This window comes from Carcharhinus amblyrhynchos, chromosome 30, assembly GCF_965287045.1.
Source record: "Carcharhinus amblyrhynchos chromosome 30, sCarAmb.v2.hapA, whole genome shotgun sequence".
Lineage (NCBI taxonomy): Eukaryota > Metazoa > Chordata > Chondrichthyes > Carcharhiniformes > Carcharhinidae > Carcharhinus > Carcharhinus amblyrhynchos.
Window position 1 is genome coordinate 19,897,282 of NC_137353.1, and position 62,243 is coordinate 19,959,524.

Sequence of the window (62,243 nt, forward strand, 5' to 3'; positions counted from 1 at the left end):
TGTAACAAGCAACTTTATGACTCAGAGCAGTGTTTAGACTGAGCTATGGATAAAGGGCAAGTGTAGGTGAAGATTTACAATATTTGATCTGCGACAGTATAGAAGCAGCTTGAGAATTACTACTAGCTATTCTCTTACTCCCATGGCTACAATCTCTCAAGATACAGGAAATCACATTCATGGGTGATGGCAGCAAAGGAAATGGCACATTTATCAGCACTCCAAAAACATGCTATGCCTACAAAACCAAACAGGCGAGTGTATCTGCAATTGCACAGAATCAGCAACAAGCTTGATGGGACCACGCAGATCAGCATTGAACCTGCACTCTCTGATCTGGAGCAACTGAAGAGGAGTGAAGATTGCATACTAACCTGAACAAGACACTGAAGCACTGGCAGTGCAGGGAAATCTTCCTGAGGGATGGACTGTGAAACCCACACAGATATAGCTGAGAAAGAAAGTTCACAAAACAGCAGAAAACAAGCTTTAATTATTTTGATTATACATTAAGAACTCTCGTTAACCTGCATTGGTTGCAGTGAGTTCTTTTTCTGATGCAATTATAACCATAATGCTTAATTTTTCTATACTTTACTGAAGCTTTACTAAACATCGTCAATGGTTCAAAATTCCTTGCCTAAGGTGCTGACAGTACCACCGTGGAACGGCATGGTGGCACAATGGTTAACTCTAAGCACAAGGGACCTGGGTCGATTCCTGGCTTGGGTCACTGTGCTGAGTCTGCACGGGTTTCCTCCGGATGCTCCGCCCCACCCTCCCCCAGTCTGAAAGACGTACTGGTTAGGTGCATTGACCATGCTAAATTCTTCCTCAGCGTACCCGAACAAGTGCTGGAGTGTGGCAACTAGGGGAATTTCACAGAATTACACTGCAGTGTTAATATAGGCCTACTTGTGACTAATAAACATTTTATAAATTTATTACAAAGCCCCTCAAATTCCATTTAACTTTTCCTGTTTTTTTTTAAAAACAGGTGCTCCAGATTTTAATAAAATCTCTACTCCTCCACCCTTTCAAATTCTTTTACCTTTACCCTCCAAAACATACCACTACACATATCTCAGCATTGAATTATTGACGCTGTCCATTATTTGTCAACGTCCATGTCCTTCACCATTTGCCAGGTTGCTAATTTGGTTTCATCAAGCTTCAAAGTGGCTTCTTCTGCTATCCGTGTACTAATTGTTTGTCTATAGCACAGGTCAGAGGAAACATCATTCCCATCAATCCAAAAAAATCATCCAACAATAACTGTTCTCTGCTTCCCAACACTGCATGAGCAAATTCAAGAGGGTAAAGCAATAATGTGGGGGTGAGGGGTGGGAAAGGGAAATCTGGCACAAAAGGGATCAGTTGGATTTCTAGATTCGTTTGTGATAAAGAATTTATTGATTTCAAAACAAACATATCAGAACATAAACCTACCGTATACTGAGGTCAACTCTTCGTTAAACTTCAAAACAGAGCTTCCTGGGCAAAAATTCATCAATGGTTTCTGGATTATATAATTTACATTGAAGTTTGCAGTTTCACTCAAACTTTACAAAGTTTTGGGGGGAAGTGGGGGTGGAAAACATTTAAAAAAAAATCTTGTGGATGATGCGGAGAGGCCTTGCAAAATTTACCATTAATGTTTGTCAGTTTAATAAATTTGCATTCTCTTTCCATTGTTCAGTGTTCAATAATTCCAAAGTACAAAGTCACCAGCACATTCTCAATTCCAATACAGCTTTCAAGAAACATACTTTCCAAAGGCTTGACAAATATTTTGTACATTATAAAGTCGAACAGTAGAAATTCAATGAATGACAAACATTTCCTCACTCAATACTTTCAGAATAAAATTGTGGACTTTACACTTGGGTTAATATCAGTCTTGCTCCAGAGAATAAGTAACACATTTTGGAAGATTTTCAGTTTATTTCAATGACATTAAAAGACAAGTGATGATATTACTAATATATCCTGTAAAGTTTTATTGATGGTCAATTCACAAAGCAGTCATCGCTATTATGCACCACATGCTCATTTCAGATTAACAGCTGAGTGGGACATGTGTAACTATGTTCAGGAAGTTACTCTAACAAAATGACAGTGTATTCAGTCAGATGAAAATTTAATTGCTTGTCAGAAGTGACATTTAACAGTATTCCAAATGCCCTATTTTAATGCTGCCCGTAAAAACCAGGATGAGGCATTGGCAAAGACTGTCCTGTTAAATCACCTGGCAATTGTACATGTACAAATGGCCAAGTCCATCAAGATTTTACTTGTTGTTTTTGTGGAAAAGGTACTGGAAAATTCTAAAGATATTGTGTAAGACGAAAGGCAAACTTAACATCTTCCAGAAATAACTGATTAAGCAGCAAATTATTGTCCATTAAAGTATTATTCCCAGCGATGCTAGTGGTGCGTTTTGAGTATCTTTTCTTTATGAAGGGCAATTACAAAACCCCCCCCACCCCCCCCGGGGAATAATGGCTTCTGTAACTGTTTAGCCAAAGGGGTCACCCATAAATTCTAATGAGTAAAAGCCTATAATCAGTTTGTCGGAATGTGCACAAGGTCTGGATTTCCCGGGCGGACACTATTTTACACTGGACGACCAAAATTGCACTCTCACCTTTCCAATTTTGCTGAAACAAAAAGCTCTTAAAAAGTCCACACTCAGTTTTATCCCACTAAGCATTTAATTTTTGCATTTTGTTTTTATTCCAGAAATGCTTCTGATATACTCAAATACAATATAAATACATTAAAAAGTCATTTATGTTGGGCTATAGATTTTTGATCATTGTGAAGTAAACAATTAAAATCTGAAAATGCTGCTGCAAAAGATACCCCTTTTAGAAAGAGCACTAGTCTCAGATACACCATAATTAAGAGGAATATTGGTCATCCATTGTAAAATATGCATGACCAGCACAGTAAATCTGAACCCTTGCATATTCTTGAACTATTTCTTAGCTCCATTGATCCATACATCTGTGAAAGAAAACCATAGGTTCTAATTGGTCACTTTTTTTGTACATATACAAATGTAATTTTAATTACATCACTCCAGCGCACAGTCTTAAGTCTTCCCCTTCTGCAACGTCTTCCCCAAAAGGAGTCCAATTTGTTTGCAAGTTTGCAACGATTTGGTCTCTTCAGCAGCTTTATTCTTGTGCTATGCTTCGTAACACATACTTCACTGTGTAGGCAAAGGCTGCAAAACCAACAATGACGAACAAGTTTGCTAAAGCTCCCCCTAGGAGTCCATGGTTTCGGTTGGCCTGCTGAAGGCCTTGGTGGTTGGCAGCCGGTAGTACTGCATGGCCGTTAAGAAGCGGCATACCATTTTGGTGCACTTCACCATCAGGGATAACATCTGGTAGAGGCAGGGCCTGAGCCCTGTTGCTTAACTCCTCTTGTGCCCGTTGCTTTTCCTTTATTTCCTAGAGATGAGAGAATAAAACTACCATTGAAATCTACTTAACTAAGAACCTTCTCCTTTGCCCTGCACTGTGACCTCTCAATCCTACAGTCATCTCATGATTGTTCTTCAAACAAAAATATTGACTCAATGTCTTATCAGTGATGGGCAACCTCAGTTAGTGAGTGAGCCATGAGTGGCCCTCCATCAGTGGGGCCGCAAGATTGAAATCAGGCTTGTTCACTAACTACGGTCCCATGAGTAAGTTTAAGTACATTTAACACATGCACAATATTTCATAAATTATAGAAAATGACCATTTATTTAATAGAATGATCACTAGAGGGCAGCACAGTGGTTAGCACTGCCACCTCACAGTGCCAGTGACCAGGGTTCAAACCCAGCTTTGGGTCACTGTCTGTGTGGAGTTTGCATGTTCTTCACTTGTCTGCATGGGATCTCTCTGGGTGCTCCGGTTTCCTCCCAAAGATATGCCGGTTAGGTTCAATAGCCATGCTAAATCGGCCCTAATATCAGGGTTAACAGGGTAAACGTGTGGCATTATGGGAACAGTGGGTGGGATTGTGGTCGGTACATACTCGATGGGCCGAGTGGCCTCGTTCTGCACTGTAGGGATTGTATTCTATAATCAACTTCAAATGGTAAAAACAAGAAAAATATTCACATTTTGGACACAGAGCGCACACGGCTCTCAGTTAACGTTGTGTGTAATCATCACGTGCCTCATTTTCCCTTGCTTTACATTTGTTTCACTTCAGTTATACTGGTGGCAAAATAATTACGCAGACAAAAATCAGAGGAATGCGGCAACCCTATGTATGGGCAGTGGTCAACAAAATGTCTCATGGGCCGCACTCAGAACGGTTCAAATCCAGCTTCGGGTAACTGTCAGAGCGGAGTCTGCATGGGTTTCCTCAGTCAAAAGAAGTGCTGGTTAGGTGCATTGGCCGTGCTAAACTCTTCCTCAGTATACTCGAACAGGCGCCGGTGTATGGCAACTGGGGGGATTTTCACAGTAACTTCATTGCACTGTTAATGTAAGCCCACTTGTACCACTAATAAATAAATTTTAAAAACTTAATTTAGGGATGTCGACATCAGGAACCGCTCACCAATGCTAGACGGCATTGGAGTATCGAGTATACAAGTTGGAGTGTTATGGTGAGGTTATATAAGGCATTGGTGAGGCCGAATTTAGAGTATTGTGTACAGTTTTGGTCACCTAGTTACAGGAAGGATGTAAATAAGGTTGAGTGTGCAGGTGCGGGGTGGGGTTCTTCATGCAGCGAGCGGTGGGAATGTGGAATGAGCTGCCGGATAAAGTGGTAAATGCAGGATCACTTTTACCATTTAAGAAAAACTTGGACGGGTTCATTGATGAGAGGGGTGCGGAAGAATATGGTTCAAGTGCAGGTCAGTGGGACTAGACAAAAATGGTTCAGCACAGACAAGAAGGGCCAAAAGGCCTGTTTCTGAGCTGTAAATTTTCTATGGTTCTATGGCAACATTATTCAAAAACTGGCTATAGCCAATGAAGGCTTTCCTACAGTTAGATGGCCAGAATTCTCCATAGAACTCCAAATGCAGGAGTAACCAACATCGGATGCAGTAACAATCTCTTAGGACGTGAACTATTCTTCAATTATAGCGATCCTGTAGTTTAACCACCTTTATTTAGATAAGTTACACATGATGATAGCTTCATAGACTCACCTATAACAACCTCCAAGATTCTTTGATTAACACATGCCACTCATACTCTATTAACATCCAACCTCTCTTCTGATTTCTGCTTGCATTCTAAGGATTAGTGTGTGTCCGGTCACACTAAATGAAACCTATGACTTGCCAAACCAATGAAAGGATCTCAATACTTCCTGGTTTCATTGTTTTTCATTATTTTTGCTATCTACGATATCAGCAGATACCAGATTCTGATCACAAAATGACCGACCTGTTTGGGCGATGCATTCGTTATGTTTGTCCCGAAAGCTTAGGAACACTTACCTCCACTAAATCGGGGAAGAGCTCACAAAACACTTTATCCTTTAGGTTAAAAGCACTGCTTTGGGCAGCAAGTTGCCTTTTCTGTTGAGAGGCAAGGATTCAAAATATTAGCATTACTTTGGATTCACTCAAGAATCAAACTGTCACAAGACAATATGAAGAGACAATTAAAATAAAACACTTCAGAATTTATAAAGGCAATTCAGATATTCACAGACTGTAGTAAAATCTTTTGTACCAAAAGTTCTTTTTTTGCACTATTCATTGCACAGTCTATTAAATATTAAAAATGATGAGTGCTCTCAATATTTGACCAGGAATGCACAAACCATAACCATTTGATCACTCAGAGTTGAATCTATTATCTGATGCTTCCTCAATCATTTGAGTGCCAAAACAATTTTAAAAAACCGACACCACTTGCACAAAACTAAATTTCAGTCCTCAACACTTCCTCCCCACCGTGCACAGGTTTGCGCCACTTCAACTGCCTCTGCACCACGTTCATTTTCAGATCTCACTACAACCAGGTCAAGTTTTTGGGGAGGGCAAACAAAGCGAGGGAATGCACAGTAAGCAGCAGGACACGGAGACGGGCAAAGGAATTGAGAAACATTGGAGTGCATGTGTTCGGGTCCCTAAAGATGATGGGACAGGTGGTAACGGAAGCATACGGAATGTTTTCCTTTACTGGATGAGGCTTGGAATACAAAAGCAGGGACGTAATGATGGAACTGTATAAAATGCTAGTTAGGCCACAGCTGGAAGTGTGTACACAGTTCTGCTCACCATATTACAAAATCATAATTAGAGGAGATTATAAGAATGTTCCCAGGGCTTGAATGTTGCAGCTATGAGTAAAGTTCGGATAGGCTAGGGTTCTTTGCCTTGGAACAGAGGAGGTAACAGCAGACCTAATTTTTTTTTTTATTAGTGCCTTTTGGTACTTTAATTCTAATCAAAAAAGCCAATTAAAATGAAGTCCAATCATGATCCCCAGACTACAGATAAACCAGATCCAAGCTGACCAGACTCTGTGTCCCAACTTGTGCTGGATCAAACAAAAATCAACGCTGACAGGAAGAGGCACTGCACCCTCTCAAAAAGCCTAGGTGCTTTGAAAAATTGCGTCAGTTAAAGCCTCAGTTTAACTTCATTGGGTACTCTGATCCTTTACTAGACCCTAGCTTAGGGAAAGCGCCATCGCAGGTGTCAGCAAACCCCCAGTGTAATGGGTTAGCCTCGTCCCTGCCTGATCATGGTTTCACCCCTGCAAATTATGGGGGACCTAAATAGAGCAAACAGGAAAGACTTGTTTCCCTTAGTTGAGGAGTCAATTACCAGGGGCAAAAATTTAAGGTGATTGGAAGGTTTAGAGGGGACTTGAGGAAAAGCGTTTTCACTCATTGGGTTGACAGCATCTGGAATTCACTGCCTGAGTTGGTGATCGAGCCAGAATACCCAATTCATTTAAAAGGTACCTGGACCTGTATCTGAAGTGCTGTAACCTGCAAGACTAAGGACTAGGTACTGAAAAGTGGATTTAAAACTACCAGCTAGTTTATTTTCTTCCCCTCTCTCTTTTGGCCAGCACAGGCATGATGGACTGAATGGCCTCTTTCCATGCCATCACATTTCTATAGTCCTGTGGTCTCACTGCCATCAACCACCAGGTCTCCTACACAACGACATTGACCTCAGCATCTGCCCTGTCCCCTCAGACCTAATTTCAACTCCATACATCATTAATCCCTTCTACCACCAGAGTATGTAAACCCTTACTTACACTAACTAGCTATTTACTCCTGCATTCCACCCCAGTTAGACTGTGGACCTCAAATCCTGTTGCTCCCAAGCAAGATTTTTTACCCATGATCCTCCTTCTAGTGTCTTCTCACTCCTCTTCAACTCATCTGCCTTCCTGGGCCACCACACTTTCCACCACCCTATAACTCTACTAGAATTTAAAATAGTCCACTACAGATGTCCAACTCGTGATTTTTTTAGTATTCAACATGTTTTAGGTGCATTTGAAAACGATGTGGAAACGAGTTTCTCAAATAAACAAAGCACCAGGTTTATGAAGGTTAAAACACTGCACCAACAAAATACTGGCAACATGATGTTATTAGAACCATAGAGTGCCTACCATACAGGAGGCCATTCAGCCCATCAAGTCTGCACCAACTCTCCAAAAGAGAGTCCACCCCCCTTACCCTACCCACACAACCTATGGCTAATGGCTAATCCACTTAACCTAGACAGGAAATAAGGTTCAGATTCAAATACACAGCTTCAGGAAATAAGAGTAATCTACTCAACCTCCTCCAACAGTTAAATCTCAGCTAACATCAGTGTAGTTAGTGAATTGACAGTCAATATTGTTCAAACAAGCCTGCATTCATTTCAGCAGTTGCCACTGCAATAATTTTTCTAATGTTCCAGTGCCAGAAGACATGAGTAAATTTAGGTTGCAGAAAGTCAAGAGTTCGAATTGGAGCAGGATCTCCAATTCCCAGGGAACCTACTGTGTCTCTCTCTATGGTTTTAAGTTGATAACATTGCTTTGCCAGAATTCTTGGAACCAACAGAGGCCTATTCTTTGACAAGCTAGCTACAGAAGCATCTCTGAATCCACTAAATGAAATCACACAAGTTAGTAAGATCTCTTCCCAGTACATTGAATGGTCACATAAGTCCTGCTCTAAGACCTGCATTGGGTGGCATGCCACTCGGCATTGTGATCCTAGCAGCTGGAACATTTGGAAAAACCACATGACAAGATGAACATGTTAAATGCAAGCAACATCAACTGAAATCATAACAAAGAACTTAAACCGCAACGTAAAATAGTCTGGAACTGTTCAAAACTGTTAACCTTTGCAAATAAATAGAAAAAATGTAATAGTTACTAGAATGATTAAGAGTGTTAAATACAAGCATTGAAGATTAGTTTGTTTCCACTGATAATGGACCAAACTGCTTCCAATGACAAAATCACTTTTTTCAGAATGTGGCCCTAAATACAGAGATGGGAAGTGGAAGTGTGGCTAATAGAACTTCCGTGTAATATAAAACTCAAGGACCACTTTAGGGCTCTCTCCCCAGTTGCATGTGAACCCAATACGTTTGTGAATGAAGACTGATCAATCAGCAAAATGAACAGCATTCAATTTTACAAATAACTGCGTTTTAAAAGTTCTCTGAGCTTAACACATGGATTTATAAAGTGCCTTTAAGGTAATAAAGATACCAAGGCTCTTCAGAGGAGCATTAGGACAATCTGGAAGATATGAAGCCAATGATCAAAGGACTGGTCGAAGAGGTAAATGTTAAGGAACATCTTAGAGGAGGAAAGAAAAGTGGAGAGGCATAGAAAAAAAGAGGAATAGATATAGAGTGAGGAAATTCCAGAGCTTAGGGCCTAGGTAACTGCAAACACGTAGTGATTAAATTCAGGAATGTTTAAGAGGCTAGAACTGAGTATACGCAGAGATCAGGGAAGGGAGAGGCAGCTGCAAGAGATTACAGTGATAGGGAAGGCAGAGGAATTGGAGAACAAGGATGAGAATTTTAAAACTGAAGCAATATTTTGACAACAACACAGTGGTAATGTCACTGGACCAGTAACCCAGAAGCACAGATTAATGCTTTGGGGACATGGGGTCAAATACAACCACAGCAGCTGGTGGAATTTAAATTCAATTAATAAATCTAGATTATAAAGCCAGTCTCCATAATGGTGACCGTGTAACTACCATAGATTGTAAAAACCCAACTGGGTTCACAAACATCCTTTAGGAAAAGAATTCACCATCCTTATCTGGTCTGGCCTACATGTGACTCCAGACCAATAGCAACGTGATTGACTCTTAACTGCTCTCTCAAATGAAATGGTCAAGTGAGCCACCCATTTCAAGGGCAATTAGGGTTGGCTTTGCCGGGCATTCACCCATCCCGTGAAAGAATAAAGAAAACAAAATGTGAATCAAAGAGCATAGGGCGATGGGCGAGTGTGAATGAGAATATGAGTAGAGTTTTAAACTTCAAACTGCAGAGGGCAGAATGTTGATTTTGTTTTTTTAATGCTCAATGTACACAGAATTGGAAACCAAGGAGCCGAAGGAGTACTAATTTATTCTTCTTCGCTCCGTTCGAAAAAAGATTTTATAAGGCACTACCTTCAGCAGCTGCAAACAGCTGGATACACTTCCAGAGGTGCCAGCCATCTAAACCCACTTGCTTTAAGTCAGTTTTTTCCCCCAGTTCATCAAAAACAAGGCACTTCCATTGAAATACACCTTGCTCTGACTGGGGAGAGGTATGATCAGTACAGAGAAAGTAATTTGAGACAGATCGCCCTTATCTCCTGTTATAAGAGAATGGGAGACTCTAAGAAAAGGAAGGTGGAGTGGAAGAGGATTAAAATATAACTCGAAAGGCACGTAACATCATTTAATTCAAATCTCAAAAAAAAATCTACAGCATGCTAATGAAACACCTTGTCTTTAGCAATGAATGGAAGGAACTCACTGTATATTCTGAAGTTTCAATACTACCCAGTGTAGGCCCTTTCTCTACCATGAAGCTAAGGAGACCTGTCAGGATTGTCGAGACAGACCAGGCTGGGTTCCAAGTGTCTGGATGGAAATCAGTGATTGAAAGACATAACCTGCAAGGTAAAGAACTTTACTAAAATTATGTTTACTTTTTCCAACAAGATTCATACAACTTTTGCCCACAGACATCCCAAATTAATGAACTGGTAAATCACATTTTCATTCAATGCATTTCAGGCAATGAATCATTCAAAATGTATTTTACTTTGGCATTTCTCAATCAATTTAAAGGTGTTTCTTTTAAGGCGCTGCTTAACCAGACCACTGGATGCCAGTCTATGATCCCTCACAGTGAGATCCTGATCTCAGCTAGAGATCCAGAGAATCAATGATGTAACTGGACACAGGGAGGCAAGGGAGCAACACTTCAACATCTTCCAGTGACCAGTTACCGAGTCTTAGCAAAGTTAATGGAAGATCAGCTCTAAAGGTCTTTGGTTAAGGAAAGATGTACTGGAATTCAAGGGATGAATAGAGTAAAAGTAAAGTTTATTTGTTAGTCACAAGCAGGCTTACATTAACACTGCAATGAAGTTACTGTGAAAATCTCCTCATTGCATGGTCAATGCACTTAACGAGCATGTCTTTCAGACTGTGGGAAGAAATCACAGCACCCAGACAAACCCATGCAAACGCCAGGAGAATGTGCAGACTCTGCACAGACAGTGACCAAGCTGGGAACTGAACCCCGGACCCAGGTGCTGTAACGCAGCAGTGCTAACCACTGTGCCACCGTGCCACAAATGTAAAAACCAGAAACATGGAAAATAACACAATATTTTAATGGATAAAAGTTTGAGACAGTCCCTTGCTCCACAATAGCGATTGTTCATTTATGACTTCCAATAGGTCAGCTGAAGGTAAATGCATTAAAGACACAGGCACTTAAAACAGGAGTTCTAATTAAAAAGATTTTAAACAACTGGGTGATTATGGTAACTTCAAATTATGTTTGTTGCTTCTGGGAGATCAGGCAAAAATACTCAAGATCATATATCTTTGGCAGAATACGCAGGTCCCCGGATTATAAATCTATCGCACATGTAGCACATGCGACCATTGCAACAATGACATAGGTGACTTCTCAAAGATTGTTTCTGTGCCACAGGTTATTCGGTGCTGTTTTTTAATACTTCTGCAAAAGTCTGGAAGCTGTAAATTAATGATCAAACTGCTGAATAAAAGCATTGACAATCACTTTACAAGGTTGTAACAAGCTATTAACGAGGGGTATTAAAAAAAAATTAGAGAAGCTGTGCTTGAAAGGATTTGGGTGCCTAGAGGAAAATGGGAAACAGTGGAGTAATTGGAGACTGAGGCTGCCAGATCACTTGTGGTCAGGGTTCTGGGCTGCCAGCAGACTGTGCCGATCAGGCATCCGCATTAAGTTCAGCATCTATATGGTGTTTCGGGGGGAACATTAATACTAAACACGCAAATATGGATCAAAGAATTATATGCTTAGAACAGCTAGAGCTGCAAAATAAACTGCCAATGAGCCTTCTGTTTTGGAAAATGGCATTACAACTGGACTTCTAGCTTTGTGATAAATAAGAGAGCATGCCATTCAGAGTTCACAGCTTGCTGTTATTTTGATTTAACTCAGCAGAACTCTTTAAACTAATTAACATCTATGCATTAACCAGAATAGTAATTGATGATTAAACTTATCTAAAGTGAAAGTAACTTAGAATCTTGATTAAAGCCATTACAAGATGTGTAAATACTTGCTTGTTAAATGTGGTGTCTTGATCAAAGAAAACACAGTTAAGTTGGAAGTACGAAACTAAGACAACACAGGTAGGTATAAAAGCCTCTCCTTTCAAATCTACTTCCAACCTTTGGAAACGTTCAGGAGTCAGACTTGTGCCTGAGGAAAAGCTCACACCATTTTTATTTAAAAATAGGTACAAGCACACTACGGTTAGGGAGGGAACTCTAGAAATTTGACTGGGTAACAGTGAAGGACATTCAGTGTACTTCATTGATCTCTGCTCAGCGACTGTGACAAACAAAACATTCGACAGCTTGCTCCACTCTTCTATTCTCCCATGTTCCCATTCACAATTCCCCTACCATTAACTGTCCAAGGGTACACACCAATCATCAGCAAGACAATTAACCCAAATCCAAAGAATTTCTAAAAGTTATGTCCATTAAAATGTTGCATTCGTTATTTTCCATATTTTTAGCTCCTACATTCTATTTTTCCCTCAAAAGATAGTACACCTTCATTCAGTGCTTTATGGTTGATCGTTAAGAACTTTGTTATTGCCATATGAATTTTCACTGGAAGAATTTGAAAAGCCACCCTCTGGCTTCCCTGGTGGTCACTGTTACCCTACAGTAAGCCACTGAAAGGTGATCTGCATCTTGGACTAACTTGGTCTCCATTTTCTCTTTAGCAGGCGATTCATCTAGAATGACAGAATCCCTACAGTGCAGGAGACAGCCATTCGGCCCATTCAGCCTGCACCAACAACAATCCCATCCATGCCCCATCCCTATAACCCCAAGTACTTACCCAGCTAACCACCATCTCCCCCCCCACCTCCCGATTCTAAGGGGCAATTTAACATGGCCAATCAACCTAACCTGCACATCTTCAGACTGTGGGAGGAAACCAGAGCACCCCAGAAGAAACCCACACAGACATGGTGAGAATGGGCAAACTCTGCACAGTGTCCCAAGGCTGGAGTCGAACATGAGTCCCTAGTGCTGTGAGGCAGCACTGCTGACCACTGTGCCAACATGCTGCAGTTCTCTGTAGCTTCTGGGGACAATATCCCTCTAAAGAACAAAGGGTCACATGCAGCTCAGACCAGATAAGGACAGCAGGTTTCCTTCCCTAAAGGACATTGGTGAACCAGATGGGTTTTTATGATCATCCTTACACTTTTAATTCCAGATATTTTTTATTGAATTCACATTTCACCATCTGCTATTGTGGGATTCAAACCAAGGTCCTCAGGACATTAATCTGAGTCTCTGGATTACTAGACCAGCAACAATACCATTACGCTACTACCTCCCCATCTTTTAAAACATTTTTTTAAATAGAACTTTGGTAGTAAGCTTACCAAGGAAGACTTTAAATTTGTTATGGCCTGCTGAAATTATAATAAACTCGCATTGACACCACTTCAAAATACAGGCAAGTTACAAGGTTAAATAGACTGATTAATGAATGGCAGAGGGGTTAAAAACTAATACTGTTTACCAATTTGCAAAAAGGAGATTGTTAATCAGTCCAGAAGTTGCCGTCTGACAGAGGATATAAAACTATTATTTCCTGGAGGGAGTTCATCTTGCTTCACAGGGTTAATTGGAAAACCCTACATCAGGCAGACCGTGTGGCTTTAAAACCTATTTGTGACTTGACGTGTTTGAGTGTGTGAAAGACTTGACCTTGATTCCCATTTTCAAATAAAGAAAAGGCTTATTTTGGGTCCCAGCTCAAGGTTGAATAAACTTCCGTTTTGCCAAACATGGACAAGCTGGGGCTAACTTATTTAAGTTAACATACAAACTTTTCCTCACTGATACGTTACAGCTTATGAGCGTTAAAGTTTTGAAACACTGGAAGTAAAAGGTGCATTACTGAAGAGAAATTATTTAATGTGATCTAGTAAAATCAACCAGTTTGTTTTTGCTTCTATTTTATTTCACTTCTTCAAAAACCTAATTTATAGCTCAGGAAATTATGATCTGTCAAAGATTAGTCAGTCAGAAAGCTCAGGAGAATATGAAGCATTGTGCAACATTCCCAGTCAGTCTATCAATAGAAATAGGAACTTATCATCAGCAGGAATATACTAGGTACTTTCCACGTAAAGAAATTATTTGGTTCATCAGATGGGGAGGCGATGGCCTAGTGGTATTATCGCTAGACTATTAATCCAGAAACTCACCTAATGTTCGAATCCCACCATGCATTAGGTAGAATTTGAATTCAATAAAAAAAAACTCTGGAATTAAGAAGCTACTAATGACCATGAAACCATTGTCATTTGTTGGAAAAACCCATCTGTTTCACTAATATCCTTTGGGGAAGGAAATATGCCACCCATACCCAGTCTCACCTACGTATGACTCCAAAGCCACAGCAATGTGGTTGGCTCTGAACTGCCTTTGGGCAACTAGGGATGGGCATTAAATGCTGGCCCAGCCAGCGCTGCCCACGTCCCATGAATGAATTAAAAAGAAAAATCAGAGAAGAGATTACATAAGAGCTTGTGTTGACAGTGGGGAAAGAGTGCTTGGAGAAAGCCTGAATTATAACATGGACATCTTCTATGGCTGAGGTGGGAGAAAATGATGCTTGGAAAGACTCCTTCATGCTCACTATAGTACATACTTTCCAAGTCATACAAAAGAATGTTTTTAAAAATTACAAATATTTCTAGCAGCATTGGTTGAATGCTTTGAACTTGTTCCAACTTTGAAACTATTATTCAAATTGTTATTTATCAATGCTCCACAAGATTGGCCTAGACCATTTGTAGGGTTTGAGAACTACTTTGTGTCAGAAACTGGAAATCTTATGATTCATTTTTGCATAAACATAGCAAATGCAAGTGTTAGATCAACGTGAATAATGCAAGGTAGAACCTAGAGGAAAAAATTGATAACAGCAGAATGACTACAGTGGCACAGTGGCTAGCACTGCTGCCTCACAGGATCAGGGACCTGGGTTCTATTCCCGTGCTTGGATCACTGTCTATGCAGAGTCTGCACGTTCTCCCCGTGTCAGTGTGGGTTTCGTCCCACAGTCCAAAGATGTGCGGGAGCATTGGCCATGCTAAATCCTTCCACAGTGTACCCAAACAGGCGGAGTGTGGTGACTAAGGGATTTTCATAGTAACTTCACTGCAATGTTAACGTAAGCCTAATTATGACACTAATAAATAAACTTTAAACACTTATGCATTTGTTAATGGCACATGAATTCACATTCATGTGAATTCTTTCATTAGAGAGACTTTTCTCCCCCACAGCTAAAACATTTTATAAAAAGAATACATTACAAAGACAAAAAGATAAACATTTACATTTAAAAGTTATTTTACTTTGACATGACTAACACAAGTTTTAAATCTGCAAAAAGTACAAAATCTCTTACCGTGTATTGCATTTGAATCGACCATTTGGTGTAATCATATAAATACTAGGGGGTTTAAAGGGAAATTCTCTGGGGAAAACTAGCTTCCCATGATAAAGCCCACCTAGATTTAAACAGAAAACGAGTAGTATTAGAATTCACTTTCATACATTCTGCAGTCAAAGATTTAAATATCGCACTCCTTATTGCACAATGACTTTGATTTGGTCAAAAGTGGAGCAGAAAGAATTTTTGCAAAATACTGCAGCTGCTGGAAATCTGAACGAGGAACAGAAATGCTGGAAACACTCAGCAGGTCTGGCAGAACTTGGAGAGTGAAAAACAAGCTGTTGAGCTAAAACGTTAACCCTATTTCTCTCTCGATGTTGTCGGACCTGCTGAATATTTCTGGCATTTTGTTTTCATATTAGAATGAATTTTAACTTCAGCAACTGAGAATTGCACATTGTTAAAGGTGCGACTGGTAGAGTCAACACTATTCTTTCACACTTCAAACAAGGATCTGTAGATGCTTATATAGCATTAATACTGTAAGTTCTCAGAATGTCTGCAGATGTAAATATTGGTTTGTATTGTAACGGCTTTTGAAATCACCCATTTTAAAATTGTGAAGTAAATCTTTTCTGTTTTCTTTCATTTCAATCCCACAGAGCTATTAGGAAACTTTTCTCTCCCATTAATCCTAACCTTCTTCCCAGGCCTCATATTCAACAGAGACACCAAACTATACTTTAAATATTATTTCCCATTGAGCATTGACTCAGATGAACATCCTTGATCTCAGTCATAAACTACTCATCACTTTTTCAGTCTTTAAATTTATCCACAGGAATCGGTTTCACTGGCATCCACCTGCAGCTGGTTAGGCACATGCATTCATGTAAACTCTCTCATCTAAACACGCACACTCACAGCTAAAACATTTTGTAAGAATAATACATTGTAGTCCATGTGTTGAATGAGACGCACAATCAGAACAAATTCAGCATATATATTTCTACAGAGAGACTGAAGGCATTCCTACAGGCAGTCTACAAATAAATTCCTGGAAAGGTTTGATTTCATATCCATTACTCAAAATGTAAGAAGCCTTATAACCCAATTTTCTGATTGCTTCACTCTGCATACTATAAAAACATGTTAACAAAAATAAAAGCTACAGTCTTAACTGACAAGTCCCGCCTTACAGCCCAGACACCAGGCGGCATGCTGCCTCACAGCGCCAGGGACCCAGGTTTGATTCCCTCAGTGGGTCACTGTCTATGTGGAGTTTACACTTTCTCCCCACGTCTGCATGGGTTTCCTCCGGGTGCTCCAGTTTCCTCCCAGATTCTGAAAGACATGCTAGTTAGGTGCATTGACCCGAACAGGTACCGGACCGTGGCAATGAGGGGAATTTCACTGTAACTTCTTGCATGTTAAGGTAAGCCTACTTGTGACTAGTAAATAAACTTTAAAAAGTTAAAATTTGATTTACAACAAAACAGAGTAATTCAAAGCTGTAACTTATTCCCACAACAGTCCAATCTGCCCTTTTACTGGAAATCCTTCTACATCCCAACTGGTGACTCTCTCCTCAGGGGACCTGTCCTCCAGGTTTGTTCTGGCCTCTTCCTGCACCCACTTGCTTTTTGTTCACACCCACCCTGCAGGCCCACTCACTGCCCAAGCTCTGCTGCTTAGCTTGGGAGAAAAAAAAACTAGTCTTCAGAAAATTTTATTGGTAGACACTTGATAAGTCTCTGCTTTGAAACCAGTCACAGTTTCCTTAGCTCCACCTTTAGCCAGTGGAGCAGCAATATTAAAGTAAAAGTTTAATGAAGTCAGGGTTTTTCATTCACGAATGGAAATTCAAAAGTACAATGTACATTAAACGTTCTGTAAAATTTTGTTCATTGGGAAAAAAAACTAACACCCAACTTGTAGATTTCATTTAATACCGTTGAGTAAAATATTAAATGATGGTACTTAAAACTCTGAGTCAGAACTATTAAGAAACGCAAATTTAAATGTTGTCAATACTGCCGAACTGTAGAATAACAAACTACACATCAGTCAGAAAGGTATTTATTTACCAAGTTGTGTAGCAACCAGTTTATGACGACAAACAGGACTAAAGAATATGATAAATCAACTAGAATGGCAATAGATCAGCCAATCAAATCAGAAAATACAGCAATGTCAATACATACCCTCATAAGGTGTTTTCTCAGGGCCTCGTACCACGTAATGCCTAGAAAGAGATGGCAAATGTTAAGGGATGCATAATTATCCACACATGGCAATTTGAAAAAGGCCATTGTCTTCAAATTTAGTAGAGACTTGGTTATTTGCAATCTGCATTCTGGAACAATCACACGTTATAATTTTAACAGATGTTTTTAAACCTCTGACTAACATTTTTATATCTGAACATAAAAGTAGAAGAGATTGCTGTTGACAGTGGAGAATCAACACAGCATGTGTCTCTTCTCAAGGCTGCAGCTTCTTTCCTGATATTTTCCCTCTTGTAAGTGGCTTGACAACAGTTCCCAGAAACACACAATGACATTTTACCCACTACAACAGGGAGGCGTTGCAGCCTCAACCAGTGCTGTCCAACACATGAGCAACTAGTGAACATTGTGGAGTAGGAGCCAGGGCGGCACAGTGGCAGTGGTTAGCACTGCTGCCTCACAGCGTCAGAGACCCAGGTTCGATTCCTGGCTTGGGTCAGTGCCTGCGTGGAGTTTGCACGTTCTCCTTGTGTCTGTGTGGGTTTCCTCTGGGTGCTCAAGTTTCCTCCCATGTTCTGAAAGACCTGCTGGTTAGGTGCATTGACCTGAACAGACGCTGGACTGTGGCGACTAGGGGAATTTCACAATAACTTCATTGCAGTGTTACTGTAAACATTACTTGTGGCTAATAAATGAAATCTTTAAACATGGCTAATTTTAACCAGTAAACAGGAGATAAGTAACAGTTTCTGTCATCGGGCACGTGACTGCAATGACATTTGCAATGTGTACATGTGCATTTCAATTGGTTTTCTCCAGTAAATAAACACATGGAGTACATTAACCTACAGAAAAAGGCCTTCTCGTTGAAAATCAGCACTTGGCCGAAACAGTTTTAGAAAATTGCACATTGCATTTGATTTTCAGAGGATAACTAATTAGACAATAATATTTAAAACTTAACACAGAACTAGAAAAACAAACTTAAATTTAGCCATTCATACCCAACCATGGAACACCCAAAGCCTACGCCAGTCAGAAAGGGAAATGCAGCAAACTGTGCAGCAACCAGTTTATATCAAATGATAAAACAGGACTAAAAAATGAGACCAATCGAGCCATCTCTGTGAGACAACATGGATTTAGGGAAGGCAACTCATCTCAAACAGCTTGTGATGGAGCAGGATTCCCTACTGCTTCTGTCGTTCCACTAGGCAAAAAGCATCTAACAACACAAAACCGTTTTGCCCACGCTAAGCCACTACCTTGATAAACAAATTCATAGAAAGAGAATAACGAGAAAACTACAGCGCAAGTGGAAACTTATATCACATACACACGGCTAAATTGCTTACAAGATTTCAATTACTCGCTAAAACTCTCGAAAGGTGGTCTTGGGCAACAAATACCGGGCACGGAGTTCTACTGAGAATTAGATATAAAACTAAATGTCATGATTCATCATTTTTCACTGGGTTCCCTTTAATAGAGAAATAGCCTGACTGAAATTAGCAAAGCAAACAGAACATGAACATTCTTTGCACCTTGGTAAACAATGACATGGCAGCATGGGAGTTGGTCCTCAGTGAAATTTCCCTACAATTCCATTAGCTCATCACAACGCACAATCAGCCCTCCCCCTCACAGCCACAAACGCACAAAATACATCTGTGGGAAATTCCATAGAGACCCCTCCGAGAGGCAAGCACACTGGCATCACCTTGCTTAGAATCAGAACACTGACTTTCTAGCCTCACAATAATTAGCAGCAGACAATCCACCCGCAAATTTCAGACAAAGATCTTGTAGGAAACTGGTTAGCTGTTCCTGCAGTAAGTGCGCGTGCATTATAGGAAAGAAGAACATGCAAGGTCATGAGGAGAGGGCGAGGGAATGGCACGTGGCAAGTTGCTCATGTGGGCAGCTGGTGCAGATATGATGGGCCAAATGGGTGGCATGATGCAGTGCTTAGCAGTTGCCTTTGGTGCCAGTGACCTGGGTTTGATTCCCAGCGTGGGTCACTGTGTGGAGTTTGCACATTCTCCCCATGTCTGCATGGGTTTCCTCTGGGTGTTCCAATTTCCTTCCACAGTCCAAAGATGTGCAGTTAGGTGGATTGGCCATGTTAAATTGCCCCTTAGTGTCAGGGACACTATCTAGGGTAAACATGAGGGTTTACAGGGATAGGGCCTGGGTGGGGTTGCAGTCGGTGCTGACTTGATGGGCTGAATGGCCCCCTTCTACACTGTAGGATTCTATGAAATGATCTCCTCCTGCACCGTAACAATTCTGTGATTCAGCAGCCCCAAAAACTGGGCATTCACAAAACAGTCGTCATCAACAGCAGCACAGCTTCATAAAACAAGCTGCAAGCTCATGACTCAAGGTGGCACGATGGCACAGTGGTTAGCATTGCTGCCTCACAGTGCCAGGGACCTGGGTTCAATTCCCACCTTGTCTGTGCGGAATCTGCATGGGTTTCCTCCCACAGTCTGGAAAACGCACTGGTTAGGTGGATTGGCCATGCTAAATTCTACCTCAGTGTATCCAAACAGATGCTGGAGCATGGCAACTTGGGGATTTTCACAGTAACTTCATTGCAGTGTTAATGTAAGCCTACTTGTGGATTAATACTAAATAAATGAACTAAGCTAATCTCTTCCATCCTACTGGCAAACCTCATTAAAGGAAGAAAATTTAGATAAACTCAGGAACAGCACCAGGCAAAATCAAAACATACTCAAATCTGGGAAAGCAGCTTTATTTTGTACCATTTAGTCAAATGGGAAATGTAAAATGGCTCAGGGAAAGATTTTTGAAAAAGCATTTTATTCAATTTGATAGGTTCAGCTTCCATCAATCATAGAATTTCAGCACTTCTCAGAGTCAGTTCCAATCTGTCCCAGTCAAAAGAATTTAGAATTTATTTTTAGGAATGAGATTGGTTCAGTTGGGTGGTTTATTTTGCTCAGTGCCCATAGTTACAGGATCGATTTTTTTGTATAAAATTGGAGCAAAGCAATGAAAGTGTGTCACAGTAATTCATCTACAGACAATGTCGCCATCAGTATGGCAGAAACTGCGGGCGGGCTGCACTGCTTTCACAAGGAAGATCTAAGCATCACAAGGGAATAAGTGAAAATGAAGCACAAATTGTAAAGAACCAACGAAAGGAATTAAAATTAGCTACAGATGAAGTTGGAAAAATCCTCAGAAAGCTCACTGGATTTGACAATCAGCAGATCCAACAAAGCGATCAACAATAGGGTCTAAAATAGTACGGCCTAAATACGAGAGCGAGCGCCAAACTGTGCTTTAGACAGCCCACCTCTCGTGATGAACCCTATTGGTGTTCTTCTTACACAGGAGTTAATCGGACAACAACATAGCTGTCCTCTGGTGTTAAAGGTTTTAAGTTAGGAGGAAAAGTTCTGGAGAAAATTCCACTTCCCAGCTCTGACAGGAGGCTATCTTCAAGGTGTTTATGATTGCAAATATTTCAGAAAAGTTGGAAAAATGGTTCAATTGGTTACAGGGCCACATGTTCAATTCAGTAAAGGCAAATTTAGTTTTAGAAGATCCTCACAAGTGATCAATACAGGGAATGGACTCTCATGAACTCATGATGATGGGGAGGAGCAAAGCCATGAGTGAATTAAGGACAGACTGGAAGTACATTGTGGGTTTGACTGTAAGATCTTTCTGCAGCCCTGGTCTACCAAGATTGCTGAATCAGCTCCCTCATCTTTAACCAATGTGATGTAGAGATATGTACACACAATTAGTTAAGCGAATTTCTTAACACTATGTACACTTACCATTCAAGAATATTCGATGGGAGAGGTTCAGCACAGATATAAGGCACTGGGTCTTTCTTTATTCGAAGATAATCCTGCTTCAGTCTCTGTGTGGCTGTTGTTGGAGCTCGCTTGTTACTGTTGTTGCTCATCTAAGTTTAAAACAAAATCACTAAGCAGTCAAAATTTTTTAAAGTGTATATTTGATATTATTAGATTCAACTCAGAAGGAATTAAAACAGGATTGCCAAAATATTTCACCAAGGAATATACACAAGCTTGGTTCCAGACAAGGTGACTACAATGGTCTTCATTAAGAACTGAAAACAGAACTCAATAGTAAGTCCATTTGTCAGTGGGCTCCCGTTCAAAAAGCGATTGGATGTGAAGCACTGAGACATATTGAAGACATGATAAAGTACATAGAGGAGGAGTAATCTGGGCATTACTACCCTTGGGATCCTGTCCAATTCTCGTAACTGCCTTTTGCAGGACCATTTTATTTCTGCCATACTAATGATGTGGTAAATCATGAGGACAGTAACAAACTTCAGGACAGTGATTGGTGAAATGGGCAGGCATACAGCAAGTGAAATTTAATGTCAATACAGAAGAATGAAGCAAGGAAATGTTAAAGCAGAGGCAAAAATAGACACTGGGGAGTGATAGTGCTGGGTGACTGAACATACAAACATAAATCTTATGAAGGTGTCAGGACTAAAAAAAACACATGGGGCTTCATTATTAATGGAGGTAGAGAGTACAAAAGTGAGGAATTTATTCTAAACCTGGATAAAACACTGGTTAGGTCTCAGTTAGAGCAGTTCTTGACAATGCACTTTGCAGAGGCCTTGTAGAGAGTGCAGAAACAATCGACTAGAATGATGCCAGAATGGGGATTTCAGTGACATGGAAAGACTGGAGAAGCTGGGCCTGTCCTCCTCAGAGTAGAGGCTAAACAATTTCACACGTTTTCAAAATAAGGAGAGACTGATGCCAATGGTAGAAGGGTCAATAACTAGAGGAGGCAGTTTAAGTTAACAGGCAAAAGAGCCTGAGAATAGTGAGTTGCTGTGATCTGACACGCTTTGCCCTAAAGGGTGGTTGGAAACAACCATAATTTCAACACTTCAATTTTTGTTTACATTTTCAAATACTTGAAAGTTTTTGTTTAAAGAACAGGGCTATGGGGAAAGAGCATGGATTAACTGGATAGTTCCACCAAATGGCCAGTCCAAACACGATGGGCTGAAAGGTCTCCTACAGTGTTGTATCATTCTTCAAAAATCTCCATGCTCTACTCAAATGCAGGTAGTCCCAATATCTGCACTCATGCACACCACCACCCCCCCTAAAAAAACAAATGATTTTCCACTCCTGGTATAATCCCAGTTAATCTATACTGTATGCTCTCGAAGGTTTTAGCATTCTTCCTAGAAAAGCAGGCCCAAAAGAGTACAGAACATTTAACTGTGGCCAAATCACCACACAACTTCCTTCCTTTTGTTTCACCTGCAATGATAGTTGCCATGAGGGCGTATTCTGAAATATCATCCACCTCAAATCTTACAGCATCAGCCTCACTGTTTGTAACCATTTTCCTTGCAGTTCCTATCCAATTCTTCCTATGCCCAAGTCCAAATCATAGATATTCAGGAGACAAATGGTGCTGAGCAGTGACCCTGGCATGTACCATTTTCAACTCATCTCCAATCTAGGTAATGCACATTATAACTAACGCTATGTTTCTTTTATCTTTACATACCTGTATCCTGAGCTACCTCATCAAATGTTTTCTGAAAGCATATCCACTATACTCACTTTACCAATCCAAACTGAAACTTTTAAATCTGCCAAACATGGCTTGCTTCTATCAGCCTGTGCTCCTTGGTCTTTGTTAATCCGTACATCTTATCTGGGAGTATGGATTCTAAGAGTGTGCCATAACTGGTGTTGAGACTATCTGGTCTATAATTACCTGGTTTAGCCTCCTCTCCCTTCTTGAGCAGAGATGTTACTTTGGTTAAGTCCATGGCACAATTTGCACATCTAAGGAAGATTGGAAAATGGTAGTCAGAACCTCTGCTATTGCCTCACTGAGTCCCTTCTATTGCCTTGCTTGAGTGTCAGAGCCTGGTGACTGGTCCACTTTGTCCTCCACTCACTTGCTGCAGAAGCAGTTTTCTCATCATGTTTGTTGCTCTGACACATTCTCATCTTATTAAAAAACTGGCATTAAGTATTCACTGGCTCTGTTCCCCGTCCCCCCGTGCCTTTAAAACTGGGTTTCCCTCTTCTTCTGTGAGTAGTCTTACCCTTTCCGTAATTATTCGTTCAACATTTTAAACTTGCTTCTCGCAGCCCTCATTAATGTTTTGTTACCTGCTATCCTAGTTGATATTTCTTCTTGCTTCTCCTCTAATCTCCTCTCTTTGCTGTATTCCCCTATGATTTTCTTTAATACGTCGGCCCTGTTTCTATGTATTTACCCAGTTATTTCTCATTTATTTTTCCACTGAACTCTGCTAGTTTGTATTTAACTGAATTTTGGGATTATTTGACGATTTCCCACTATTGATCACACGTCATATTTGCTAAATTTCCCATCTGGCTTAATTTGACCAGATTCAGTTTAACCTCACTGAATTTTGCCATTTTTCAACCAAGTATCTTTGGCTTTACTCCTTTTTTTTGCCTGTTTTTTGAAACTCTGAATCTGTTCATTAATTCTCAATTGGTCTCAGAAGAGTTATTTACCCAGCCGCATTTCTTGATTAAAGTCAGCAATGCTTCACTCCTTGTCGGCCTTGAAACTTAGGGATTTACAAAGCATTTTTGGACACACTCTATAAAGTATTCTCCATTTTGACCATCCGCACTCCTTTCATACCGGTCTATTTGGCACACTAAAAACACTCAACAGCATTAACAGAAAGGCAGCTTAAGTTAGGGCAGGACTGAGAACTAAATGTTCCTGCTTAGGAAATATCCAAGACAGAAATTTACAAGACAGTTAGGAAAGAGAAGGGACAACAATATTAATTATTTCATTACAGTATAACGATAATGGAAGCCCTGAACCTATTTGCTTAGTTAAGGGAACCCATACTCTAGTGCACACACACATATTGCCTGAAGGCCAGCAGGAGATACTTAGACAAATTAAAGAATAAAAAACAAAGGAATAACATGGCCATAATAACGTGACTTTAATTATTCAAAGACAGATTGAGGTAAGAGCAAGGAAAAGGGCAATGAAGGTGAGGGGTTTCTACAATACCTCCATGGCTGCTTTTGAGAAGTTAATTTTTTGTCTCAATGACAATGATGCAAGTTTCAGGAAATAATATGGAGACAGCCAGTAATGCAAGGATGGGAAAGCTCTGTAAATAGCCACCAGAATTTGATAAATTAATGGAAACAGTTAAAGGTAATTGTACTTTGCTGGAAAAATGAAAATTGTGCTGGTTTCTGTTGCGGTTCATCCTGAGCAATTCTGTGATGCAAGACTCTGTGCTTTATGGGCTGTTCCCTGGGACTCGGAGACAAACATCAACTGCCGCCCAGTGAAAGATGCTCTTGGTCTGCCCAAAACATGTCTTTTGGTGCAAAGAGATGTTCTCAGTTGAGTGTTGCGTTGTTGGCATGTTCCACAGTCCAGAACTAGCTGGAGTGTGCACTAAAGTTTGGGCAGCCCCCGCAGAGGCACCATGATGAAAGATCACAATCTAAGACCTTTCAGCCATAGTGCGCCAAAGGGCTGGAAATTGTATCAAACCTCACAAGCAGAATGACTCACGTTGAATGTATAAAGTGAATATTACACAATTGTATCACAATTGTATTAAAACACCTCAGAGCGCAACATGGCCTATGTAGAAAACCTGAATACTATTGCACTGTGACGGCTATTTTCAAACGTTTGTAATGTTCTACCAGATATTTTATGAATAAAGTCTATTTTCGCAAAAATAAAATTTCAATGAGATAAAAATCCCAAAGGGTAAGAAATTGAAGGCTATGTACAAGACGCTGCAACAAGAAGCTGGAGTTCATCGGATGTGAAAACCCAAATTAAAATAATTAAAAATGTGTGTTAAGCCAAACCTGATAATAACAACACAAAAATCTTCTGGAATGTAGGAAATATAGCGGGGCCAAAATGATTAGAAAAGTGAAGAGAAAATATGAAAAAAAAACACTGGCAAGGAAGAAACACGGCAATTTCGGTAACACAGAAGAGCAAAACATCTTATTGTGGAAAAAGGACCGTACATGCTAGCGTGAGACTGGAAATGGACAGGTCCAAGAGAAGTTATCGGAGCCATCAGATAGGATAACTATAGTTTGCGGAAAACTATAATTTCCTCCAAAAGAAGTAGGGGGAATTCAAATCAAAAGAGGAAGCAGCATTCCTGCCATTGGCTCAAAGCTAAAAGTGAACATTCAAACAGTATCTGATATGGAAGTTTTGACACAGTTCTTCAAGATTGTACAAGCATCACTTTTGTCAAAAAGTGATAGGTCTGTGGTTACCAGTCTGTCAGCTTAACATTGTGAGCAAGTAAGCTTTAGGTGCCAAAACACTCTATAGCAAATAATTAACATTCATCAAGACATTTGCGACTTCAGTACAGATGAGATATGAACACTGATGCACTCCCAAGGACACCAAGGCCACCGCTTGTCTGAAAGATTTCCTGGTCTCAGTGTGGGGACCACAAACCTAACATTCACAGCCAATGCATGGGTATTCACAAAGAATAGTCTCAGGAGATAGGTGAGTAGGCTGGACAAAGGTGGTGGATAATATTTAATGTCAAGTGCATGAGATGGTGCAACTTGGCAAGGTTATTAAATAGACTAAATGATAATGAGACAGGGGAGTTTGGCGATACAAATCTTTAAAAGCGTGACAATTAGGTAAAGCTGAGCGAGGATATAAGAAACAGGAGTAGACCACTCGGCTCATCAATTCTGTTCCACCATTCAATATGATCATGGTAGATCTAAGCTTTCAACCCCACTTTCCCATCCGCTTCCCATACCCCTCGCTTCCTTGAAACTAAAAATCTGTTGCCCTCAAGTATATTTAATGATGGCACAGCCACAACATCCAGGTATATCTGTCCTTAAAAATGGAGATGAACAAAGTGTGGTTTCACTAAAGCTCTGTACAACTGGGGCAACACTTCCTTATTCTTGCACTCCCCTTGTAATAAAGGCCAGGATAGCATTTGCCTTCATAATTGCTCGCTGTTCCTGCATGCTACTTTTATGGGGTTTTTCTTACAGGAATATATCCAAGTCCTTTTGAACAATATTTACAAATTTCATGACTTTTTAAAAATATTGTTTTTCAATTTTTATGGCCAAAGTGAATAACCTCACATTTCCCCACATTGTACTTCATCTGGCACCCTGTTGCCAACTTACTTAACCTGTCAATATTGCTTGAAAGCCTTTATGTGTTACCCGTGAACAGAACAGATTCTCAGTTTCATCAAGCACAAAGGTGCCCAGCCAATGTACAGCATGGCCACTACCATCTAGGACCCGTGCAACAGATACAGGGAACGCCACCACCTAGAAGTTCCCTTCCAAGCCGCTCACCATCCTGACTTAGAAATATATCGCCGTCCCTTCAGCGCCACTGGGTCAAAATCCTGGAATTCCCTCCCTAACAGCGCTGTGGTGTACCTACACCTCAGACTACAGCATTTCAAGAAGGCAGCTGACCACCATCTTCTCAAGGGCAATAAGGGATGGAAAATAAATGCTGGTCTTGCCAGCGACACCCACATCCCACAAATTAAAAAAGTAAAATCATCTACCTGAAATCCAAAGACATGAGATGCATGAGAAAAGCTCGTTTTTCAAAGAGGTTTCTAGATCGTTTCAATGCACTGAAATATTATCAACTATTCTAAGCAGCCAGTCCCAAACAGGACAGCAGAAAATAGCTCTCGACAACTTTCCTGGTGCTTAATTTGATCTGGCTTAATCATGAAATCACGTGTTAACGTACAGGCCAGGTTGTTTAATCTCATTATTATTCAGCTAGTCAAAACTGCAATCAAATATCTCAAGATCTGCCCCAAGAGACCTCATTTTCAATAAATACAGCAACTTGCCTTTTCTCAGATCTCACTTTATGAATTTAGTCACCCCTCCTTCCAAATTTCTCATATGGCATCCAGAGCTGTACAACGTTTAAGACAGACTAGAACCAGTGACTTGCACATTGTCCACATCCTGAGTTTGTGAACACTCCCTCTTTTAATGTTGCTTATTCTAACTGCAACTCCAATTGCACCGACCTTTAACAAGTTTTCCCTTAAAATCCTTGGCCCTATCTCCTAATCATTTTCTGTAGAATGCATCAGACTCTGCTGCCTGCTCGGTCTTTCCCACCAACATTTGAACTTAATATTTATAAATTGGTCCAAAATACTGTTTCCAAATGCACCAGAAACAGCAAAACCCTAGCACCAAACCCAAGACACTCCAGTGCTCCTGCCCAGTATCATTGCCTTGATGATTACTTCGCAGCTTTTCCTCTCAGCCAATACACCATGGATTTTAACACCTTTACAAAGGCTCTCAGAAAGCTTAGCTAAGCAATCAACAGCAAGTCAGTTGGTAACAAACACATCCACCTCTCAAGACAAAAGGCTGTGGGTTCAGGTCCCACTTCACGAGGCTGCAGTGCAGAAATCCAGGCCAACACTCAGCGCAGCACAGGGAGTGCAGCACTGTTGGAGGTACTGCCTTTCAGCCGAGCCGTCCAATGGACACTCGATCACACAGCACTATTTCAAAGGAAGACCAGGGACCTTCTCCTCAGTGTCCTGGCCAATATTTATCCCTCTACTAACACAACACAGAAAGATAACATTGCTGTTGTGGGAGCTTGCTGTACAGTGTCTGTAAAGCCCAGTGGTATAAAAGGCGCTATGTCAATGCAACTCAGACAGCTTTCCAACCCCTGGTTGAGGTGGTTTTGGGATTGAGAGATGTTGGGTTCGGATTGGGCTAGGTTTGGGATTGGGGAGGATTGTCGACCTTTCACAAACCTACTTAAAATCGGAGAGTTTTTTCCCGAAGGGAGGCTGAACCCCTTCCCCACTCCCAGTGATCCCAGACCCGGGCCCCGGACGGTCTGAGGAGCCGGGGCCTGGTCCAGGAACTCTCCCCGCAGGCCCAGGCCCCAGATCCCGGCCGCTGCCCTCCCCCAGCCTTTTACCTCGACATGAACCCCGATCCAGCTCCTTCGGAACGGGACCCCGGAGCCTGGCCGAGCTGCTGCGCCGAGCTTCCTGCAGCGACCTTCGGCCACCCGCTCCTGTCCCGAGTCAATGGAGCCGCTCCCCGGGCGGCGGCGGCGTTAATATGGCGGCCACGGGCCCCGACCTGGTGCAACAGCGAAAGCGGTCCGGGCTGCGGCTCAGCGGCTCCCCCTAGCGGAACCTCCCGGCAGTTCAGCAACTCCCCCTGGCGGAACTTCCCAAATCCGCACCAGCGGCTTCCCCTGGTGGACCCTCCCAACAGCTCAGCGGCTCCCCCTTGCGGAACCTCCCAAATCCGGACCAGCGGCTCCCCCTGGCGGAACCTCCCAAATCTGCACCAGCAGCACCCCCTGGCGGAACCTCCCAGCGGCTCCCCCTGGCGGAACCTTCCTTTATTATCGCCTACAAAAAAAACTCTTTAACCTCAGTCACCTTCATACCAAAAACTAAAGCGAAGGTTCACCAGGATGTTGCCTGGTCTTAAGGACATTGGCTATGAGGAGAGGTTGAATAAACGAGGATTGTTTTCACTGGAAGTTGGAGGCCGACGGTAGAGGTCTCCAAAATTATAAGAGGTGTAGACAGGGAGGATAGTCAGAGGCTTTTCCCCCAGGGTGGAAGTTCAAGGTGGGAGGGAGATGGGTAGGGGTGATTTTCAAGCAGAGAGTGTTGGGTGCCTGTAACACGCTGCCAGAGGAGGTGGCGGAAGCAGATTAGTATCTAAATGATACTGTACACAAACATAGCTCTCCTCTCTCTTTTCAGGAACAGCTGGATGAAAACATTGCTATCCAAGGTGGGTTAGGGTGGGGGACTAGGTCTAGCAGAGACACAATGGACTGAATGGCCTGCTGCTGTTACTGCATCATTTGGCAGTTATCAAGGCAAGCAACAATCTCTTTATTCTTTCAATGGGACGTGGGTCAGCATTTATTGCCCATCCCTAAATGCCCCTTAAACTGAATAGCTTGCCAGGCCGTGTCAGAGGTGGCTAAGAGCCTCTGGAGTCACATGCAGGCCAGACTGGTAAGAACAGATTTCCTTCCTTAAAGGGCATTAATAAGCCAGATGGGTTATTACAACACTCCATGAGCACCATCACTGAGATTAATTTAATATTCCAGATTTATTTATTGAATTTAAATTCCAGCAGTTGATATGGTGAGATTTGAACCCATGTCCCCAGGACATTAACCTAGGTTATAAGTCCAGTGACTTTACCACTGCGCCATTGTCTCTGCTGTCAAATCCTTGGCAAACCCAACACTTGTTTCCCACATTTTATGCCTGTGGCTGTGTGGAAGGAGATGTTTCATGGGCACAATAGTACAGTCAAGCTGAGATAGGCAATGTCCATCCAGCCCCAAGGTGACTATCTGGCTCAAATAACCAGATGTTGTATCCAAGAACTTAGCTTTGCTCAGTTTCCCAGCAGCTCCTGCACGAGCTATGGTCCAGTCTTTCCGAGCAAACGTCTGGCTCCTTGATGCCCACCTCACCAACAGGCCAATGTTTCGTTGGCCACTCCCTTTGAAATTCCAGATGGGCATACCTCTTCTTCAAGGGAGAAAGGAGGAAGATAAAGAGCAAGAGTGAGGGCAGGACAAAGACCATAAGATATTGGTGCAGAATTAGGCCGTTCGGCCCATAAGTCTGCTCCGCCATTCAATCCTGGCTGATATGATTCTCATTCCCATTCTCCTGCCTTCTCCCCGTAACCCTTGATCGCCTAATTGATCAAAAACCTATCTATTTCTGTCCTAAAGACACTCAATGACCTGGCCTCCTCTGTGGGAATGAGTTTCACAGATTCACCACCCTCTGGCTGAAGAAATTCCTCCTCATTTCAGCTGTAAAGGAGCACCCCTTCACTCTGAGGTTGTGCCCTCGAGTTCCAGTCTCTCCCAATAGTGGAAACATCCTTTCTCCGTCCACTCTATCTAGGCTTTTCAGTATTCTGTAAGATCAAGTGAACAAAAGCGTGGAAAAATTGGTCGGCAGAAAGGGGGAGAAACGGGGGTGGGGGTGGGGGGGGAGCGGGCAATGGAATTATCAATAGCCATGGGGGCGGGGAGAGACAAAAGATAACAAAAAGGGTAGAGACAAAGGCAATGTATTACACATTGCAGCATCATTGGAGAGGTGAACACAGTTAGCATTTCAAGTCTAATATGACTCTTCCATGGAACTAGACAGAGGTAGAAATGTGTTGGGCAGGAGTTTTATGCTGTTGGAAAAGGGGAGAGGGTCAGGTGCAAACAAAGTGAAGATCAGAGATGGATCAGAGGGCGGTAAAGATTAAATTCCAAAGATGTCTTGGAACAAAAGGCAAAGGAAGTTGTGGTGGTTGTCGAAAAGAAACAGAGTGTTAATAGCAGAATAAAGGTCAGCTCAGTCTGAAAATAAAAGCAAGATACAGACTAAAACTTGATGAAAGCAATTATTTTACATTTTTCTTAGTTTTTAGGCAGTATACAGGCACTGGCAACACTAAAGAGTTAATTGGTAACTTACACACATGTAAATACACTAATAGAACAATACAATAACAATGATTTTAAAATGTGTAAGCTGATATTCTAAATGTAGAGGCAACACGGTGGCACAGTAGTTAGCACTGCTGGCTCACAGTGCCAGGAAGTCAGGTTCAATTCCTGGCTTGGGACATTGTCTGTGTGGAGTATGCAGGTTCTCCCCGTGTTTATGTGGGTTTCCTCGGGTGCTCCAGTTTCCTCCCACATTCTGAAAGACGTGCTGATTAGGATGCATTGACCCAAACAGGTGACGGACTGTGGTGGCTAGGGGAATTTCACAGTAACTTCATTGCAGTGTTAATGTAAGCCTTACTTGTGACTAATAAATAAACTTTAAACTTGTATTTCAAGTATTTTACTGTGATTGTTCACTTTGGCAAATGCAAGTTATGAAAGATGTGATCGGAAAGGTAAATAGTTCAGAGCTAAGGGCCTGGGAACCCAAAACTCATCTCTGAAAGATTCTTATGAGGTAACACATTCTGAAACTATTTTTTATTCATTTGTGGGACATGGGCATCACTGGCGAGGACAGCATTTATTGCCGATCCCAAGTTGCCCTTGAACTGAGTGGCTTTCTCAGCTATTTCAGACAGCAGTTGAGAGTCAACCACATTGCTGTGACTCTGGAGTCACATGTAGGCCAGAGCAGGTAAGGATGGTAGATTTCCTTGGTCATCATTAGATTCTTAATTCCAGACTTTTTAAATTAAATTCAAGTTCCACCATCTGCCATGGCGAGTTTCGAACCCGGGTCCCCAGAACATTAGCTGAGTTTCTGGATTAATAGTCTAGCGATAATACCATTGGGCCATTGCCTCCCTCAAAATAATAATGAATAGGTTCAGTCACTGCCCAGACACAGAACAGATATGACCTTGGATGCAAGAACACATGTCTATTAAGCCTGGCAGTGAGCCAGGGGGAACATCCACTTTGACCCTTATGTTAGCATTGACCATAACCAGGCAACAGGAAAGTAGCTTTAACCGAAAAGAAAGTTAGCATCTGGGTTTTATGGACAAATGAAATATCATCATAATGGTAGGTAGGTATTCTGCAGTTGGTTGAGGTACTTGACAGAGATTTGTATTGATGCGTGTACACTAAACGAAAGTAATTTTAAATAAACGAAGAGCGGGGAATGTGATTAAGAAAATGTATAACAATTCTGTTTTTACTGATCATTTCAGAACTTGACCGAGACGTCCATGTATCTGTGATCATTGGGATAACTTCTCTTATTGGTCTCTGGTCTCTTTTGTTCCAGTGACACTAACTTCCTGAGTGAATCTTTGCCACCTTGTAAAATACCCCACTTACACTTGACAAAAACCAATCACAATGGAGGATAGGGATCGTGGTCTGAAAATGTTGAACTCAGTGTTGAGTCCAGAAGGCTATAAAGTGCCTAATCAGAAGATGTTCCTCCAGTTTGTGTTGGGCTTCCTTGGAAAGTCCAAGGATAGAAACGGGAGAATGAGAACAAGATGGTGAATTGAAATGGCAAGCGGCAGGAAGGTCAAGGTCACGTTTGATGACCAAGTGGGGTTCTGCAAAGCAGTAAGCCAGTTTGCTTTTGATTTCCCCAATGGAAAGGAGACATGTGGTGAGTAATGAATGCAGTAGACTAAACTAAAAGAAATGAATTGCTGTTTCACCAGGAAGGAGTGTTTGGGGCTTTGGACGGTGAGGAGCGAGGAGATAGAGGGGCAAGAAGTACAACTCCTGTGATCACATGGGAAGGTACCTAGGGAAGGGTTGTGGTGTTGAGGGTGACAAGAGGATTGGGCTCGAGTATCACAGAAGGAATGGTCCCCACAACTTTTGAGGGGGAGGGGAAACAAAGGAGGAAGGGCAGAAGTGTGAGAAATGGGTCGGACACGGTTGAGTGCCCTGTCAGCCATGGTGGGGAGAGGGGGGTTCGATGGTAAAGGAAGCATCGTCAAGACAGATGCAACGGAGCTGGAGAAAGTGAGAAAATGGAATGGAGTCCTTACAGGAAGCAGAGAGAGACGAAGGAATAGACACATACAAGCCCAAGACGTGGGAGACTAGAGGGAGAAAAACACACATTCACAAGAAGCAATGATTGAAGAGGAAACGGTCTCCGATATTTTAGGACAAGCTGACAGGATTCCTGTTTTCAGTCTCTGCAGATTGCAGTGAGAACCTTACAGCAGCAGGCAGGGGGCCACTTGCCCTGTTGTGTGTGCGTCAACTCAGCAATATCCAATTAACTCCCACACCCCAGTTTTATCCCACAGACTGGTTTCCCCAAGCTAAGGGGTCAATTATTGCAGGGGGAGGGTAGATTTAAGGTGATTGGTTGCAGGTTTAGAGGGAGCATGAGGAAAAACCTTTGTCATCCAGAGGGTGGTGGGTGTCTGGAATTCACTGTCTAAGTTGGTGGCTGTGCTGAAGCACTCAGCTCATTTGAAAGGTACTTGGGTCTGGATCTTAACTGTTGGAAGCTGTATGGCTAAATATGATGGGCAGAATGGCCTCTCTCTGCACCATGCCAGAGCATCATTGCCAATAAGTGTTGGAGCCAGTCTGAGTTATCCCTACTAACAGGGAGAAAACCACACAAGACCGCAAGGATTATGGCCTAGCTCTTCGAAGAGTGGGATGAAAAGCCCCAACTATTGTGTTGTATCCCCACATACAACAGCAAGCTGCTGATGCGTTTTAGCTGCAGAACATTTACATTGTGTTGACTGCTATCATTGGGCTAGATGTACTGAGTGTACGTACACACAATAAAATGGCAGCAAGTGGTCCCTGTGGGTGTCACTGGCTGGGCCCATCTCTAGTTGCCCTTGAACAGAGTGTCTTGTTGGGATATTTCAGAGTCAACCACCTTGCCGTAGATCTGGAGTCATATGTAGGCCAGACCGGGTAAGGGTGGCAGATTTCCTTCCCTAAAGGACATTAGTGAACCAGATGGCTTTTAAATGACAATCAATGGTAGTTTTGGTCACCATTGCTGAGACTCACTTTTCAATTCCAGATTTATTAAGTCCGAAGATGTGCAGGCTGGGTGGATTGGCTGTGTTAAATTGCCTGTTAGTCTCCGAAGGATTGGCAGGGTAAATACGTGAGGTTACAGGGAAAGAGCCCGGGTGGGATTGTTGTTGGCAAAGGCTCGGTGGGCCAAATGGCCTCCTTCCGCACTGTATGGATTTTATGATTCTACGAATTTAAATTCCATCAGCTACCACGGTGGGATTCGAACCCACAACCCCAGAGCTTTAAATGGATTACATGTTCAGTGAATTCGATGCCACCGTCTCTCCTAACTAATTGGAGCAGAACAAATTATAGTTTGGGTTAAAGTGGAAGCAGTAATGCAAGGGAGCAAATCAATAGACTTCCCTTTGAAATCCCTTCCTCCACTACTACAGTCGCAAGGCTGCCCTCATTGCAGGAAACTATAATTCCCATTTGTGCTACTTTTGTAAGAAAACCAACTATCATTGCTTCCAATGATCAAGTACATTCTCCCATTCTACAATAAATCACAGGTTCTACCTCACTATCAATGAATCTTAGTTCCTTAAGAGTTGCAAACACACCCACTCTCCTGCCAGCTTCCCCGCCGTCCCACAACGTCCTCTCCCCAAAACTATCGTTTGCAAGTTATCACATTTCACTACAAAAACTTTATTGCAAGAATTTTGCGCACACTTGTCACAGTCAAGCCCACACATCTTGACAAATAGTCTAGACGGAGGATCACCAAGATCTTCACAGTTGGTGCAAGAGGCAGTCTGCCGTAAACAGTTTGTTAGTGTGGCAGAATTAACAGTCAATCAGGTAAGGAGTATTGTGGGAAAATATTCACGCTCACACCCCTTTAGCCTGAATGCACGATGCGTGAAAATATGCCAGTGGGTTCTCTACCGTCACCCAGCGCATCGCTGAAACCCTCTTCTCTCCTCCTCTTAGCGAGCGCTGCCAGAGACTTGAAGGTCTTCGGCTCGTAAATGGCCAGATCCGCAAGGACCTTCCTGTTCAGCTCCACTTGGCACTGCCAAAGAGAAAGAAACCTTTTAAATTATTCAGAGAGAATCACATCCAGTTTTCAAAACTTCCTTTACCTTCGAGTCTCAGGCTGACAGACTTGTTCGAACGGAGATGTATGTGCAGTCCAAGAAAACTGGAATCCTTTGCTGATACACAGATGCACTTTAACGCATGCTGACTGCATTGTGACAGTAGATTTAAAAATCCACAGAAAACTTCCACGCCAACTTTTTTATTTATTAGTGTCACAAGTAGGCTTACGTTAACACCGCAATGAAGTTATGGTGAAAACCCCCTTCTTGCCACACTCCAGTGCCTGTTCAGGTACACTGAGGGAGAATTTAGCATGCACCTGACCCGCACGTCTTTTGGACTGTGGGAGGAAACAGGAGCACCTGGAGGAAACCCATGCAGACATGGAGAGACTGTGCAAACTCCACAGACAGTGACCCAAGCCGGAAATCAAACCCAGGTCCCTCAAGCTTGCTGAGAATTCTGGTAAGTTCCAATGTCGCTTAGATTCCCAAACCTGACCTGTTGTATTCCACTGGCTGCATTCCGCTCTGAAAGATCACACTGGACTGGAACGATTAACTCCTGCTTCTCTCCCCACAGATGCTGCCAGAACTGCTGGGTTTTTTCAGCTTTTACTGCTTTTGTACGCTATATTCTCAAATAGCTTCAGATCCGCGAGGTGGAAGTAGTTCATTATACTCCGCGTCATAGTCATCGAGATTTACAGCTTGGAAACAGGCCCTTTGGCCCAACTTGTCCACGTCAACCCTTTTTTTTAAACCACTAAGCTAGTCCCAATTGCCCACATTCCTCTATACCCATCATATCCATGTAACTGTCTAAATGCTTTTTAAAAAGACAAAATTGTATCTGTTCCAGACACTCACCACCCTCTGTGTGAAAAAATTGCCCCTCTGGACCCTTTTGTATCTCTTCCCTCTCACCTTAAACCTGTGCCCTCTAGTTTTAGACTCCCCTAGCTTTGGGAAAAGATGTTGACGATCTAGCTGATCTGTGCCCTTCATTATTATGTAGACCTGTACAAGATCACCCCTCAGTCTCCTACACTCTAGGAAAAAAGTCCCAATCTATCCAGCCTCTCCTTAAAACTCAAACCATCAAGTCCCAGTAGCAACCTAGTAAATCTCACACTGGTCACCACAGAACTTGCCTTCAGTAATTTAACAGTATTTGTACTCGTCCCACTAGTTAGTCCACCCTCAGAAAGCTGGTAGCCCACTTTCTCCACATGCTGCTCTGGAGCTGACAGCAGAAGCTGGAGAAGGAACTGAATCGAATCATCTGAAGGTCTGATCTTAGCCTTAATTTCAAAACTGCAACTATAAATTTCTTCTATGCCTGCAGTCCAGGTTTTACAGCTTCATTACACTGACGACACCCAGTGTGACGTGGGTTTATTTTCAATGATATACACAAACCACAACAAAATGGTTCCCTAATTGGCAATCTAATTTTAATTTTCCTGCATTCTTGTCAACCTGACACGACAGAAAGACGAATTACTGTGTAGAGATTTTGTATTCATAAGGCTTTCTGAAGTCTCCTCAGAATAAGTTGGCTGTTTGATTTGGGAGTGTACTCTCTTTTACATCGAATCCTATAGTACAGGAGGCAGCCATTCAGCCCATTGAGTCTGCACTGACCACAACCCAGGCCCCATCCTCATCACTCCAATCATTTAGCCTAGCTAGCCCCCTGATACTAAGGGGCAATTTAGCATGGCTAATCCACTTAACCCACACATCTTTGGACTGTGGGAGGAAACCCATGCAGACATGGGGAGAACGTGCAAACTCCACACCGACAGTGACCCAAGCCAGGAATTGAACTGGATCCTGGTACTGTGAGGCAGCTGTGCCACCATGCTGGCAATCTGCAAACAGTAAAGCCCTAAAACCTTGGATAAAGGACTAATTAATCTGTTTTGGTAGGACTGTTTAAATATTGGCCAAGACACTAGAAGAACTCTCATGTTGTTCGACACATTAGTATCAACGAACTTCCACGTCCACCAACCCCATCGGACAGTGTAGTTAAATACCTCGCTCAGAAAGACAATGCCTGGGACATTAGTCCGCCCCTGTGGTGACAGCATGGAAGCTCCCAAGCCCTGAATCCATCACTTTCTGATTCAGGAGGCGACAACAGCCAAGAGGCAAATTTAACATCTAGCTCACAAGAACCTTTTACCGCAGAGTGAAATAAAAATAGCGTGCCACGCTCAAATCCATTGAAATATTTATGGACTGCACCCTCACCTTAACCAGGTTACTGATCAACATCGGATATTTGAGTCCATGCTCACGGGATGCAGCTGCAATCCTGCTTATCCAAAGCTGAAACAGAACAAAACATCTTTATTTCTTTCACTATAAGCTCCAGATGTTTAGAGCAAGGGAATTTTCTGTGAAAGTAAATGTGTCGAGTCATTTTCCCTTACATGTGCCCTGGATGATAATTTGAGACACAGCGTATCCATAATGTGGGTTGGGGGTTAATTTAGAGTCAGTGTTTATGGAGTTGAGTCATTCTGGTTTGCAAATACATCAGAAAGGGGCTGCCACAGTCAGAGGGGATACCCAAAACTAGATCGCACATTCTGAAAAGCTGTTGCGTAGATTAGACATATTCTGAGAGAAGTGTGAGATGACACATGTTGGTAGAAAGAACATAGGAAGTTGGTGGGAAGAAGGCTAAGAGAAACAATATAAAAGGGGTACAATTCTTAGGGAGGTGCAGGGGCAGAGGGACTTGGATGTATGCATGCATCGATCATTAAAAGTAGCAGGACAGGTGAAGAGAGCAGTTAATAAAGCATATTGTAATCTGGGCTTTATTAATAGTGGCATAAAATAAAAGAGCGAGGTTATACTGAAGTTGTACAAGATTCTTGTTAGACACTTGCCTTTATTAATTGAGTCATAGATTACAAAAGCAGGGAAGTCATGTTGGAATTCTATAGAACTTTGATGAGACCACCGCTGGAGTACTGTGTACAGTTCTGGTCGCCACATTATAGAAAGGATTGCACTGGAGAGAGTACGCAGGAGGTTTATCAGGATGCTGCCTGGGATGGAACGTTTAATTTATGACGAAAGGTTGCGTAAGCTAGGGTTGTTTTCATTGGAGCAGAGAAGACTGAGAGCTCCCGGATCAAGGTGCACAAGATTATGAATTTAGTTTATTTATTAGTGCAACAAGTAGGCTTATATTAACACTGCAATGAAGTTACTGTGAAAATCCCCCAGTCACTGCACTCTGGGAGAATTTAGCATGGCTAATGCATCTAACCACTTTCGGACTGAGTCGATAAGCAGCAGCTGTCCCCCTTAGTTGAAGGGTCAGCCTCGAGGGGACATAGGTTTAAGGTGAGGGGCAGGTGGTTTGGGGGGGCGATGTGAGGAAAAGCATTTTACCCAGAGGATGCTGATGGTCTGGAATGCGCTGCCTGAGAGGGTGGTAGAGGCGGGTTGCCTCTATCCTGGGTGAGCACTTGGCACACCATAACATTCAGGGCCATGGGTGAAGTGCTGGGCAAGTGGGATAAGGTGGGAGTTCAGGCGTTTCTAATGTTGGTGCAGATTTGATGGGCCAAAGGCCTCTTCTGCACTGCATGATTCTTTGACCTCAACTGCAGTACTGAGTACCATTCTGGGCATCACACTACAGGAAGGATGTGAACACATTGGAGAAAGTACAGAAAAGGTTTATAAGAATGGTTCCAGGGATGAGAAACTTCAGTTATGAGGACAGACTGGAGAAGTTGGGACTGTTCTTCCCAGAGAGAAGGCGGCTAAGAGGAAATTTGAGAAATGTTCAAAATCACGATAGGGTTGGACAGATGTAGATGGGGAGAAACTGTTCCCCTCGTAAAAGGATCAAGAACGAGAGGGCACAGATTTACTGTGATTTGCGAAAGAAACACCTTGTCATCCAGCAAGTGGTTGGGGTCTGGAATGCACTGCCAGAGTGCATGGTGGAGCCAGGTTCAATCAAGGCATTCAATAGGGCACCAGTGATTATTTGAATGGAACAATGTGCAAGGGCACAAGGAAAAGACAAGGAAGTGGCACTGAGTCATAATGTTTCTTTGAGCAGCCAGTGAGACATGATGGGCCAAATGGCCTCCTTCTGCACCGGAACAATTCTGTGAAGAGAAATGAACATCTGGGTCAACGCAGGACTCCCCTCAACATCTTCGAATAGTGACTGCTGGAAGGCTTTCAGAAACTCATTGTCAGAGCCAGGTTAATACAGCACAGTACCCCATACCCATCCAGGTTAATACAGCGCAGTGCCCCATATCCATCCTGTTTAATACAGCACAATAACCCATACACATCCAGGTTAATACAGCGCAATGCTCTATATCTATACAGGTGACTACAAACCAGTGATCCACAGCCACCCAGGTTAATACAGTACAGTGATCATACCCAACCAGTGCCCCATATCCACCCAGCTTAATACACCCCAGTACTCCTTAGCCACCTAGTGTCCCATATCTACCCAAGCTAATACAGCACAATGCTCCCTATCCACCCAGGTTAAGACTGTGTAGTGCCCAGATTCACACAGGCTAACACAGTTAGTGGTCCAAATCACTAATGCAACCCAGTTCCCCACATCCACCCAGTTCTCTATATCAACCTAGTGTCCCATATCTTGTCAGGTTAATATAACACAGTGCTCCATATCCACCCAGGTTAACCCAGCCCAGTGCTCTATAGCCACCCAAGTTAATACAGCAGTGTTCCATATCTACCTAGGTTAATACAGCCCAGTGATCCATATCCACCAGGTTAATGCAGCCCAGTGCTCCATATCCACCCAAATGAATACAGACTAGTGCCCCAAATCCACCCAAGTTAATGCAGCCCAGTGCTCCATATCCACCCAAATGAATACAGACTAGTGCCCCAAATCCACCCAACTTAATACAGCACAGTGCTTCATATCCACCCAGGTTAAATACAGACCAATGCCCCATATCCATCCTGGTTAATACAGCAGTGCTTCATATCCACCTAGTGGCCCATCATCACCTAAGTGCCCCACATCCACCCAGGTAAATACAAGCAAGTGCTCCAAAGTCACCTGGAGTCCTATATCTATCTAAGCTAATACAGCGCAATGCTCCGTATCCACCCAGTTCCCCATATCCACTGTCAGGCCGCTGCTCTGGGCCTCGGGCTCGGATGAGTTGCCTCCCCGACTCGCTGCCGCAGTGTGCCGGGATTTACCAGCCTCATGTTCCGCTTCTTGAGCCTCTTGTCCCGGGTGGAGTATTGGAAAGCTCTCCGCACGGTCCGCAGTGCCAGGCTGTAGCAGCGGTTCTTCCTGCCGCGGAAATGCTGCCGGAGACAGAGAGAGGGATCAGAACCGGGAGACAGAGCCCCCAACCCCGGCCCGCGGCCTCTAACCCAGCCCGGGGATCGGGCCTCTAACCCAGCCCGGGGATCCGGCCTCTAACCCAGCCCGGGGATCGGGCCTCTAACCCAGCCCGGGGATCCGGCCTCTAACCCAGCCCGGGGATCCGGCCTCTAACCCAGCCCGGGGATCCGGCCTCTAACCCAGCCCGGGGATCCGGCCTCTAACCCAGCCCGGGGATCCGGCCTCTAACCCAGCCCGGGGATCGGGCCTCTAAGCCAGCCCGGGGATCGGGCCTCTAACCCAGCCCGGGGATCCGGCCTCTAACCCAGCCCGGGGATCGGGTCGGGCCAGGCCAGGCCCCGGGGCCTCCCGCACACTCTCCCGCCTCCCGCACAGCCCCCCACCCCGGGCCTCCCTCTCTCTCTCACCCCCGGGCCTCCCGCTCTCTCTCACCCGGGCGTGCTGCAGCAGCTCCCGGTGCCGCCAGTAGCGGTCGGGGCCTCGGCTCCGGATCCAGCGGGAGAGCGACAGGAAAACCATCAGGACCGGCCCTCCCTGTCCCCGTCCCCGGGCTGGAGTTCACTCTCTCCCCGCCTGCCGCTGATCAGAGGCCGGGACTGGGCGCTGCAGGGAGCCGGGGCGGAGTCTGTGTGTGTGTGCAGCGTGTGTACATACATGTACAACATGTCACTAATATGTTCACCCGCTCCCCTACACGTCCTCATCTGCTCCATCCCGCTCACAAATTCACCTTTCACATGGAGCCCTCTCCTGCACTCCCCTTTACTTCTGATTTAATTTATTATGATGGGAACATAGGAATTAGGAGCAGAAATCGGCAAATTTAACTCTTCCAGCTTGCTCTGCCATTCAATCAGATCAAGATTGATCTCTTCCGGGACTCAAATCCACCTTCCCATCCATCTCCCCATATCCCTCTTTCCTTTTTTAAAATTAGAAATATATCTATCTACTTCTTAAAACGATTCACAGATTCAGATTCCTCTGCGCTATAGAATTCTACAGTGTAGAAGGAAGCCATTTGGGCCATCAAATCTGCACTGACCACTATCTTGGGGTCTTTAGCATGACCAGTGCACCTAACCAGCACATCTTTCGGACTACGGGAGGAAACTGGAGCATCCAGAGGAAACCCACAAAGACATGGAGAGAGCATGCAGACTCCACTCAGACAGTGATCCAAGGTGGAAGAGAGAATGACTCTTGGATGTGGGGTCCTTGATTATGCTGGCTGCTTTCCTGAGGCAGCAGGAAGTGTAGACAGAGTCAATGGATGGGAGGTTGGTTTGCGTGATGGACTGGGCTACATTCACAAGCCTTTGTGGTTTCTTGCAGCCTTGGTCACAGCAGGAGCCATAGCAAGCTGTGATACATCTGGAAAGGATGCTTTCTATGGTGCACCTGTAAACGTTGGTGAGAGTTGTAGCGGACATAGCAAATTTCTGTAGCCTCCCTGATGTACTAGTTGAAAAATCTGCCTTGGGGATTCTACCCTAAGCCCACCTTCACTGGTCAACACACATATTGGGATCCTGACAGTCTGATGTGCTATAAGATTGGTCTCATCATTAATAGGACCTGAGCTATTGGCTCACCATGCAAACTTGATGCTGAAATAGGGTGAATCTTATGGGATTTTGGGCACTCTGATCTCATCATTTCGTGCTGTATATTGGGCAAACTCCTGGACAGGCCTGAGACCATCATTTTCAGGCTGAAAAATGCTCAGTCTACCTCAGGTTATGCTGGAAGGACAAGGTATCTCAAAACCTCGAGCAACGGCTGAAACTAGCTGTTTCACACAGCCAGCTGTTTCACTATGCAGTAGCAAAATGAGAGATATTCTCTATTAGCAGGATACTGCGTCAAGTTGTAAAGACCTATGAGTAAGGTGGTATGTGAATTTAAGTGCCAGTGTGGGACATTTGCGTGTATTGGAAACTACAGATACTGATACACAGGGCCTGTGCATTGCAAACAAGAAAAGACAGGTACACACATTTCACCTGTTTCAGCTACACAAAATAAGTGACAGTCTTTCACATGTTCATTCTTTAGGGCAATGCTATGAGCAATCAGAGTCAAGCTGTTAATGCATTCTCCACGGCGAAGCCTCCACTAATCAGAGTCCACTTGTCAACCAGTCAGTACCCTGTTCTCATACAGCATAAAGTTGTGTTTCCCCTGAGATTAGTATTCTTCCGATTGCCCTGATGAATGCAAGATAAAAAGCTTCGACAACATGTCTTTTTGCAGCAATCTTGAGATGCAAGTTGTTGTTGTTAAGCTTTTTTATTGTTTTATTGATACCAAACCAACCATGATAGCTATAACAATTAAGTGAGCATTCTGATTAGAAAATAAGCCGTTTGTTACTGTAAACCTATAGCCACAGAAGTATATATATAATTAGTGGATCCTTTGCATGTTTCTCTATTTAATCTCTTTCTGCCTGCAACTTTGAACCATATTCTGCCTTAATTTTTCTATCATGATTTCTCAATGATTAGCTATTTAAGTGAATCATAGATTAGAATCATAGAATCCCAACAGTGCAGAAGGAGACCATCAAGCCCATAGAGACCGCACTGACAACAATCCCACCCAGGCCCTATATATCCTCGTTACCCCAGGTATTTACCCTGTTAGTTGCCCTGAAACTAAGAGGCAATTTAGCATGGCCAATCAACCTAACCCGGCACATCTTTGGACTGTGGGAGGGAATCGGAGCACCCGGGGGAAACCCATGCAGACACAGGGAGAACGTGCAAACTCCACACAGACAGTAACCTGAGGCCGGAATTGAACCCGGGTCCCTGGCACTGTGAGGCAGAGGTGCTAACCCCTGTGCCACCGTGCCACCCCAAAGTGCTTTGTTTTTAAACTATATTTCGACTTCAACTGTACAATTAGTCATAATGCGCATTTGGAGAGTTGACACAGATACAATGGGACAAAATCTGTAACATAACAATTCTGTGATTCTGTAGCTCAGTGTCAGAGTTTGTTTTATACTGTTCCTGTGACACCCTTTGAAATGTTTCACTATGTGTTCTTTATACATATTAGGTCATGTTGTAGATAATGGAAATCAGCTTAAACTCTGGAGGCCCTTCGTAGGGCTCAACTAACAAGGCCAACAAGAGAAATAAATCATATCTCTGATATATTCATGCAGTTGACCCCAAGAAAGAGTTTTATGCTTTATTCAGAGGTCAGTAACCAATGTAATTAATATCAAGGATCTTGACACTCTGGTTCTAACCCCCAATAAAAAGTCTGACAACACCAGGTTTTAGTCCAACCTATTTATTTGATAATATACTCGCAAGCTTTCGGGTTAGCCCCTTCGTCAGGTGAATGGAGAGTTCTGGCCTCAGACAGAGCATATAAAGCACAGACAGTTTAGAGATTACTGATTAGAATGCGAATCCTTACACCTAACCTGCTGTTCAAGACCTGAAGTGGCTGATAATGTGAGTGGAAGGAGCACTGATCACAGTTTAAAGAGATGTGTATTGTCTCCAGACAGTACAGTAAGTGAGGTTTTGCAAACCCAGGCAAGTCACGGGGGTTACAGATAGTGCGACATGAACCCAAGATCCCTGTTGAGACTGTCCTCATGTGTGCGGAACTTGGCTATCAGTCTCTGTTCAGCGACTCTGCGCTGTCGTGTGTCGTGAAGGCCGCCTTGGAGAATGCTTACCCGAAGGTCAGAGGCTGAATGCCCGTGACCACTGAAGTGTTCGCCAACAGGAAGGGAACAGTCTTGCCTGGTGACTGTCGAGCGATGTTCATTCATCCGTTGTCGTAGCGTCTGCATGGTCTCCCCAATGTACCATGCTTCGGGACATCCTTTCTTGCAACGTATCAGGTAGACAATGTTGGCCGAGTTGCAAGAGTATTTACCATGTACCTGGTGGACGGTATTCTCACGTGTGATGATGGTATCCGTGTCGATGATCCGGCATGTCTTGCAGAGGTTGCTGTGGCAGGGTTGTGTGGTATTGTGGTCACTGTTCTCCTGAAGGCTGGGTAGTCTGCTGCGAACAATGGTCTGTTTGAGGTTGTGTGGTTGTCTGAAAGCAAGAAGTGGGGGTGTGGGGATAGCCCTGGCGAGATGTTCGTCTTCATCAGTGATATGTTGAAGACTCCGGAGAAGATGTCGTAGCTTCTCCGCTCCGGGGAAGTACTGGACGACGAAGGGTACTCTGTCCACTGTGTCCTGTGTTTGCCTTCTGAGGAGATCGGTGCGGTTTTTCGCTGTGGCGCATCGGAACTGCCGATCTATGAGTCGAGCACCATATCCTGTTCTTATGAGGGCATCTTTCAGGGTCTGGAGGTGTCTGTCACGATCCTCCTCATCTGAGCAAATCCTGTGTATACGGAGGGCTTGTCCATAGGTAATGGCTTCTTTAACATGTTTAGGGTGGAAACTGGAGAAGTGGAGCATTGTGAGATTGTCTGTGGGCTTGCGGTACAGTGAGGTGCTGAGGTGACCGTCCTTAATGGAGATGCGTGTGTCCAAGAATGCAACTGATTCTGGGGAATAGTCCATGGTGACATCTCTAACCCCCAAAACAGAATCTGACCCAGAAAATAAACAGACATTTGAATTCTCCATTCTTTTATAACATTTAAAATAAAAACAACCTGTTGCAAAGAAAAGGCCTTTCCAACTAAAAACACATGAATGCTAACCGTAATATTATCCCTATGTATCACAGCAGATTACTGTGGATAGTGTAAATTGAATGGTTCCAATGCTAATGCAGTGAGTCTGCCGTGTGTTGGGTTTATGCTCACTGCTATTTTCACGGTGGCACAGTGGTTGGCATGTGGTTTGTAGTGGTGGCACAGTGGATAGAACTGCTACGTCACAGCGCCAGGGACCCAGGTTCAATTTTCAGATCACTGTCTATGTGGAGTCTGCATATTCTTCCTGTGTCTGCGTGGGTTTCCTCCGGGTGCTCCAGTTTCCTCCCACAGTCCTAAAGATGTGCTGGTTAGGTGCATTGGCCATGCTAAATTCTCCCTCAGTGTACCCGAACAGGTGCTGGATTGTGGTGACTCGGGGATTTTCACAGTAACTTCATTGCAGTGTTAATGTAAGTCTACTTGTGACGCTAATAAATAAACTTTAAAACTAGATTATTATATGATACTGACACAGTGGTTCAATAGTCAGTTTTAATTTTTGTCATGTATTAATCAATTAAATTTAATCTTAAAATTTTGATTGACTTATTCATGTATTGATTAAGTTACAGTATTGATCAATCAACTCTTTTGATGTAGAAGTTTCAATACTCTGATTGTAATGTACTATAACGCAGACACATGGCTGCGGCTGACTTAGAAAAGGCACTGCAAAATTCCAATCACCCCTGTGAACCTAAAGTCAGAGACCTCGAAACAGCACACACTAAGCAGTGAAAATGGATAGGGTTTGATGTAAAAGAAATAGAAACAGCCACTTGGTATTGTGAAGCTTGAATATTGCTGAAAAGAGTGAAAAGAGAAACATGTTGCAGAAGCTTTTCATCTTAAACTCATCAGGGCAAATACAATAATGCCAAATTTCAAATGATCACAGCAATTTTTATTACAGGAGAAATGGGGTGCTGATTGGTTGGCAAGTCAGCTCTGCTTGGCTGAGGCATTGCCATGGATAAAACAATGGAGAACCATAGGCTCCTCAAGTTCCTGGGAAATTTAAAAAAGATGCAAGACTAGGACATATTCTTTTTGTTTGCAGAGAATGGGTCTCTGTGTATGAATGTATGTCACTGTTAGCTACTGAGCTATGATGTATGCTTGACTGAATATTTTAAATTGGTGGTTAGTGTAACTGTTAGCAAACTCAGGGAGTGCCCAATCACAGATTCACAGATTTCAGTGCCAGTGCAACGGCAGGTACGAAGGTCATTATGACTCTATGTCACCAACAGCACCTAATACAAAGGGGACAGACCTCAATTGTAGGAAGAAGATACCCCAGAGGTTGGTGCTAATGAGTTCGAGGGAGCAGTACTGGGTAAGTTGAAGGACACAGGTTAGAAAGAGTAGGAGGTAGGAGCTGAAGGGTTGAATGAGCTTCCATATTGTTAACAGGAAGTTAGGAAACACAGCAGGACAGTGACAATGGGCCAGGCCCAGAGTGCTCTGTTGCCCTTGAAATGAGATCATTGAGTTACGGAGGCTTACAGGACAGAAAATAACTGTCCTGACTGTGCCAACCCTCTCCTCATTTAACCCAAGAATCATCCCATCACCCCTGCCTTCTTGTGATAGTGTCAGGTTGCATTGGAATGGGATTTCCACCTTCTCTTGTTTTGATTCTACTCCATTGTAAGGTTAGGATATTAAGGTAAAGTCATACCCAGTACATGTGACACAAGGGCCAGTGGTGTAGGAGGTATGCTGCTGTATATATGCTCGGATATCACATAAGGTGCAGTGCAAACTATGCTACTTTTCACTGCATGGCATTGTGAACAGTAATGAAGCTGTACAAGGTATAGTATTTGGAAAGACTTAGGAAGCCCGACTGAAGAGGAACATAGTTTAATACAGAATGCAAAGTAAAATCACTACCATGGATGTAACCCCTGCCTGGGACTATAGTGCAGCAGGCCCAGTCCCGGGCCTGCCTTATAAAAGGCTCAGGTGAGGAGTTCCAGCTAGGCAGGCCACTGCCTGTAACCAGGAGAACTCATACTCAACAAGCCCCACAGGGAAATCAATCAGTGGTTCCCCATGTACCTCGTGGGTGTTATCACAGTAATGAACAAAGTACAGTACCATGTGATTTATGGCGCTGTACAGGATATAGTACTATCTTCAGATTAAAGCCAGAATGAAGAATCATTTCTGTATTTCAATGGGGTTTTTTCCCCCAGTAAGACAAAGGATTTTTTGAAAGATTCCTGCAGATGCTAGCTCGAGAGGAGTTTCATCCCACTGGCTTGTGGCGTACACATTTGCACCTTTACTCAGCAGTAAGTGGATGGTCTTCTCGTGACCCTTTTCCATGGCAAAATGGAGCGGAGTTTTCCCCAGCCAGCCTCTGGCTTCTACGTCAGCTCCGTGCTGGATTAGGAATTCTGCGATCGCTGCGTCTCCCCTCTCCACTGCTCGATGAAGTGCAGTCATGTTCAGGCCGTCTCTGATGTCCACACTGCTCCCCCCTTCTATCAGGAGTTCCATGATTCTGATATGACCTATTGCAGCTGCAGCTTGGAGAGCAGAGGCTGTGTTACTGTCTGCAGCCCCCCGTGCCAGTAAATCTGTTACTACCTGTAGGAAACAAAAAGTTACATGTTAGCCCCGCACAGTAGGTGAATTGATAGAGATGTTCAGAATCATGAGGGGCTGGACAGAGTAGACAGGGGGAAACAATTCCTGCTCGTAAAAAGACCAAGAACAAGAGGACACAGGTTTAAAGTGATTTGCAAAAGAAGCAAATGTGATGTGAGGAAAAAACCTTTTTCACACAGTGAGTGGCTGGGGTCTGGAATGCATTGCCTGGAAGTTTGGTGGTTCAACTGAGACATTCAGGAGGGCGTCAAATGATTATTTCAACAGAAATGTGCAGGGGTTTGGGGAGAAGGCAGGGGAATGGCACTACGTCATGATGCTCATTTGGAGAGCTAGTGCAGACACAATGGGCCGAATGACCTCCTTTTGCATTGTAACAATTCTATGACTCAGTCACTAGAATTCTACCGCCCCGCCCGCCATGGGAATTGGAGCGGGCAAGGGGCGGACAATGGGATCTCAGGCAGGATCTGGGATGACCGAGGCTGGAAAATCCCACCCAGTATCTCTGCTGTATTTTATTGAGGAATTTTAATAGAATACCAAACAGGATAGTATGTGTGGTCTGTCTCTTTCAGTGAGTGAGCTCAGTCTCTATCTATAGTTTGTGATGTTAACACTGGAATTCATTGTCTACAGCTGGCTTTCCCAAACTCTACCAGCCACAGAACCCCTTTGACCTGCCAAGAATACTGACAGAATCCTGAGAAACATTCCTACTGAGACAAACCACAATAAATGATTGTTTTTGCACAGTGGATACAAACGTACAAACACCTCACTTACTGAAATCTTTTCTACATCCTATACGTACACGTTCATTATAATTAAAATGTTTTCTTATTCACAATGTACTTGGTTCTCACCTTTCTGTCATTTTAATGGGGGAGTGTCGCTGTGGCTTTGGATCAGATGGGAAGAATACTGCTGGATACTCACACTCACACATATACATACACTCTCACACACACACACACATTCACACACACACACATTCACACACACACACACATTCACACTCACATTCACAGACACTCATTCACTCACTCACACACTGACACACGCAGTCACACACACTCGCTCGCTCACTCACATACACTGACACACACACACGTTCACACTCACACACACAGACATCACACACACTCATGCACTCACACTCATTCACTCACTCACACACTGACACACATGCAGTCACACACACTCGCTCACTCACTCACATACACTGACACACACACACACACTCACATGCACTCACAGACACTCATTCACTCACTGACACACACACGCACTCACACACACTTGCTCACTCACTCACATACACTGACACACACACATACTCACACGCACTCACACATCCACATACTCACTCACACACACTGACTCACACACTCACATAACACACACATCTCTTATCTGTCACTCACTCATTCCTCATTCATTCCAGTCTCTCTCACACACTTACCTCCTTCCGTCCCTCCCAGCCATTCCACTCCTCGCCCGAAGCCTGACTGCTCTGCTCTTTGCCGCTCCCGTTCTTGTGGACCCCACTCCTCCCCACGGGCCACACTCTGTCATGCCCTCCCCCACCTCGCAGGCCCCACTGAACCCCCCTCTCCTCTTGCAGGATCCCCACCTCTCGCAGGTCATCCTCACCACCTCCTCCCCCACCCTCCATCTCACAGGATCCCCCCCACCCCTTGCCGATCCCCTCCCCCTCGCAGGTCATCTTCCCCCTCCCTCAGACTTTTCCCTCTTGCAGACCTCCCACCCGCAGGCTCCACCCCCTTCTCCCAGCCCCCCCTCTCACAGGCTCCACCCCCTTCTTGCAGGGCCTCTCCCCCCCACAGCAGCTTGGGAGGGCAACCCAGTTTGTGAACCCTTGCTCTAGACATACCTCCTGATGGCCATTAGCAGCAGCTATTGATAACGCAGTCCTTCCTGTACCATCCTCTGCACTGACCCAGGCTCCGTTTTCCAAAAGCAATTCAATCACCTCTCTGTTTCCAACTTCTGCTGCCAAGTGCAGAGGTGTCATGTTGCCACATGTTGTACTGTTCATTGATGCTCCTTCTGAGAGTAAAAACTCGATTATATGTGGTTGGCCACTCACAACTGCCCAATGCAATGGGGTCCAGCAGTTTGCATCGGACATATCTGTGTTTGCGCCGTAGCTCAGGAGCTGCTGCAGAGTCAGCATGTGCCCACATGCAGCTGCGCAGTGCAATGCTGTCATCCCACTTCTGGTGCACGCAGTAATCAAAGCTCCACGACGCAGTAACAACTCAGCAACCTGGATGTGCCCATTCCATGTGGCACGATGAAGAGCAGTCCAGCCATGTTGGTCTGTAGCATTGAGCGGTGCCCCACGGTGAACAAGAAGTTTGACGAGTGCCAGACAGCCATTAAATGCTGCATGATGCAGGGGGGTCCAACCATATTCATCCCTGCAAATAATGCGGTAACAGTGTAAGACTCACCAAACTGCTACGGACTATCTCATTCCATGTAGAATTCAATCAACTCCATCAGTATGTGTCTTCAGAAATCCCAGTCTCCATTTGAACCAGGTATTTAAGGGTGGCATGGCGGCACAGGGTTTACCAGTGCTAACTTGTAGTGATAGGGACCTGGGTTCGATTCCCGACTTGGGTCACTGTCTGTGGGGGATCTACATATTGCCCCCATGTCTGTATGGATTTCCTTGGGATGCTCTGGTTCCCTCCTACAATCTGAAAGACGTGCTGGTTAGGTACATTAGCCACGCTAAGTTCTCCCTCAGTGTACCTGAACAGGCACCAGACTGTGGCGACTAGGGGATTTTCACAGCAACTTCATTGCAGTGTTAATGTAAGTCCACTTGTGACACTAATAAACAAACTTCAGATTTATTTGTCTGATTCTGTTGGTCATTTCCTTTCTATGCAAACAAAAATTGCAAAGGTTTAGCTAGTCAATGTAAGAGGTCCTATGGCACAGTGGGCAGTGTCACCACCACTTGGCCAGAAGTGCTGGGTTCAAGTCCTACTCCAGGACTTGACAGGCCACAGAAGGGGCATTCATAATGTGGCCGAAGGTGTTGTTTACCAGCATGTGAATCCATCCAATATGCCTGAAGGCAGGCAGTAAGAGCAGGAGAGTTTCCAGGTCAAACACACTGCAGAAAGACATGGCAAACCCCGGTGGCATGTTGCCAAGCTTAATCATGGAATCATAGAATCCTACAGTACAGAAGGAGGACATTTGGCTCATTGAGTCTGCACCGACCGCAATCCCACCCAGACACTATCTCCATAACCCCATGCATTTAGCCTAGCTAGTCCCCCTGACACTAAGGGGCAATTCAGCATGGCCAATCCACTTAACATCTTTGGAATGTGGGAGGAAATGGGAGCATCCAGAGGAAACCCACACAGACACGGGGAGAATGTACAACTCCACACAGACAATGACCCAAGCCGGGAATCGGGTCCCTGGCACTGTGAGACAGCAGTGCTAACCACTGTATCACCATGGACCAATCTAATGGAAGACCATGGTTGGCAGCTCTCAGGGTATGGGAAGCAGGAGGAAGAGTTGGTCAACACACCTCGTATGATGTCTGTTCAGGTGATGTTATTTTTTAAATTGGTTCACATTAGCACCCCAGTGATGCCAACAGTGAAATGTACTGGTACAGGATATACCTGGGCACAATCAGAAGAGATCATTTGACCCCCACCTTCCCCCTTCTTCACCCTGCAACAAACCAGAGTAACTGATCCAGCACCCCCTACTGCCCAGGTGTGGGATTTTCTACCTCCCGCATTGACACATCCCTGCCTAATAATTACCAGTTTAGGAATAAGGTGTGCAATTTGCAACTCTGCCAGGTGCAGGGACCACAGAAGAAGAACTCTTTCCCCCTGGGCTCTGACTGGTACAAGGCTGAGCCAGTTTCTCCTCTGGGCCCACACACAGCACTAACTGGGTTGACACAGGCCAAACACGTTTGTGTTGGACTAATTATAGCTAAGAGTCGGCACTCATCCCATTAGATTGCCCTTGAGTGGGAATCAAAGCTCAAGGTGTTGGAGCAGCACATCACTGAACCCCTCCCATAGTTTCCCCAATAGTTCAATGGAACAATTTTTGTTTATATGATAGAAACATTTGAGCTCAGATGATGAGGCAGTAAAATCGACAGTCTAGATTTTAGAGATGAGGGAATTCTCAAACTCCTCACATCCACCATCCGGGAAGAAGGTTGATAAAGGCTGTCCGCTGTGCAGCTGGCTCAGGATTATGGGGATCTTAAAGAAAGAAGGGGATTTGAAGGAGAAACAATGTTAATTGCCGTGTTATTCTTGTGCCCAGATAGTGGGCTGCAAATTTTTCAGCACGTAATTCTATTCGATTGGTTCCTATAGTTTGCTATTTCACGTTGCCTCTCCAGTTGAACACTTTTCACTGCCCTATCCATTAAATCCCTACACTGCAGAAGGGTGCCATTTGGCCCATTCTCCTGTCCTGTCCCCATAACCGTGTGCATTTACCATGGCTAATCCATACATTCCCTACATGCAGAAGGAGGCCACTCGCTCCATCAAGTCTGCACCGACCACAGTCCCTATCCCTGTAGCCCCAAGTATTTACCCTGCTAGTCACCCTGACACTAACTGGTAATTTAGCATGACCCGCACATCTTTGTGGGATGAACCTGGAGCACCCAGAGGAAACCCATGCAGACACGGGGAGATCATGCAAGCTCCGCACAGATAGTGACCCAAGCCGGGAATTGAACCCGGGTCCCTGGTGCTTTGAGGCAGTAGTGCTAACCACTGTGCCACCTTGGCGCCCCAGCCTAATCCACCTAACCGACACATGTTTGGACAATTAGGGGTGACTTGGCATGGCCAATCTACCATCCTTGGAGTGTGGGAGGAAACTGGAGCACCCGGAGAAAACCTATGCAGACACAGTGAGAATGTACAAATTCCACAGAGACTGTCACCCAAGGCTGGAATTGAACCCGGGTCCTTGGCACTCTGATGCAGCAGCACTAACCACTGTGCCACCATACCATGATGTGGAGATGCCGGCGTTGGACTGGGGTAAACACAGTAAGAAGTCTCACAACACCAGGCTGAAGTCCAACAGGTTTATTTGGTAATATATGCCACTAGCTTTCAGGGTTTGCCTCACCTGATGAAGGGGCAAACCCTGGAATCCACCACCATACCACCCATAGCAGCTTCTTACCTGGTATCTATTGGAGCACTGTGTTGTAATAGTGTCTTTACAAGGCTGCTGTTGCCGCTGTAAACTGCTTGATGGAGCTCAGTCCATTTGCCCGGTTTCATGCCTCCTGCTGCACCTTCACTGACCTCGTCACTGTTATCCACCAGCCTCCGGAACAATTCCACTGTCATCCCGGGAACTTCCTTGTGTCCAGAGTCTTATCAAACCATTAAAAGCTGGAAAGTCGAGAAAGAAACAATTTGGTGAGCTAATATTTGTTTGTTTATGATATTTTCAATGTAAGACTGTAAACACCAAACTTCCACAGGTCTGGGGCTGTACAGTTTACTTTATTAGGGTCGCAAGTAGGCTTACACTAACGCTGTAGTGAAGTTGCTGTGAAAATCTCCTAGACACCACACTCCAGCACCTGATCAGGCACATTGAGGGAGAATTTAGCATGGCCAACGCAGTTAACCAGCACGTCTTTCAGACTGTGGGAGGAAACTGGAGCACCCAGAGGAAACCCACACAGACACAGGGAGAATGTAAAAACTCCACACAAACAGTGACCCAAAGCTGGAATTGAACCCAGGTCTCCAGTGCTGTGAGGCAGCAGTGCTAATCCACCACGCCGCCCCGATACAACAAATAATGAAATGATTTATTGAAGCATGTACCTGGCTATCCGCCATTAACTCCAGTATAGCGTGAGTGAAGTGAACCTGACGCCTTTTGACAAATGCCTTCCTGTTCCGGCCTACGCAAGAAAGCAAATATTAAAAATAAACTAATCCTGTTTGTCAAATTGTGAAGCAATTTTTTTTAATAGATTGCTGTTTGAGTTATAAGCACTATTTTGGAATAAAATATTTAAGTGCATTTTAAATGTGAGAACAATACCTGGCGAAGTATATAAAAAAAAGTCAGCAACTCATTCCAGCCCCATCAGCTTCGATCCTGAGGTGTAAGGATCTGTCATTGCTAGTCTGTGCGCTGCACTATTCTATCAGCGGGTGAGCTGTTCACCGCTGCTTTGGAGCGAGCTGATGGAGTTTGGGGAATATTATCACTGACGCACAAAGGGGCTATTGTGTAGTTCAAATAATCCTGACAAGTAGGAACTTGCTGGGAGCCTGTGTTAGAAGATACCCTTCAATAAGTACGTGGGTCTCTGGAGGACTCATTATGAGATTACTGGACTTTGCTAATCCTTTCAGCATCTATTTAACTTTCAAATTATGCACCTCAGTTCATTCTGATGAAGAGGGAATTACAAAGCACAACCAATAGCGATAAAGGAAGTGTAATTTATAATTAGTCAACTTCCCGTGATGTTACACATGGAGAGTTTGAGGGCTCCATGGTGTCGTTTTTGGTTAACTCAAGAGCACTGGATAATTATGCACAGGCATAAATGGATTCTGGGCGGCACGGTTAGCACAGTAGTTAGCATTGCTGTTTCACAGCTCCAGGGACCTGAGTTCGATTCCCAGCTCAGGTCACTGTCTGGGTGGAGTCTGCACATTCTCCTTGTGTCTGTGTGGGTTTCCTCCAGGTGCTCCGGTTTCCTCCCACAGTCCAAAGATGTGCGGGTTAGGTTGATTGGCCATGTTAAAATTGCCCCTTAGTGTACTAGGATGCTTAGGTTAGAGGAATTAGTGGGTAAAATATGTAGAGATATGGGGGTAGGGTCTGGGTGGGATTGTGGTCGGTGCAGACTCGATGGGCTGAAGGGCCTCTTTCTGCACTGTCGGATTTTCTGGTTCTTATTTTAAACCTGGGAGAGTGATAGTGGCTGCCATTTTCAGGCTAAATGAAAAGGGCAGCGGTAGCAACACATGAGGAAGCTTCCGGAAGTTGCACATGACCCAAATTAAAGCATTTTTTAAAAAATTCATTTGTGGGACATGGGCATCACTGGCTGGCCACCATTCATCGCCCATCCCTAGTTGCCCGAGGGCAATTGAGAGTCAACCACATGTATGTATTCGAGGGGCAGCTAGATATAGCACCCGGGGCAAATGGAGGGAAAGCAGGATTAGGCTATTGAGTTGGATGATCAGCCATGATGGTGGAGCAGGCTCGTAGGGCTGAATGGCCTCCTCCTGCTCCTATCTTCTATGTTTCCACATTGCTGTGGCTCTGGAGTCATGTGTAGGCCAGACCAGGTAAGGAGGGCAGATTTCCTTCTCTAAAGGGCATTAGAGAACTGGATGGGGTTTTCTGACAATCAACAATGGTTTCATGGTCATAGATTCTTAATTCCAGATATTTCTTACTGAATTCAAATTCCACCATCTGCCAAGTCCCCGAAATATGACTGAGTTTCTGGAATAAAATTCTAGCAAACATACATAACAGGAGCAGAAGTAGGCCATTCAGCCCCTCCACCATTTGATTAAATCATGGCTGATCTGATTGTGGCCGCAACTTTACTGTCCTCTTATTGCCTTAGAAATATTCATATGAACAAGCAGCAGGAGTAGGCCATTCGGCCCCCCAAGTTAATAAGATCATGATTGACCTGATTGTAACGTCAAATTGGAATTCCGACTACTCCCAATAACCTTTCACCCCCTTGTTTACCAAGAATCAATCCACCACGACCTTAAAATATTCGAAGATTCTGCTTCCACTGCTTTTCAGGAAGAGAGTTCCAAAGTCTCCGACTCTTTGAGAGAAAATATTTCACCTCATCTCTGCTTTAAATACGTTTTTTATTAGTATCACAAATAAGCTTACATTAACACTGCAACAAAGTGACTGTGAAAATCCCCGAGTTGCCACACTCTGGGTACACTGAGGGAGAATTTAGCACGGCCAATGCACCCTAACCAGCCTTTCAGACTGTGGGAGGAAACCGGAGCACCCAGAGGAAGCCCACGCAAACATGGAGAGAACGTGCAAACTCCGCAACAGGCAGTGACTCCATCTGGGAATCGAACCTGGGTCCCTGGCACTGTGAGACAGCAGTGCTAACCACTGTGCTGTGTTTGGGCAACCCCTTATTTTTAAAAAGTGATCCCCGAGTTCTACATTATCCCACAAGAGAAAACATCTTCTCCATGTCCAGCCTATCAATGACTCAGTCCCCTCTGCTCTCTCAGGAAGAGAATTCCACAGACTAATAGACTTCTGAGCAAAAAAAAATTCTTCTATCCTAAATAGGAGACTCCTTATTTCTAAACTGTGTTCCCTAATTTATTAGTCTCACCCATAAGAGAAACCATTGGGGTGGATTTTCCCTTCCCGCCTGCCACGGGAATCGTAGCGGGCGAGGGGTGGACCACAGAAAGATAATGTTGACCTCGGGTGGGCTTTTCCGGTTTCGGGACGAGCGTAGCCACAAAATCCTGTTCACTGTCTCAGCATCCACCCTGGCAAGTCCTCCTCAGGATCATATACATTTCAATAGGGTCGCCTCTCATTCTTCTAAACTCCAATAGCTCCAGGCCCAAACTGTCCAACCTTTCCTCAGAAGATAAACCTTTCATCCCAGGAATCAGTCGAGTGAATCATCTCAGGGCTGCTACTAATGCAGTTATATCCCTTCTTAAGTAAGGAGGCCAAAACTGTACACAGTGTTCCAGACTTGGTCTCACTAATGCCCTGTACAACTGTGTAAAACATCCCAACTTTTATATTCCATTCCCCTTGCAATAAACAATAACACTCCTTTTGTTTCCTAATCACTTGTTGTACTTGCCTATTGACATTTTGTGATCCACGTACCAGAACACCCAGATCCCTCTGTACACCCAATTCTGCAATCTCTCTCCATTTAAATAGCATTTAAATGGGCAGCACGGTAGCACAGTGGTTAGCACTGCTGTTTCACAGCTCCAGGGACCTGGGTTTGATTCCTGGCTCGGGTCACTGTCTGTGTGGAGTTTGCACATTCTCCTCGTTTCTGTGTGGGTTTCCTCCGGGTGCTCCGGTTTCCTCCCACAGTCCAAAGATGTGCAGGTTAGGTTGATTGGGCATGCTAAAATTGCCCCTTAGGTCCTGGGATGTGTAGATTAGAGGGAATGGCAGGTAAATGTGTACGGATATGAGGATAGGGCCTAGGTGGGATTGTGGTTGGTGCAGACTTGATGGGCCGAAGGGCCTGTTTCTGCACTGTACGGTTCTATGTTCTATGTATGAGATGTTGCTTTTCTAGGTTTCCTACCAAAGTGGACAAGTCCACATTTTCCCACATTATTGTCAATTTTTTGCCATCTCACTTAACCTATCTTCAATCCCTTTGCAGGGCTCCTAATGTCCTCTTCACAACTTACTCTCCTATCTACATGTGTCATTAGCAAATTTAATAACCATACTTTCTGCCCTTTCATCCAAGTCATTGATGTAAATTGTAAATAGTTGAGGTGCCAGCACTGATCCCTGTGGCGCTCCACTGGTTAGAACTTGCCAATCTCAAAATTACCCATTTATCCCCACTCCCTGCTTCCTCCACCCACGTTAATATGTTACCCTTTACACAGTAATCTCTTGTGTAGTAATCCTTTATGTATTACCATATCAAATTCCTTTTGGAAATCTGAGTACACAACATCTACAGGTTCCCCTTTATCCATAATGCTTGTTACTTCCTCAGAGAACTCTAATAAATTCGTCAAACATGATTTCCCTTTCACAAAACCATGTCGACTCTACCTGATTGCATTAAGATTGTCTAAGTGCCCTACAATAACCACTTTAATAATATTCTCACATTTTTTTATGCAAGTTGTTTGGTTAACCAGCCTATAGTTGCCTGATTTCTCTGTCCCTCTATTTTGAATAGAGGAATTACATTTGCTCTTTTGCAATCTGATGGGAACTTTCCGGATCTATGAAAATTTGGAAAACTCAAACCAACGCATCCACTTCTTTTAAGACACTAGGATGAAGCCCTTCAGGTCCTTGGGACTTGTCAGCTTTTAGTTCTGATAATTTTCTCAGTATACTTTCCTAGGAGATTGTAATTGTTTAAAGTTCCTCTCTTCCTTTCATCTCTTGATTTACAAGTATTTCTGGGATATTATTTGTGTCGTCACAGTGAAGACAGATACAAGATATCAGTTCAATGTTCTCACTATCTTCTTATTTCCCATTATTAATTTCTTAAACACTTTTTAAAGGACCAATTAAAAGTTATTTAGTCACTTTTTTCTTTTTAAAATATTTTCAAAAACTCTTACTATTTATTTTATATTTCTAGCCAGCTTTCTTTCATACTCTATTTTCTCCATCCTTATTTTTAGAATCATCTTTCACTGGTTTTTATATTCTATATAATCTTCTGACCTGCCATTAATCTTTGCAGAATTATTTTATTTTTATTTCAATTGAGACTATCCTTAATTTCTTTAGTTAGCCAGTGATGATATATCCTTGTCCTGGAGTCTTTCTTTCTCATTCAAATGTATCTTTGCTGAGTGTTATATAGTAGTTCCTCAAATATCTGCCACTACCAACCTGCCTCTAAATCTAATTTCCCAATTCACTTTATCAGCTCTATCTTAATAATCTTGTAATTGTCTTTATTTAAGTTTAAAGTACCAGTCTTAGATCCACTCTTCTCTCTCTTAAACAGAATACAAAATTCAATCATGTTATGATCATTGCTACCTATGGAAGCCACTAATTATTCTTGTTTCATTGCACATTATCAGATCTGCTGCCTCACAGTGTCAGGTTTGATTCCTGGCTTGGGTCACTGTCTGTGCAGAGTCTGCACATTCTCCTTGTGCTTGCATGGGTTTCTTCTGGGTGCTCCAGTTTCCTCCCACAATCCAAAGATGTGCAGGTTATGTGGATTGGCCTTGCTAAATTGCTCCTTAGTGTCAGGTGGACTACCTAGGGTAAATGTGTGGGGTTATGGGGATAGGGCCTGTGTAGGATTGTGGTTGGTGCAGACTCGTTGGGCTGAATGGCCTCCTTCTGCACTGTAGGGTTCTATGATCTAGAATGGCCTGCTCCCTGGTTATCCTAGAAGGATGCCACTCTAATAAATTGTCTTGAAAACCACCTATGAACTGATCTTCCAAGCTACTTTTGCCAATCTGATTCATCCAATCTAAATATGGATTAAAATCACCCATGATTATTGCCATATCTTTCTTACAAGCCCTTATTATTTCTTTCTGTATACCCAATCCTATAATGTGGTTACTGCTAAGGGATTTATAAAGTATTCCATAAGAGATTCTTACATTTACCATTTCTTATCCAAACTGATTCTACATCTTGATCTTTATGATTGGTTCTCATTATTGTACTAACTTACTTATCAAAGCTACCTTCTCACCTTTTCCTACCATGATGTCCTTCTGAAATGTCATGTAGCCATGAACATTCAAGTCCTAGCCTTTGTCATCTTTCGGCCATGAGTCTGTACATATTTGTTTCTATTTGAGCTGATAATTGATGCATTTATTATGAATGCTAAGTGCATTCAGATATAGAGCTTTTAATTTTGTCTTTTTACTACTTTTGTAAACTCTGGCCAAATCTGCTTGTGTACCCTTAGGTTTGTACGCTCTGTCCCTTCCTTCCAAGCTTTGATTAACATGACCCTTATTGTTAGATTCCTCCCTTGCCTTGTCCTTTCTCTTTAATCCCTTTTGCCTGTCTTTGGTCCATATCCCTCTATTCCCTGCAATATTCATCCAAAAGTCCCTTAAATGCCCTTATTGTATCCTATTGTCCTGGTTGGGACTTGTTTGTGGTCCACCACCACCCCTGGCAGCGCAGTCCAGACACCAACCACTCCCTTGCCCCTCACATCTTCTTTGAATTTTCTCTCTCTCACTTTAAGTGCAAGTATTAGACATTTCAACTCTGGGAAAACAATTCTGACAGTCAACCCTATCTATACCTCTCAATGTTATAGACTTTCAGGTCTCCCCTCAGCCTCTGCTGCTCCAGAGAAAACAACCCTACTTTGTCCATCTTCTCCTTATAGTTCATACTCTCTAATCTAGGCAGCATCCTCGTAAACCTCTTCTGCACCCTCTCCAAAGCATCCATATTCTTCCTGTCATGTAACGAACAGAATTGAACACAACACTCTAACTGTGGCCTAACCAAAGTTTTATAAAGCTGCAACATGACATCCAGGCTCTTGTACTCAACCCCTACAATTTAGTTTAAAGCTCTCTCCACCATCTAGTTGTACAACTCACCAGAATATTGATCCCAACAGCACAGCTCCCCACTTTTCCCAGTACTGGTGCCAGTGCCCCATGAATCAAAACCCATTTCCCCTACTCAAACTTTGAGCTATGCGTACAATTCTCTAAACTTATTTAGCCAAAGCCTACTTGCTCACGACTGAAGGAATAATCTACAGATTGTTATTCCAGCCAGGAGGTGCCTGTAAAGGAACAGTGCTTTATTGCACAAAATGAAGTAAAGCAAAACTACAAGGCTGTGGTGAACACAAACAGTTCCCAACTGGGAAAATGTAATAATGGACCCGCTCAGGGGTCTGCTTTATATGGGGCTCGGTATATGAGCTCCACCATGTGAGTTAATTACCAATCCTCAAGGATTGATAATTGGTCAATCAGTGATTCCCATGCAAGTCCTAGGGGTTGCAACAGTTACTTTTGAAGTTCTACGATTTAATTTAGCCCTTAGCTGCTCATACTCCTGAAGCAGAAACTCCTTCTTTATCCTACTTATGTCGTTGGTACCTATGTGGACCATGTCAACTCGTCCCTCTCCGTCCTGTTGCAAGTTCCTGTCCAGCGCCCAGCTGCTGGAATAGGGTTTACCCTTCCGTAGGGTTGACCTGTTCTGACGGACCTATTTGAATCTTGGTGAGGAGCAACGTGGACGGAGGTTGGCCTTTGCACAACGGGCCATCGGAGGAGCGGAAGTTTCTGCCAACCTGACCCCGAAGATCACTGATAGAATATGTTAAATTCTGGAGAATAGGGGTGGAGGTGTAGGAGGCTCATTCAGGAATAAACACTGACATAAAGTTATTGGAGGGGAATGACCTGTTTCCATACAGTGTAATGGGGCACTGAAAAGTCCAGATAGTCGAGTTGTCCCAGCAATGAGACTGTGCTGGCTGCCGGCCAGGAACAGTGGCTTTTCCCACGGCAATTGATCCAATCTTAACCCCAGAAGGGACCTTTTATTTTTAAGTGCGTTAATACTTGAATAATAAGCTTTTGACAAAAAAGCATTTCCCACGGGTGCTTAACCTTGAACATCCTGTTTTTATTAAGATTTAACCAAACAAATGAAATTGGATAAGTGGTGGCCTCTGAGTTGGATTAAAGTCCCAGTAATTGTCTTTTGGTATAGTTACAAGTGGCCTCGTGTCCAGCCAAAGTTAGGCCGCACTTAGAATATAGTGTTCAATTTTGGTCGCTGCACTACCAGAAAGATGTGGAGGCTTTGGAGGGGTTACAGAAAAGATTTACCAGGATGTTGTCTGGTACGGAGGGCATTAGCTACGGGGAGAGGTTGGAGAAACTTGGTTTGTTCTCACTGGAGCGACGGAGGTTGAGGGGGCGACCTGATAGATGTTTACAAGATTATGAAGGGCGTGGACAGAAAGGATGGTCAGAAGCTTTTTCCCTGGGTGGAAGTCAATTGCTAGAGGACACAAGTTTGACAAACAGAATTGAACGTAACACTCTAAACTGTGACCTAACCAAAGTTTTATTAAGCTGCAAAGGAGATGTACGAGGCAAGTTTTTTTTTACACGGAGGGTGGTGGGTGCCTGGAACTCGTAGCCGGGGAAGGTAAGGGAAGCGGATAGGATAGTGATTTTTAAGGGCCATCTTGACAAATAGATGAATAGGAAGGGAATAGAGGAATAAGGTCCCCGGAAGGGTAGGGGGTTTTAGTTCAGTCGGGCAGCATGGTCGGCGCAGGCTTGGAGGGCCGAAGGGCCTGTTCCTGTGCTGTAATTTTCTTTGTTCTCTTTGTTCTTTAGGAAATCTTTCTCCCCCGATTGGGGTACATGCCATCCAAGGGCATATTTCAGCAACCAACAGGAAACATACCTCCCCCAAACGTTTCCACTTTTGGGGCAACCAAGAACAAGAGGTCACAGGTACGGGCTGAGAGGCAGTAGATTTAAAACTGAAATGAGGAGGAGCTACTTCCCGCGGAGGGTGGTGAATGTGTGGAACTCGCTGCCCTGTAGCGCGGTGGAGGGCACGATTTTACAGCCTCGTCTGGGTGA

At 43.6% G+C, this 62,243-nt stretch overlaps 3 protein-coding genes across 5 annotated transcripts; all 3 read right to left on the reverse strand.

Annotated features, from left to right (window-relative positions):
* Positions 1-1,390: 1,390 nt before the first annotated feature.
* Positions 1,391-30,159, reverse strand: ube2j2 (ubiquitin-conjugating enzyme E2, J2 (UBC6 homolog, yeast)). 3 transcript variants are annotated; one of them, XM_080215172.1, is made up of 8 exons: positions 29,706-30,159; positions 23,200-23,270; positions 21,243-21,373; positions 17,401-17,441; positions 15,209-15,311; positions 10,001-10,139; positions 5,468-5,548; positions 1,391-3,461 (listed from the first exon to the last, which is right to left on the reverse strand). In XM_080215172.1, the coding sequence occupies exons 3-8, from the start codon at positions 21,371-21,373 to the stop codon at positions 3,183-3,185; spliced, it is 774 nt and encodes a 257-aa protein (XP_080071298.1). In that variant the 5' UTR covers positions 23,200-23,270; positions 29,706-30,159; the 3' UTR covers positions 1,391-3,182. The 3 variants fall into 3 exon arrangements, with proteins under 3 accessions (XP_080071298.1, XP_080071297.1, XP_080071296.1); XM_080215171.1 differs by lacking the exon at positions 29,706-30,159 and adding an exon at positions 28,468-28,662; XM_080215170.1 differs by lacking the exons at positions 23,200-23,270; positions 29,706-30,159 and adding an exon at positions 28,468-28,661.
* A 777-nt stretch (positions 30,160-30,936) lies between these two features.
* On the reverse strand, positions 30,937-41,130 carry mrpl20 (mitochondrial ribosomal protein L20). The gene is made up of 4 exons (XM_080215042.1): positions 40,936-41,130; positions 40,353-40,463; positions 37,368-37,445; positions 30,937-35,077 (listed from the first exon to the last, which is right to left on the reverse strand). The coding sequence occupies exons 1-4, from the start codon at positions 41,020-41,022 to the stop codon at positions 34,904-34,906; spliced, it is 450 nt and encodes a 149-aa protein (XP_080071168.1). The 5' UTR covers positions 41,023-41,130; the 3' UTR covers positions 30,937-34,903.
* A 5,761-nt stretch (positions 41,131-46,891) lies between these two features.
* Positions 46,892-53,277, reverse strand: LOC145360124 (uncharacterized). Its single transcript, XM_080215092.1, has 3 exons — positions 53,065-53,277; positions 49,721-50,270; positions 46,892-47,802 (listed from the first exon to the last, which is right to left on the reverse strand). The coding sequence occupies exons 1-3, from the start codon at positions 53,232-53,234 to the stop codon at positions 47,371-47,373; spliced, it is 1,152 nt and encodes a 383-aa protein (XP_080071218.1). The 5' UTR covers positions 53,235-53,277; the 3' UTR covers positions 46,892-47,370.
* Between the last annotated feature and the right edge of the window lie 8,966 nt (positions 53,278-62,243).

Coding starts and splice junctions, on each gene's coding strand:
- ube2j2 (XM_080215172.1), bottom strand. CDS start 21,373: ATGAGCAACAACAGTAACAAGCGAGCTCCAACAACAGCCACACAGAGA. Junction 5,549..10,000: donor TTGAAACTTCAGAATATACA/GTGAGTTCCTTC, acceptor GCCTCTCAACAG/AAAAGGCAACTTGCTGCCCA. Junction 3,462..5,467: donor TCTTCCCCGATTTAGTGGAG/GTAAGTGTTCCT, acceptor TCTCATCTCTAG/GAAATAAAGGAAAAGCAACG.
- mrpl20 (XM_080215042.1), bottom strand. CDS start 41,022: ATGGTTTTCCTGTCGCTCTCCCGCTGGATCCGGAGCCGAGGCCCCGAC. Junction 40,464..40,935: donor AGCTGCTGCAGCACGCCCGG/GTGAGAGAGAGC, acceptor TGTCTCCGGCAG/CATTTCCGCGGCAGGAAGAA. Junction 35,078..37,367: donor TGATCAGTAACCTGGTTAAG/GTGAGGGTGCAG, acceptor TCTCTTTGGCAG/TGCCAAGTGGAGCTGAACAG.
- LOC145360124 (XM_080215092.1), bottom strand. CDS start 53,234: ATGACAGTGGAATTGTTCCGGAGGCTGGTGGATAACAGTGACGAGGTC. Junction 50,271..53,064: donor AGTGCTCCAATAGATACCAG/GTAAGAAGCTGC, acceptor CATTATTTGCAG/GGATGAATATGGTTGGACCC. Junction 47,803..49,720: donor CTGCTAATGGCCATCAGGAG/GTATGTCTAGAG, acceptor TGTTTCCTACAG/GTAGTAACAGATTTACTGGC.